The sequence below is a fragment of the Coptis chinensis genome, chromosome 4, assembly GCF_015680905.1.
Source record: "Coptis chinensis isolate HL-2020 chromosome 4, ASM1568090v1, whole genome shotgun sequence".
Taxonomy (NCBI): Eukaryota; Viridiplantae; Streptophyta; class Magnoliopsida; order Ranunculales; family Ranunculaceae; genus Coptis; species Coptis chinensis.
This window is the reverse complement of record NC_141459.1, coordinates 23,973,868-24,044,271: the sequence shown is the minus strand read 5'-3', so window position 1 is coordinate 24,044,271 and position 70,404 is coordinate 23,973,868. Positions and strand designations below refer to the sequence as shown.

General features: G+C 39.2%; 5 protein-coding genes, 2 long non-coding RNA genes and 1 pseudogene across 12 annotated transcripts; 4 read left to right on the top strand and 4 right to left on the bottom strand.

Moving 5' to 3' along the window:
• Nucleotides 1-10,717: 10,717 nt before the first annotated feature.
• LOC147502791 (ent-kaurene synthase-like 1) lies at nt 10,718-32,354 on the top strand (annotated as a pseudogene). Its single transcript, XR_015220922.1, has 12 exons — nt 10,718-10,993; nt 11,074-11,241; nt 11,370-11,586; nt 11,692-11,816; nt 11,895-11,992; nt 24,210-24,331; nt 30,571-30,675; nt 30,808-30,920; nt 31,039-31,137; nt 31,216-31,431; nt 31,556-31,696; nt 31,787-32,354. The product of XR_015220922.1 is annotated as an ent-kaurene synthase-like 1 (transcript).
• On the bottom strand, nt 19,386-21,258 carry LOC147502793 (uncharacterized). Its single transcript, XR_015221803.1, has 3 exons — nt 20,721-21,258; nt 19,845-20,405; nt 19,386-19,495 (listed from the first exon to the last, which is right to left on the bottom strand). It is a non-coding gene; the product is annotated as an uncharacterized LOC147502793 (long non-coding RNA).
• Nucleotides 21,387-22,340, bottom strand: LOC147502792 (uncharacterized). The gene is made up of 2 exons (XR_015221802.1): nt 21,924-22,340; nt 21,387-21,795 (listed from the first exon to the last, which is right to left on the bottom strand). It is a non-coding gene; the product is annotated as an uncharacterized LOC147502792 (long non-coding RNA).
• Nucleotides 32,355-37,089: 4,735 nt separating the features above from the next.
• GA2 (Terpenoid cyclases/Protein prenyltransferases superfamily protein) lies at nt 37,090-41,840 on the top strand. Of its 2 annotated transcripts, none has more exons than XM_086607623.1 (14): nt 37,090-37,249; nt 37,946-37,998; nt 38,105-38,390; nt 38,461-38,641; nt 38,976-39,193; nt 39,306-39,426; nt 39,505-39,602; nt 39,677-39,900; nt 40,056-40,168; nt 40,267-40,365; nt 40,447-40,662; nt 40,799-40,940; nt 41,066-41,311; nt 41,385-41,840. In XM_086607623.1, exons 1-14 carry the CDS (start codon nt 37,177-37,179, stop codon nt 41,697-41,699), a joined length of 2,385 nt encoding a protein of 794 aa, XP_086463749.1. In that variant the 5' UTR covers nt 37,090-37,176; the 3' UTR covers nt 41,700-41,840. The 2 variants fall into 2 exon arrangements, with proteins under 2 accessions (XP_086463749.1, XP_086463751.1); XM_086607625.1 differs by having other exon boundaries at nt 37,118-37,249; nt 37,922-37,998.
• Nucleotides 41,841-41,866: 26 nt separating this feature from the next.
• On the top strand, nt 41,867-46,466 carry LOC147502789 (O-fucosyltransferase family protein). 2 transcript variants are annotated; one of them, XM_086607626.1, is made up of 11 exons: nt 41,867-42,222; nt 42,424-42,499; nt 42,745-42,812; nt 43,359-43,447; nt 43,540-43,717; nt 44,020-44,148; nt 44,313-44,449; nt 44,829-45,042; nt 45,157-45,341; nt 45,624-45,716; nt 45,865-46,466. In XM_086607626.1, exons 1-11 carry the CDS (start codon nt 42,004-42,006, stop codon nt 46,001-46,003), a joined length of 1,527 nt encoding a protein of 508 aa, XP_086463752.1. In that variant the 5' UTR covers nt 41,867-42,003; the 3' UTR covers nt 46,004-46,466. The 2 variants fall into 2 exon arrangements, with proteins under 2 accessions (XP_086463752.1, XP_086463753.1); XM_086607627.1 differs by lacking the exons at nt 41,867-42,222; nt 42,424-42,499; nt 42,745-42,812 and adding an exon at nt 43,024-43,133.
• An 826-nt stretch (nt 46,467-47,292) lies between these two features.
• On the bottom strand, nt 47,293-58,709 carry LOC147502788 (phosphatidylinositol 4-kinase beta 1-like). The gene is made up of 16 exons (XM_086607622.1): nt 57,061-58,709; nt 56,759-56,950; nt 56,604-56,652; nt 55,106-55,238; nt 54,470-54,986; nt 53,498-53,578; nt 53,279-53,401; nt 51,981-52,050; nt 50,941-51,038; nt 50,753-50,857; nt 49,799-49,852; nt 49,160-49,303; nt 48,958-49,011; nt 48,755-48,829; nt 48,230-48,313; nt 47,293-48,152 (listed from the first exon to the last, which is right to left on the bottom strand). Exons 1-16 carry the CDS (start codon nt 58,495-58,497, stop codon nt 48,051-48,053), a joined length of 3,318 nt encoding a protein of 1,105 aa, XP_086463748.1. The 5' UTR covers nt 58,498-58,709; the 3' UTR covers nt 47,293-48,050.
• A 743-nt stretch (nt 58,710-59,452) lies between these two features.
• On the bottom strand, nt 59,453-62,742 carry LOC147502787 (Exostosin family protein). Of its 3 annotated transcripts, none has more exons than XM_086607619.1 (8): nt 62,299-62,742; nt 61,825-61,971; nt 61,490-61,554; nt 61,167-61,236; nt 60,867-61,085; nt 60,439-60,582; nt 60,217-60,352; nt 59,453-60,140 (listed from the first exon to the last, which is right to left on the bottom strand). In XM_086607619.1, the coding sequence occupies exons 1-8, from the start codon at nt 62,665-62,667 to the stop codon at nt 59,884-59,886; spliced, it is 1,407 nt and encodes a 468-aa protein (XP_086463745.1). In that variant the 5' UTR covers nt 62,668-62,742; the 3' UTR covers nt 59,453-59,883. The 3 variants fall into 3 exon arrangements, with proteins under 3 accessions (XP_086463745.1, XP_086463747.1, XP_086463746.1); XM_086607621.1 differs by having other exon boundaries at nt 62,316-62,725; XM_086607620.1 differs by lacking the exon at nt 60,439-60,582.
• Nucleotides 62,743-65,366: 2,624 nt separating this feature from the next.
• Nucleotides 65,367-66,986, top strand: LOC147502786 (polygalacturonase-like). Its single transcript, XM_086603906.1, has 3 exons — nt 65,367-65,804; nt 65,953-66,242; nt 66,341-66,986. The coding sequence occupies exons 1-3, from the start codon at nt 65,373-65,375 to the stop codon at nt 66,786-66,788; spliced, it is 1,170 nt and encodes a 389-aa protein (XP_086460032.1). The 5' UTR covers nt 65,367-65,372; the 3' UTR covers nt 66,789-66,986.
• Nucleotides 66,987-70,404: the final 3,418 nt, after the last annotated feature.

The window sequence follows — 70,404 nt, the reverse complement described above, 5'->3', positions numbered from 1 at the left end:
CTGGTTGCAGAGGTCAGAGTCAACACATCCAAACAGCACGCTGGGGGCTCCAGTAAGAAGAGGAAGTCGTCCACCTACACTCCAGACGCCAATCCAGCCGTTGCCGCTCCAGTGGATTTGCAGACACGTGTTACACCTCCAGTCTTCCTGCCGACAGTTACTCCAGCTCCTCTGGGTATGCCCACAGAAGCCATTCAATTCCTGTCCTCATCACCACGGTGCCGCCGATCGGTCCGGATGAATAGCTTCTCTCTCCTTCAGGACTTTGCAGTGCCTCCACGTGAAGAAGCGTCGCCACCCAGGCCCGCACCCCAACAGGTCGACAAAGAGCGGGTCAACTTAGGAACTGATAATGACCCTAAGTTTGTATATGTAGGGGCTAACCTTGACCCTACACTCAAGGCCCAACTTGTAAACTTTCGGCTATGAATAAAGATGTTTTGCCCGGTCGATATCGATGTGCGGTATAGACCCTAGTATAGCTTTGTCATCGGTTAAGCGTCATCCCCTAATGCTAAACCCGGTTCGCCCGGTGACCTCGCCCGGTTATCTCAAGGCTTTTGAGAAAGCCATTAATGACGAAGTCGACAAACTCAAGCAAGTCGGTTTCATCAGAAAAGTGGAATACCCCGACTCGGTCACTAACATCGTCGCGGTTCCCAAAAGAATGGCCCCGTTTCGCCTCTGCGTCGATTTCACGAATGTCAATCAAGAAACACCGAAAGACAGTTTTCCCCTGCCACGCATTGACCGACTTGTCGACCAAACTTGCGGACATGAACTTCTTTTCTTTATGGATGCGTACATAGCGGATACAATCAAACCCCACTCGCTGAGGAAGATCAAGAGAAGACTTCGTTCATTACCGAACAAGGAATTTATTGTTATAACGTCCTCCCGTTCGGCCTTAAGAACGCTGGAGCGACGTATCAGCGTCTGGTAACTGACATGTTTCAGGACATGTTAGGAGAGACTATGGAGGTTTACATCGATGACATGGTCGTCAAGAGCAAAAAAGCCGTCGACCATATTACTCACCTTGAGCAAGCGTTCTCAGATTGCGCCGCACTCGAATGAAGTTGAACCAGAGAAATGCCTCTTTGGAGTGTTCTCTGGTAAATTCCTCGAATATCAGGTGTCACAGCGAGGAATCAAAGCGAATCTAGACCAAATCGAGGCGTTTTAGACATGCGACCACGGACAAAAAGCGGAATCGAAGTTGTCCGGTATGGTCGCTGCACTTAATCGATTCATATCCAGGGCGTCAGACAAGTGTCGTCCGTTCTTACAACTCCTCAAGAAAGGTGAGCAGTTCTCATGGAACGATCAATGCCATCACGCATTCGCCACTCTCAAGAGTACCTCACCACACCTCCCGTTTTAGCCAGACCGGTAGATGGAGAGACACTGGGGCTCTACCTGGCAGTATCAGATTTCACAATCAGCTCAGTTCTCTTCAAAGAGGAGAACCACTCAGAAAAGCCGATCTACTTCACCAGTAAGACGCTCACGCCAGCTGAGAAGAATTATTCTTTCCTTGAACGAGCCGTACTTGCTTTGGTGTATTCGGCACGGAAATTCAGGCCTTACTTTCAAGCACATCCGGTCAACATACTGACCGACTTGCCACTGAAGAAACTCCTCCACAAAGAAAACAAAACTACCCGTATGGTCGTCTGGGCCGAGGAGCTCGGTGAACACCACATGGAGTTTATACCTCGCACCTCTCAGAAAGGTCAAGTCATTGCCGATTTCCTCGCCGATTTCCCTGTTAACGACCCACACTGGCAGTCAGAGATGGAGCCCGCTGTTGTCAAAGAGCGTGTCAAATCAGTCTGGTCTCTCTTTGTAGATGGCTCTAGCAATCCCAGCGGGAGTGGCATCGGGGTTGTCTTAGTGTCTCTCGAAGGAGTTATGGTAGAAAAATCAGTTCGACTCGACTTCGCATCTTCCAATAACGAGGCGGAATACGAAGCGTTGATCATGGGCCTTCGTATGGCGCGTCAGCTCGGTGTGCAAGAGCTCCAAGTCTTTAGTGACTCTCAACTGGTCGTTCGCCAGATTGCTAAGGAGTACACTACTCAGGAAGGTAACCTTTCGAAATATCTTCAGGTCATTCATCATTTGTTGCATTCTTTTAAGAATTCTACCATACACCATTTTTTGCGTGATGAGAACCGTCATGCAGACAGCCTAGCTTACCTAGCCACTCAAACACCGAGTTGTGCTCCACGACAACTCCTCATTGAGGTAGTCGATCGACCTGCATACCAGGTCGAACATGCCCTAGTTATAGCCGATCTGTTCCCTCTCTCCGACGATCAGTTGCGCCATACCTGGATGCAACCCATCATGGACTACATCCAACAGGGCACGCTCCCTGTCGAGCGTGCCAAAGCCAGGCAAATCCAATATCAAGCACGTCATTATTACGTGTTACATGATAAGTTGTTTAGAAAATCTGCTGGTGGACCGCACTTGCGATGTATTACTCCGGAGCAGGGACAATTGATATTTGCCGAAATCTATGAGGGAGAATGTGGAAACCATGCCGGAGGCCGTTCTTTAGCCCACAAGGCAATTTCCCAAGGCTACTTCTGGCCCCGTATGCAGACCGATGCTAAAGCATACGTTCTCAAGTGCTTAAAATGTCAAACATTCGGCCACAACATCATTCAGCCCACACGCGAACTGATCAATATAGCAAGCCCATGGCCATTTCACATGTGGGGCATGGATATTATGGGACCATTCGTCCCCCAGAAAAGCACTAGTTTTCGGTTCGTCTTAGCGGCGACTGACTATTTCACCAAGTAGGTCGAGGCCATTCCTTTAGCACATGTCAAAGAATCGCATGTCCGCAATTTCATCTGGACTCATATCATCACCAGATTTGGGTTGCCACATACACTCGTCATGGACAATGGACCCCAATTTAAAGGCCGAACAGTTAAAGAATTTCTAGCAAAGCAGAAGATAGTTCATGCATTTTCTACTCCACAAGACGCCGAGTAACGGTCGGCGGAAGCCGGCAACAAGGCCATCTTAGAAAATTTGAAGAAAAAGATTGAAAAGAACAAGAGTCAATGGCCGAACCAGTTGGAGAACATCTTGTGGGCTCATCGCACCGGCTTCGGTCCCAACCGGGCGAATCTCCATTCTCATTGTGTTATGGCACAGAAGCTGTCATTCCCACCGAGCTGACAGTCACTACGACTCGGTCCGAGCTCGTTGAAACCGGACACAATGATTCTGTCTTAGCACGAGAGATCGATTTGCTCGAAGAACGGCGTGATTTAGCTACCATCAGAGTCGCATCTTATCAACAAACTCTGAAGAACTCCTACAATAAACGAGTCCATCCTCGATCATTCTAGCTTGGTGATCTGGTGCTCAAGAAGACACAAGATGATTCCAAACTAGCCCCTAATTGGGAAGGTCCCTACATAATAGAACGTGTTGTGGGCAACGGAGCGTACTGGATAAAAACTCAACAAGGGAAATTGTTACCTCGCCCATGGAATACTTATCTGCTGAAACAATTTTATCAATAAAACCTTTGTTGTTGTATTATTATTTTTTTAAGCACGATAAGTTTCAGCTTCATTTTTTCTGTCTCCTAGTATAAGTTATTCCATTTACTGGCATCCAAACAATTCTCCAGCTCGCATCCGGCGTACAACCAGTCTACTTCCCAGTTCTCATATGCTTAACGCGCCATACGCTCTCATAAACGAGAACGCTCTCTCATGAAAGCGCACTCTCTGCGGAGCTCACAGTGCTACATAGCCTCTCCAATTCTTGTCACGTCGAGGACCTATATTTCTAGGATCGACTAAACGAGAACGCTCTGCGCGAGCAGACAGCTCTCTGGAGCTCACAGGCTACATAGCCTCTCCAATTCTTGTCACGCTGAAGACCTATATTCCTAGAATCGACTAAACGAGAACGCTCTCCGCAAGCCGACAGCTCTCCGGAGCTCACAGGCTACTTAGCCTCTCCAATTCCTGTCACGTCGACGACCTATATTTCTAGGGTTGACTACACGGCAGGACACATATTTCTAGAATCCTAAGCAGAACGCTAGCTACACACAAGTACACGGCAATATGCATACGGAACATCACCAATAACATTATATGACCATTCGTCACAACAACTACATCCACTGATCTGCTGGGATTACCCAGAAAATCCAGATCGGTGCTCATTATAAAAATTAACCAAGTATCGAATCGCCACTTTTCGTGGAAACCGGTTCTGCAGGAAAAAGGCGAATCGCTTTCGGGCAAGCCCGAAAACACAAATTTCTATTGTTAACTCTGATAAGAGAGAGAAATGTAAACGAACTTACAATTCATGGCACACAGAGCCAAATCAAGATCACCTTATCAAATCTCACTTATGACATGCTTATCTTCTGGTGCTGCGCTAGTCGAAGAAGTATGCCAAGCCGACCTCAACATCACACGCATATCATGCCCTCGTTTCATCGCCGCATAATCGCATTCTTCAGCAAGATCATACTTTCGCCCAGAGCGGCGAAGCGATCTGAGCTTCGGTATCGCCTTCTTCGCTTTACGTGTCACGCCGGCACTTCTTAGCATAAGCAACCACCACTAATTCCCTTTCTAACTCCGTCCGTCCAATTAACGCAAAGGCATTCGGCCATCGCGTTACGGTACTTGGTAGTCATCACTTCCGGCTTTCTCTTATTCCCCCCACGCAGCTCGTGATACATCCTAGCTTCGGCGTGAGGGTTGTCATCCATCTCCGTGTTTTGTACAACATCTTTCAAACTTGTCATATCCCAAAAACTGCACGAAGCAAGTTAAAGAATCGGGTTTGCCTTAGTAACCGACATAACAACTTAGTATTAATGCGGAACTTACCAAACAAGCGACCATATCCATCGCCCCCAAAGAACGTATCCATGTCCTCATCCTTCACCTCTGCCTTATCACCATCCAGTACGATCCCCTTCAGAACACTGGTCGCTATGGGCGCCGAGTGGAAGCTACAGTCTGAGCGTTTCACCATACGCTTCTTCCCCGTCTTCCCCATGTAGTAGAATTCGCTCCCCACATCACCACACCGTGGAGACGAACTCTCACGGTGGCCGACCTTTGCCTCAGTCGCTACACTCCATGGCGGTGGCGACCCGATTGTCGCCTACCATTTGCGGCGACCTAAACACAATGCGCCCGGTTGGACGCCCCGACCCTCCTGGGGCGCTTTTTATGACCGCCGCCTCTACAATCTCAGCTTTCCTCTTTCCGCGATCACCATGCACGTGCGGTTCAAATTCCATCCTCTCCATTATCAGCGGCGACGTTTCTCTCATGCTTTTTTCTCCCCTCATGAATGGACGACACCTTGCCATGATTAAACCTAGCAAACAAAAGTACTATCACATGAGCTACAGTTTTATTCCAAACTCTTATCGACGAAATAACACTTTCCGAGTAGAATGAACGTACCTGAACGAGCAGCAACGATGGTGATGCACAGCAAAGGAGCAAAGCGAGCAGATAGACTTAAGCTTAGGCAAGAAGACGAGCAAATACGTTGTTGGTTTTCGATGAGCCATTTTATGCAATAGGAAACGTCTTTTCCTAAGCGCCTCATAATTACCTTGATACGCCAAACGCCATCTGCCCGCCATCATTATGTTCCTTGAACCGCTCGTCTTCCTCCACGTGTCACGCACGCGAATGAACATTGCCGTTAGCGGCATTAAACACAGCACGATTCGACCTCTTTCACGAACCAGGATCCAGCGACCTGGTAGCCTCGTTATGAGCACCATCTTAACAGCTGCAAGCAATTTAACAACCAGATGCTCCTGCAACTTTACCAGTCATGGGCAGGGAAGTGGTCACTGCAATGCACCTGCCATGCTTTGTTGTACGCAGACGCAACTGTGGTCAAGCAAGCGATTCACACATAATACGGCAACAAATAACAAGCATGGCATACACGCAAACAACGACCTGTCTTAGCAAGTTGAAACCATAGTAAGTTAGCCGGGTTGCTGAGACTACTCAGGAAATCCAACCCGATTAAACAATATTCGTCCTCACAGGAGTTCCCCAAACCAGAACGGGGTACCAGATCACTCACAGTGCGGGCACATACAACTAAAAAGACGAACTGCCCAGGTTACCCCAGGAAACCAGTTCTATTGTATCACATCTTATAAGCTGACAGCATTACATACCAAATTTATAACTCGCTATCTCTTGGCTCGACAATTAGTTCTCCAGGCATGAGTGACTCATCAATCTCAGCATCTCTCCCAGTCACCATCACAGAAACTCCATCCAAGTCTAAACTTCAAGACATCGACGCAGAAAAGATCGGTTCAGCGGTAGCACAATCTCCGGCATCACCTCTAAAGCAGCAGGAGCGCCACTAATCACTCCCGGTACCTGTTCTACCCTGGTGAGCGATGTACAACATGCATGATCTGTCTTTAAAGCGTTGTAATCCGCCTCCAGTTCAACGAAATCTGCATCCAGAACGTCATAGGCTTTGGTAGCGTCCTGAGCAACCTTCTTACAGTGTAAGGTATACTCGTTGACCTACCAATTTCCCGCGATCGGCTGCTAGGGGCGTTCTCTTCCGCTCCCTATAGTTTTTGCCTCAGATCTTCAGCTTCAGTATCTTTCAACATCTTGGCCAGACTCAGTGCTTGATGAGCTTTCTTCAGATCTTCCAGTTCCTCGCGTTCCATCTTCAAGGCTTCTTGGACATTTTTCAGCTCATCAGACAGCTTCACCACTGCTTCTCTATCTGCCTCCGCGAACTGGGCAATCTCTTTCAATTTCTGAAACCCACTTACCAGCTGCAAAAACACACGCATGGTTAATCGCCACAGAATAGCAGCGTGTATACGAAAACAGTTACATTAAACAAAGATAGACACGCGTACCAAACATTGCGCAATCTCCATTCGTCTCAAGTTATCAGCCAACCCTTTATCATCCATCTCCTTAGGGTTGCCATCCAGCGCTATCTGTTCTAACAAGCAACCCGATATCTTACTCGATCTGAAGCTACAGTCACTGCGCTTCACAGTTCGTTGCGCTCCATGCTCGTCCAGAAACACAAACTGTCCTTCTAGCTCGTCAGCAACCACAACCGCCTTCCCACTCGCCTTGCGCGGAGCTTTTGCTTTTGCCACCGGACTGGATTCACGCCCCCGTCGAGGCGCACTGGACCCCGCCCCAAAAGTGGCCAAGTCCATGACACCGCCAGTCGTGCTCCTTCTACGGGCGAAACCATAGCCCCCGGGCCACCATCGAACCGCTGCGGCTGGCTGGAGCTTTCCCAGGCGTGCGCTACTTTAGTCACTCGAATAAGCGTCTTCCTCGAGCGAAGGCGGCCTCTTCTTCTCCGACCTCGCTCCGCCATTTCGAGGGTTGAAAACCACCGTTTCCAACTCCACAGGCGCATCGATCGAACCCCCTTTAGGACGAAAGTTCGATCCTCCAGCCCATGAGGCACCACCTCTAGCAGGTCGCCTGGAGCCGCCATGCGCCCATTGCCTCTCTTCTCGCGTTACCAAGTCACTCGTTCGCGCCTCCATCACCTCTTCCCTTGTCTGACCTCGAGCTCGATCTTTTTGCGCCTTCCTTTTTTCCCGGATCGCAGGCCCACCCTTCTCCACAAAGAAATGAGCAACTTTAGGCAACTTCGCTTGTTTTTCTTCACAAATCAGCCGAGCGAACCTCTCTATCTCCCCACGATCAGTTCGCTTCTTCACAGAAAACTCTGCAGCCAATGCAAGACAAAAGCCTGTTAGAACAACTATCAGTCGTTAAATAAAGTAACAACAAAAAAAAATTTCCTACCCACCAGATATGTTACAAATCCTAGTTCGCAATCTACACCCGTTCACACAGTAGTTGCCAACTAACAACAGCGACCTCTTTGTCCAGGCCTCATTGCTTACACCATTGATCACAGCAGAACGCGTCGTCATGGTTTGCAAGCTAAAGTTCATATTCCCAGATCGCCTTACTACATAATGCTCCACTATGTCGGATACCCCTATGTCGTATTCCCCACTCGCGTTCAGCAGGTCAAACACCTTAAACAATCGCCAGGTGTTCCCCACGAACTGAGAAGGAGACTTCCAACAATGGTCCAAGAAGTCACATACCAGTTTGAGAACGGTATTTGCATATGCGCTCTCAGCTGACCTTCACAGATTATTATTCCACCGTTCGGCGGGTTGTACTCCTCACTCCAAACATTTTCACTCAACCGTGGTTCGTATATCTCCAGGTCGGGGACATTAATCCCATACGCTACTCTCAGTTCGGGGAACGAGTTTGCAGCACGACGGTTTACACTTCTAAGGGGTACATCACTTGATGACAACATCTCCCCTCGACTTGACGTACTGGCCACGCCACCTTCTGACCTAGATCGGGTATTTCCCTCATCTACCCTAACTTCTTCATCCAACTCAGCCTCAACGCCAGCACTTACTGCTTCTTCGTCTTCATACTCTCCGCAACTTAATGATATCTCCCGAACTTCCTCTGATCGAGTGTCATCAGAATCAGACATTCTAACAAGTCTTTTTATCAAATACTCTCGCTTAAACCCTACAACCTTACTATGACCTACGTATTTAACGAATCGCACTTGAAAGAGAGGAATGCAAAGTGAAAATGGAAAGATAAAGCAGCAGAAGCACTCACCTGAGGAACCCTCGCTTGCGTTTTTGCGGAAGAAGCAAACACAGAATACCTTTTTGGTTGTCCCAAATTTGATTTTGTGTAAAACGCCCGTTCAGTTACCAAGAAGTTATGATTACAGCCTATGCTCTAGCCCGCACATGTGTTTCAAGGTACCGCTTTTTCAACAGCCAGATAACGCGCCCGACCGCGTTTCTTCATCAAGCGCTTTACGATTACATCGCGTGCACATCACGCCATCACTTCCCTTTCCCGCCAAATTGTCAAACCACATGATTCAAAAGTTGCGCCATCCCCGTCGCGTCCTCCACCACAGGTCGCTCATGTTCCACACGTTCTTACATTTTTCTCTCAGCAGAACGTTTCCCGTAGCATAAACACTCTACTGAGAGGGGGCTGTGTAGGGGAGTGATATCTTCATAAAGATATCAGGCACGCGTGGAACATAAGCGAACTCAGAACGTCGACCTCCAAGACCGACCTGTGAGCAGTTCCCTTGTGAACACACATGTGCGCAGCATAAGCGAACTCAGGACATCGACCTCCAGGACCGATCTGTAAGTAGCTCCTTTCAGGTAGGTGGTACGAACAAAGATGTCTCGATTTAACGCATGGCTAGATCTGAAGCATACCGGATAGGGTCACCACCAGGGCTAATCATTACCAAAATCTTACTTGTACTTCCCACCACCGGGAAATAAGGGCGACCGCGCCAACTCCCAATCAGCACATGACTAGTAATATAACCAGCCCAACACTCATTCACGATCTCCACCTTACACATGTGCAATAGACGCACGTGTCACCCGGATTGACCTTTCCTTTAGCCTATAAATACCACCTATTTGAACTACGTCGGACCTGATTCCTCTTTCCCCTAGAAGAGAAAAAACCAACAAGAGGATACGTACGCAGTTCGCTCACAAGCGAACTCGGTCCTTCCAGAGAATCTCAACCCCTTTTTCCCCTTTCTTCACAAATCTGAAAGAAAACTAAAACGCTCCTTTACAGCCATGTAACTGTACTATTGAATACCAATGGAATGGATATTAGATATTTAGCTCCCTCTTATTCAGCAAAAATCAAAATTACAGAAAAATAGAGATTAAGACTTTTCAAGTGTTCTGCACCAAAGATCAACACATTTCAACATAGTCTCGTGGAAAAGTACTACAAACTTACAAAGTCGATAGAAAAAACCAGAAGAGTTGTCAGCTAGAAGACTCGAAGGGTTCGATGCGTTTGAAGTTGATGTAGATAGATAAATCAACAATCATCCACACGTTACAAATTAATAGTGTGCTATGAGAATCAAAACAGATATTTCATATTATAAACACACATGCATTGAGACTGAAACAAGTCCTTCACTCTCTCTGCCCTTTTTTAGTGTCTAGCTGTGCTTCTTTGCAGCTCTCCAGCTACTACTAATGTTTCTCTCTCATCCCAATTATCAACTCCTCCAAACATCCAAAAGGTGGTCTATCCCATCTATCTCAGGTTTGTTTTCTTCCACCCTCTGTTTTTATAATTTTTAGTTTTCTTTTCTAGAATACCAAGTTCCTAGTTCAATGCTACATGGAGGAGTTCATGTGAGATTTTTGGAGCAACAATCCTCGCCTTTGAAAAGACAAAATTGCACTCACTGGTTTTTTAGATTAGAGGGCGCTTATAAGTTATATAAGGACAAAAATGGCAAAAGAGATTGAGCCTCATAAAGCCTATATATAATAGCATGCATATTAAAGCCCAAAGTAATTTTTATGCTATACAAATAAGGTGTTTAATTCGCCTGATGCCCACTTACAGTATTTAGTTTCTAACAGTAACTTGTTGCTTATATTTTTTTAAGCCATTTCTTCAGATCATGGTGTCAATATGGATATTCCTGAAATTTTCCTTTTGGTATGCTAGTCTAGTATCTTCCGTTCTCCGGTTCTCCCTCGCCCATTCTACCTTTTTTCTTAAGTTTGATCAGTAAATGCTTTATTACTTTATTGCAGCACGCAAAGGGGACAAAGGAGAGAATCAGTGAAATGTTCAAAAATGTTGAACTATCAGTTTCATCATATGACACTGCTTGGGTAGCAATGGTCCTTCTCCACACTCTCCCGTATCCCCATATTTTCCTGAATGCGTAAATTGGTTATTGGAAAATCAACATCCTAATGGCTCATGGGGACTTCCTAATAACCATCCTTTCTTGATGAAAGACACTTTCGTCCAGGCATCTGTCCTTGCGCTCAAACGATGGAATATGGGGGAAGATCATGTTAACGAAGGTATTTTACTTCTTGTCATGCTTTGACGCTCATAAGTTTTGTATTTTTCAATTGAATATTTAGTTGTTACTCTCTTGCAGGCCTACATTTTATACGGACTAATTTTAGTTCAGCCACTGGGGATAAGCAGCAGAGTCCAATTGGGTTTGACATCCTATTTCCGGTATGCTTGAACGTGCTCAAGAGATGGGAATAAATCTTCATTTATTCAATACTATGTTTCATAAGAGAGATTTGGAGTTAAATAGGTTTGTCTTGCCCCTTCATAATCCGGAATACTAATAAATACTAGTTCCTACGATAAAAGGCTTGGTAAGGTAGTTTTTGTTCTCGTCATCTGCAGTTTCTTGATAGTTCCACTGTATGGCATTTTCAGAGCCTCTGGAAGCAATTCTGAAGGGGAAAACTATATCTAGCGTATGTTGCAGAAGGGCGCGATAAGTTACAAAATTGGAAGGACATACTAAAATATCAGAGGAAGAATGGATTGCTCTTTAATTCACCGTCCACCACTGCAGCTGCTCAAGCTCACCTTCAAGATATTAATTGCCTCAATTACTTGCGGTCACTCATAGAAAAGTTTGGCAACGCAGGCAACACTCTATACACAACATGGCTTATCTATAAGTCCGTAATGTTATTATACTGTGGATTTTAATTTATTTTAATTTTTCTTTCTGTTGCTAATGGTTCTTCAGTCCCGGCTGCTTATCCTCTGGATGTATATACACAGCTCTGTAGGGTAGACAGTCTTGAAAGGTTGGGAATCGATCGCCATTTTAAGAATGAAATCAGAAGTACGTGTGTTGGATAGAGTATACAGGTAACTGTGGCCGAGCCTTAGATTTGTAATCTGCTTAGTTCAACACCTTTAGCGAACATTACATTGACATATTAACAGCTGTTGGCTAATGAAGGATGAAGAAATTTTCTTTGACATTTCCACATGTTCCATGGCATTTAGAATCTTGCGTATGCATGGATATGATGTCTCTTCAGGTACAAAGTAGAATAATCTGTGATCGTTTGCTTTTGTCTCCAACTGTTGGGTTTGTAGAACCGTCGAGCTTTGCTCTGATGTCCGGACCTGTTATCTTCAGTTTTCAGTTTGGAGAAGAGGGTGCGACCGCGCTCAACTATGTTGTGGACAAGGCGCGACCCGCGCTGAAGTTACTGGAGCTGGGCGCGACCCGCGCTCGGATTAGCCTTGGCCAAGGCGCGACCCGCGCTCATGCTTTCCGAAATTTTCACTGATTTCCGATATTTCGGCCCAAAGCCCATTTTCTCATCTTTTTCTATGTGTACCTATATAAAGGAAATATAATAGGGTTTTGAGATAACTTTGAGAGATTAATTTCTTGGGTATTGTGGGAGCTCTATTGAGCTAGGATTTGAGTGAGGCCTTTTGTTCTTGATTCTTGATATCTCTTATAAACTCTCCAATCTTTGCTATAAAGGAAACTCGGCTCTTGTGTGGATGTAGGTAATATTTACCGAACCACCTAAATCTTTGTGTCTCTTTGCATATTTACTTTCTTATTTATTGTTTGCTTGTTATGGGTGATGATAAATTAGTGGCTTTGCTTGTTTGAGTTTGTTGTGATAACTACCAAAGTCTTGGGTGGGTGATTTCCTTGGTGTGAGCTCCAAGTTGAAATCATTTGGGATAGAAAGTAGCTAGATTAAGGTGTGACTTTCTAGTGAAATCTCCCAAAAAGTGGTATCGGAGCACGGTTTTGAATCATTGGAACAAGGTGTGTGAGAAAAGACTCCACCTTTAGCATTAAGAGCTAGGTGTTTGAAGAAATTCCTTTGAGAGATACTCCACCATTGTGTTGATTCAAGTGGAAGTCATGACAGCCGAAAAGGAAAGCTATAAGATAGAGAAGTTTGACGGAACAAACTTAGGCTATTGGAAGATGCAAATCGAGGACGTACTCTATCAAAAGGATTTGATGGAAACATTGATAAGTGAGAAGCCCGATGAGATTCCGCAAAACAAATGGGATTTGCAAGATAGAAAGGCATTGGCCACAATCCGATTGAGTTTCTCGAAGTCGGTAGCCTTCAATATTAAAACCGAGAAGACGGCAAAGTCTCTCATGGAGGCACTTACTACGATGTATGAACAACCCTCGGCCGCGAACAAAGTCTATTTGATCACCAAGCTATTTAGTATGAGAAGGGTCGGAGGGGACCTCCTTCAAAGATCACCTAAATGAATTCAACCAAACTAAGGACCAATTGGAGTCGGTTGATATTACATTTAGTGATGAGGTGCTAGCTCTGGCGATACTTGGACAATTGCCTCCAAGTTGGGAGGCGACTATGGCGGCTATTAGTGGCTCTGTGGGAATGACCAAGTTGAAGTTTGAGCACGTAGTTAGTATCGTACTAACCGAGGAAATCCGGAGACAGGATTATCCTTCATCTTTGGGGTCAACTTCAGGGTCGGCATTGAGCACTGAAAGTAGGGGAAGAAAGTCAAACAGGAGTCGTAGTAAGAAAAAGTGGAGGGGGAGATCGAAATCTCAAGCCCCCCAATTGCAAAGTGTTGAATACAAACCTCGAGACTTAAGTGAAGTTGTATGCTACAACTGTGGTAGGCCTGGCCACTATAGTCCCAATTGCCCGGCACCAAGAAACAACAACAACATTAATAAGAACAAGAAAAAGAATCAAGAGTTTAATGTTGTTGAGATGGTAGATGATGCCTTGATATGTTCGATGGAGCAAAAGAAGGAGTCTTGGGTACTTGATTCCGACACATCTTTCCATGCTACCTCACATCGAGATTCTTTGAGAACTACGTCGAAGGTGACCTTGGAACGGTCTTTCTCGGCGATGACCAACCTTGTGACATTGTCGGCATTGGTGACGTGCATGTCAAGATGAATGGCTCGTCATGGTTATTGAGGCACGTCAGACACGTTCCGAATTTGAGGAAAAATTTGATTTCTGTGGGGCAATTGGCGAGTGAAGGATTTGTTACAGTCTTCACCGGTAACACTTGGAAGGTCTCGAAGGGTTCATTGGTCGTTGCATATGGTAAGAAAGATGGTACTCTCTACATGACTACACATGGGTGTGAGTCGATTGTCGTGGCACATGGCAAAGAGGATCTGAATGTTTGGCACCGCAGACTTGGTCACATGAGTGAGAAAGGAATGGAAATCCTTCACTCTTCTGGTAAACTCCCAAAGTTACAGTCGACTGAAATTGACTTCTGTGAGAACTACGTATTTGGAAAGTAGAAGCGGGTGAGTTTTCAGAGAACGGGTCAGACTCCGAAAGCTAGAAGGCTTGAGTTGATTCATACAGATATCTGGGGGCCAGCTAATGTCTCTTCACTTGGCGAAAAATTATATTTTGTGACTTTCATTGATGACCATACTAGGAAGGTGTAGGTCTATTTCTTGAGACACAAGTTAGAAGTATTTGAAGTGTTCAAGACTTGGAAGGCCATGGTTGAGAATGAGACAAGCAAGCTTGAAAGTAAAGAAGCTGAGATCCGACAACGGTGGAGAGTATGAGGATTCAGGTTTTAAGAAGTACTGTGCTGACAATGGCATCAAGATGGAAAAGACTTTGCCAGGAACACCTCAGCAGAATGGGGTTGCAGAAGAGCGGATGAATAGAACACGGCCGAGAGAGAACTAGGTGTATCATTACACTAGCAGGCTTGCCCAAGCAGTTTTTAGGCGAGAAAGTGTTAGCACGCGGCTTACTTACGATCAATAGAGGACCATCGGTACCTTTGGATTTTAAGATTCCAGAGGAAGTGTGGAGCGGGAAGGATGTGAACCTTTCCCATTTGAAGGTGTTTGGTTGTGTGTCTTATGTCCACATTAATGACCAAGCTAGAAGCAAGCTTGATACTAAGTCACTAAAGTGTACCTTCATCGGCTATGGCGGTGATGATTTTGTGTATCGCTTTTGGGATGATCAAAATCGGAAAATCATTCGTAGTAGAGATGTTGTGTTTAATGAGAAGATGATGTACAAGGATAGAGATGAAGCACAAACCAAGGAATCGGATACAAAGAGCGGCACAGAGTATGTTGAGTTGGAAGACTTCGATGTAAGTCGTGGTATAGTGGGAGCCCTACAGTCAGAGGATGACAGTAGTAGTGACTCAGAGAATAATGAGGATACAACCCCACCGAGTCCATCTCCACCTCGTGCCCCAAGGAAGACATCCAGGCCACATGTATCGATTGAGTACGAGATATCCGCCCTCCACCTATGTGAATTACTTGCTACTTACTGATGGTGGCGAGCCTCAATGCTATGATGAAGCATTGGAGGCGAGTGATGCAAGCAAGTGGGAGCTTGCTATGCAAGATGAGATGAAGTCCCTTATCTCTAATGGCACGTGGGAGTTAGCCAAACTACCCATGGGCAAGAAGGCTCTACAGAACAAATGGGTGTTTAGAGTCAAAGAGGAACATAATGGTTCCTAAAGATACAAATTAAAGTGAGGCTAGTAGTCAAGGGTTTTCAAAGAAAGCGGGTTGACTTCACGCAGATATTCTCCCGGTGGAAACCGGAATACTATTATTCGGTGTTGAGTATTGTTGCATGTGGAAGATTTGTATCTTCAGCGGTTGGATGTTAAAACCTGCCTTCCTCCATGGTGACCCGGTTGAGGAAATTTACATGCAAAGAACCGGAGGGTTTCATCAAGAAGCGGTAAAGAGAATATGGTATGCAGTGCTCAGAAAGAGCTTGTATGGTTTGAAACAAGCCCCTAGGCAGTGGTACAGGAAGTTTGATAACTTCATGCAAGAAAATGGCTACTATAAGTGCAACGCTGACCATTGTTGCTACTTCAAGAGGCTCGACTCCAATACTACTACAGAAAAGCTCATATACCACTGTTATTTACAGTGGTAAAAAGCCTTTAGCTACTGTTTTCATACTGTGGTAACAACCACCGTGACAAATACTTCTAGCAAAACCGTGGGGAAAAGTATCTCTTATATACCACGGTTTTGACTAAAACCGTGGTATTAGGATTTCCAAACCGTGGTTAATAGTCTGAAAAGTATGCTCTATTCGATGTGAACCGTGGGGAATAGTGATGCTAAATACGACGATTAGATAAAACCGTGGGATATATAAACTGCTTATACCTCAGTTTTTACCAAACCATGGTTTATAGTCAATTTAAAAAATAAAAATAAAAGCCCCTAATTATTTGATTCTAATCATATTCATTCAACCTCCAACCTGCCCATTTTCACCATATATATCCACACTGGATTTAAAAACACATTGCTCAAATAAACAATTCATAGTGTAACACAAACAAAATAAATAAATTTAAACATCCAACACGAAGGCATTGAATTGCTAAAAGCGTTTTGAACTTTTTCGAGTCATCAATAATGAAATAAACATCCAAATTTACTTGTTCTATCAAAATAATAATGACCTAACTTGTTCCATCAATCAAAAGAGCAATCTATTTGTTCTATCTAAAATATCAAAAAAATGGTGAGACCAAACACCAAACCTTAACTGGAATGGGTCAAAACCTAGCTAAAACACAATGCTTGGCTCGAACGCTCCATTATGCTGGATGAATCTAAGAATTTCAAGTCGTACAACATCAAGTTCCTCTTGTGTGTATGTATCTTTGAGGGATAGATTTGTTATCTGCACGATCAAATATCATAGAGTAATATAATAACTAAAAAATGAAGAGTAACACAAAATAGAGAATGCTAGTGTATGACGACTTATACCTTTAAAGATATCAGATGTAATAATGACACTCGCTCCTTTTTGTGTGTAGATGGTGTATGGATGATGTAGATAGATGATGGTCGTTGAACAAATATAAGCGTATCAAAACCTAATTATCCCTCAATAAGTAAAGAATGAGTAGGGTATCGTTCCACTTTTAAGTGTATGTTATGTGAAGGACAGGACTGGAAATGGGGTTTAAGGGATTAAAAACTATGATTATAGAGATTTAGATTCTAATGCTAAACTAAACTAAATTAACTAAACTATTGGGAATTTATAAGAGAGGGAATTCAAGAGATTAGAATCCACCAATACTTTTAATTTATGACCTTCTGTTTCATGGTTGTTCTTACAAATAGACTACAATTAGGCAATCGAGCAAGTGTCGATGCCCTCTTGGACGAAACATCGTTAACAATTAACTCTACTTAAGGTTGTTCCTATGTTTATGCTATTAATATCTTCTTTCCTTTTATGTAAGCTCAGGTAGCCATTCAATGTATTACCAAGAGCAACATCAAGGAGTACTTTCCTAATAGGTGCCATTCAATGAATCACCACTTAAGGCAAAACACAAAGAATACTTCCCCCTAGGCACCACTCCCGAGCTACCCCTTCTAAGGCAACACAAAGAATACTTCCCTAACTCTAAAGAACTATACTACTAGAAGAAAAGTAAAGAACACTAGCATGATATTAATATTGCAAAATATAAACCCTATTCTATACTTCCATCCCCTGGTGTGGGCAATGAAACTAATAATTAAAAACATAAAGAACTAACCTGATTGAAGAATACCATGAACCAGAAGAATCATTAAACCTTAAGCACTGGCTTCATCTCCTCCCTTGAAGGAGAAAATTAGCCTTCCATAAAGAAGAAAGAACACGAAGAACGAGAAGAAGAAGAGTCGAAGAACATAAGACTAGAAAGACTAATTTATTAAGACTCAGCTAGTTAAAACCGATCTTTTATTATTAATCTCTCTCTCTGCCTCAAGTTCTGCAGACAAGATTATAAGTGAATTGGCCTCTTACATGAGGCACTTAGGTCCTCTATTTATAGGGGTTACAATGAGCTCTAGAAGCATTCCAAACCGTCATTTGTTTCCTAATACAAATAGACTTCTTTCAGAGTCCAACTTCATCTCCAAACTGAGAAGGAATTGGCTACAAGAAATCGATTCATGCGTCACGGGCGCACACTATTCATCGTCTCGGAACGATCAATCGTCTGGGCCGCCGATCTATCGTCCCGTCCCACGCGTATAAGTCTATTTTGTCTCTTCTGCTCTATCCTTCTATCCTCTTTTGCGGGCTTTGGTCCAAGCAATGAATCCTTTGGCCTTGGGCTTCCAAATAGACTTTAAAATAGGTCCAAGTCGCATCTTTAATAGCTCCAATTCCTTGGCCTTCTCCATGATTGTCCACGGGCTTCCCATGTGATCCTTAATGCTCCGAATTGCTCCATTTTAGCCCTTTTTCTCTAATATTCTACAAAACTCTCTTTCTCACCTGTAAAATCTTAAAACACAACTTATAAACACTATTAGTCCACTAAGATGGCTAAACAAGAGGCATAATCGAGGGTTAAATAACACTTTTTCAGCACTTATCAAATAATGAGGAAAAAATCTTTAGTAAGAACCGATTATTTCGTATTGACTTATTCCATTACATGCTCATGGAAAACGTTCTTTGTGCTCATTATAGAGCACAAAGACTTTGAAACATATCAAGAACCACGTAAGGACTGAGAACTTTGGGAGAAAAAGACTAATTTAGAAACAACAACCAAAAAAAAACTCCAACATGGAAAACAAGTTACAATGCTTGGACCCAATGCATTACCGTAAGAAAGGATTTTATCTCGATTTAAGGGCAAGATGATATGTTTCCTGGTATTTCTCCATAGATTATTAGAACATAAAATTTAGAACCCTCCACATCTATGTTTCCTGGTATTTCTTTTAAAATATCATCTTGCCCTTAAAATATCATCTTTTAAACATACTCTGAGTGTGGAGTGACCATAAAATTTTAAAAGAAATACCAGTTTCCCACACTCAGAGTCATCCTCAAGGCTCTGTGTGTCAAGAGCAACCCTCCACACATCACCCTTCGCCTTTCTGAAACTCTACTTCTCCAGTATGTTTCTCTATATGATGTGCCTAGGCTATCTTTTCTATCTAGACAAACCTCAACATCAATTGTCAACTCTTCATTGCCATTACATATGACGGTACGGTACATGTTCTCAGAGAATTTCTGCTTCTAACCTATATTATTTTTCTAATAACAATAAAAGTGGAGAAACATCTTTCGTAGGAAGTACCAAGTCAGATCTAATCATGAGATTGAAAATGAAAATGAAAAAAGTGAAACATACGTACAACAAAGACAACTAAAACAAGTTAATGCTAATAACCTGGTCAAATTGATCAAGATTCTTTACAGCCTCTGCAATTTCTTCCTGGTTTTTCTCATCCCACTTTTTCTTCTTTTCTTTCTGTTCACATACCATGATTAGTTATAATTGAGAACTAAGACATAGAGTTCAATTCAGTAAGTCAAGATGTTTCCAAAGGAAGACTTGTTTGAATAGAGTACACAAAAATCCAATGACACATAATCCTACCTTTAAACGGGAAGTCAAATTGCTTGTTAAAAGCTCATAGACCAATTTACATCCTACATGCCACTCCCCAATAGGATTCGTCCATGAAGGATTCACAACCAGTGATATTCCTACGATAAAAAACACGAGATTTAGCAATTTCAACCAAATTAGAAAAAAAAACACACTACGATAAAGAAAAGGAAAGAACGCAGATGTAACAATCATAAAATAAAAGTCCTCTGTTTGTAGATTCCAAAAGATTAGCGATATCATACTTGGATAATTTTAGCAAAAGAGAAGCTTATGGTTACAAATATAGTTCCACTAATTGTCGGTTTTCTTAGCACCAAAAACCTTTCTGCTGATGAGACTTAATTGTTTTACTGATAGGGTAATTTTAAATTGTATCCATGCGTATTGGCTAAAAAACATAACAACAACAATTTAACAATTAAATTAAAGTTTTCCTTCATTTACCATGTGCAACCATCCCATGCGCGGATAATATATGCAGTCAACACTCAACAGCCATGAAGATGACATTCCATGAAGCAGACACAGTCACTACTTACACAAACCCCACGACAACCAATCCGGACATAGTAAAGTTATCGGATAATAAATCAACAAAGTACCTGGACATCAGAATCTAGATCCAATATTATCGGTTCTCTACTGATGCATTCCGCTTGAATATCATCAATTGCTTATAGTATCAATTGATGGAGCAATTTTCCAGAATGAGTTTCAGCATGATCATACGCAGTAGAAGAGAGGTCATATTTCTTCCCTGGACAAGATCCCCATTTAGTTAAGCAGCCATTGTGAAGAAACAAATGAGTGCTGCGTTCTTCCATTTCAAATACAGATCTGGAACCACCCAGAACAACTCTCAACAAACTTTCATTTGCATAAAAATCAAATTTACACTTCAGAGCAAAGCTCATTTTCCGAATAACAGAATCCAAACATGAGGAATCCAAGGGTTCACTGAGAAGCAAGCACTTCCAGGGACCCAACCATGACTCCTCAATACCCCTGCACCAAAGAAGCAATATACATTAGAGTTAATTCATATTTGTATAAAACATTGGAAACTTGAAAACATGAATAGCTTAAAGCATGACAATCCTCAAGAGAGCAATTAAGTATACCCAGCCAGTGAATATCCTCATATATATGAACTATACAATTCACAGATCATGCCATTCTTCTGCTAGTACCCATAGCATACAAAATTTATCAACAAGAAAAATCGAATTTCCTTTTATAATCATGACTTTCTAGGGCAAGTAACTGCATCATGTTTGTGCATGCATGCATAGAAAGATAGGAAGAAAGGAAATGACCAACCTCATTAATTTATCAAGACGAGCATTGAGTTTCATTCTCCATTTCCACCATAACGACCTGTTCTCCTATGTATCAACTATGGGAAAGAACTAGGATGATATATAATTCTCCTGCAGTATCAATTTGAATTGTGGAGCTACATAATCCACCACAGTGCAACCCCATGGACAGAGCCAATTATTACTGGAGTTTGTGTCCTCATACAGTGTAATATGCTTTACATCAAGATCAATGTCCTTTGGAATCACAGCAGAAGGCAGAAGCATTACACTATTGTAAAATAAGTGTATGTCTTATATCTTAGGTTGTTCCGTCTTGCACGTAATCTGCTCTAAAAAGTCTGCTTTCCCAACAGCAGGAAGATTCTGAGAAATCCCAAATAATATTACTTTACATACTATCAAGCTATATATCAAGTATTATTACAAGAAACCTCGCTGTATTTGAAATATGTAAATTCGAATTATTGGGGGGCCAAACCTTGTACTCAACTGTCTTAAGCTGCGTTGTCTAGTCACCAAGAGTTCGTCCGTACTTTTAGCTACTTCTTTCTGCATTCATAGAAAGGGGAAAGTTATCAACATAGTTTTCATACTCTTGAAATCAAGCATCAACACACAGGAAGAGTAGAAAAAACTAGTTTCTCACGAAAAAAACATTACTCACATGTTATGCTCCTCCATAATAGTAGTCAAAATCATCATCATACACATTGTTTCCTCTGGTGGTTACAACAGGTAGCCCATTTGACCTCTCATATGCCATAACAAGCATCTCTGCTCCAACTTTTAGTTGTAGAGTAATGAAGAACGATTCTTATACATATATGGAGTACCAAGATACCCAACTCTTCATGTTGGCAAAGGAGCTTAATTGAAAAGCTTCCAAACATGTTACTTCTTTTTCTTCCACTAATCCCACCACTAGTGTAGACACCCTTCGTTTCTTGTAAAGCCTCGTTATCCACCCAAATACCCCCAACTAATCTTCTTAACGGTGTTAATGGCATTGAATCTTGGCTTCTAATCAATCTTTCCCTTGATTCCGGCATCTTGTAACCAACTTCTTATCTTTCCTAGTTACAAGATGAACAGAATTTCGTCAAAAAATCAAGATTTCTGGCAAGAACCCATTAAAAGTAAAAGAATTCGAAGAAATGAGACAGGCTCATTGTTTAATTTCTGAAAAAGATTAAGTTTTTACCTTTGATTCTTGTTTTAGAGAGAAATTGGGTAATGGGTTCTTTACATCTGCTGAAATATTTACACGCAAAGACAGCAACCTTGCAGCTGGTCGACTGATTTCTCTCAAATCGTGAACCCTGGTGGCAGAAATTACGAAGAGATAGAAGTGGAATAGGGAGATATAGCGCGTGCTTTTTTTTTTTTTTTTTTTCAGAACTCGCTTTATCCACGGTAGCTATAATTTTGCCCAAAATATAAACCACCGTTTTCACGGAAACAGTGGGGTATACGAATACAAAAAAAATATTATGTTATATTTGATAGTACCGTGGTATATGGAGTACTATATACCACTGTTTCACAAAATCAGTGGTATTTGTTTGTTCCAAAACTAAGAAAGTATTTTGTACCGTGGTGAATGAGTATAAACCACTGGTATTATGGGAACAGTGGTATATACCAAATAACCTACCGTGGCTAATGTGCATTTTTGTAGTAGTGCAGCTACATCATCCTATTGCTATATGTTGATGATATGTTAGTAGCGAGTTCTGATATGTCAGAAATTGGGAGATTGAAAGAGAAGTTGGCAAGTGAGTTCTCTATGAAGGACTTGGGTGTAGCGAAACAGATTCTAAGGATGAAGATCAGAAGAGATAGGCAGAAAGGTATTCTGGAGTGTCTCAGGCTGAGTATGTTGAGAAGGTATTGAAGAGGTTTAACATGGGTGGTGCGAAACCAGTTTGCACACCTTTGGCAGTCCACTTCAAGTTGTCCAAGGAACACTCTCCCAAGAGTGTTGAGGAAAACAACTTCATGGCTAAGGTACCATACGCCTCTGCCATTGGAAGTCTTATGTATGTCATGGTTTGTACGCGTCCAGATATAACCCAAGCAGTGGGAGCTGTCAGTCGATTTATGTCTAATCCTGGCAAGCAACATTGGGAAGCCGTGAAGTGGATATTGAGATATCTGAAAGGTACTACTGAGAAATGCCTATGTTATAGAAGGGGTGTTGTGAACTTGCAAGGGTATGTGGATGCCGACTTTGCAGGTGAGGTAGATTGTAGAAGAAGCACTACTGGTTATGTCTTTACGATGGGGTGCTACTGCGATGAGTTGGATTTTTCGCCATGAAGATCGTTGTTTTCTACCACGTAAGCGAGTATGTGGCGTTCTGAGAGGCAAGCAAAGAGATGATTTGGTTACAGGGATTAATAGAAGAGCTTGGGATGAAGCAAGAGAGAAGTATGTTACGCGATGACCGGTCGAGTGCTATACATCTTGCTAAGATTTCGCGCCTTTCATTCTAGGACCAAGCACATTGGTCTCCGGTATCATTTTATCCGATCTCTATTGGAGGATGAGGTTTTAGCACTTGAGAAGATCCAAGGGAGTGAGAATTCGGCGGATATGTTGACCAAGACCGTGCCTACTGAGAAGTTGAAGTTGTGTTCAACTTTAGTGGGTCTTCTTGCTTGAAGACCATGATGGATGAGCCGAGTGTTTCATTAGTAAATTGGAATTGGATTGAGTTGTTACAATTGAGATGTGATGTGCATATAGAATCTCGAAGGTTCCAAGTTGGAGATTGTTGGGTTTGTGAAACCGTCGAGCTTTGCTCCGGTGTCCGGACCTGTTATCTTCAGTTTTCAGTTTGGAGTAAAGGGCGCGACCCGTGCTTAACTATGTTGTGGACAAAGAGCGACCCGTGCTGAAGTTACTGGAGCTGGGCGTGACCCGCGCTCGGATTAGCCTTGGCCAAGGCGCGACCTGCGCTCATGCTTTCCGAAATTTTCACTGATTTCCGATATTTCGGCCCAAAGCCCATTTTCTCACCTTTTTCTATGTGTACCTATATAAAGAAAATAGAATAGGGTTTTGAGATAACTTTGAGAGATTTATTTCTTGGGTATTGTGGGAGCTCTATTGAGCTAGGGTTTGAGTGAGGCCTCTTGTTCTTGATTCTTGATATCTCTTGTAAACTCTCCAATCTTTGCTATAAAAGAAACTCGGCTCTTGTGTGGATGTAGGTAACATTTACCGAACCACCTAAATCTTTGTGTCTCTTTGCATATTTACTTCCTTATTTATTGTTTCCTTATTATAGGTGATGATAAATTAGTGGCTTTGCTTATTTGAGTTTGTTGTGATAACTACCAAAATCTTGGGTGGGTGATTTTCTTGGTGTGAGCTCCAAGTTGAAATCATTTGGGATAGAAAGTAGCTAGATTGAGGTGTGACTTTCTAGTGAAATCTCCCTACACCAACATGAAGTTAAATTTTGTCCAAACAATTGATGTAGATGTGCTAGCTCAATTCAGTGAAGAAGAGAGCTTTTTGGATACGCTTGAAGGATATCTAAGGGACACAAGTGATGTTCTAGAGCTATACCGGGCTTCACACATTGTATTCCCAGAAGAGCATGTAGAACCAGAGGATTCAATTTAATTCAGTATATATTTATTTGATTGAATTCTAAAGAGATTACAATTGTTTATATAGAGTTTACAAAATAGGAAACAACAAAATTCGGTGGCTTGAGAAACACGGGGTGCGGGTCGCGCCCTGTTTAGGCTAGAGAAGGGCGCGGGTCACGCTCAATTCACTGGACATCCCGAACGTCGGAGCACGGGTCATGCTCTATCCACACTATATCTGGCAGCAGGTCGCGCCCTATACAAAGAAAACATAATACAACTTTCTACACTCCCCCTCAAGTTGGTGCATAGATGTCAATCATGCCCAACTTGTCAATTGAGCTGTCAAACACCTTGTGGGATACACCTTTGGTAAGAACATCAGCTAATTGCTCATCAGAGGTTACAAACGGAAAATGAATACCCTTCCTGTCAAGATTTTCTTTAATAAAATGACGATCAACCACCACATGCTTTGTCCTATCATGCTGAACTAGATTATGTGCAATTTGAATGGCGGCTTTATTATTGCAATATAAATCCATAGGCTTTTGAAGTTCGAAGTCCAATTCTATCAAGACAGTACGAATCCATAACAATTTACATACTCCCTGTGCCATACCTCGAAATTCAGCTTCTGCACTCGATCTGGCAACAACTTTCTGCTTCTTACTACGCCAAGTGACAAGATTTCCACCGACAAAAGTGAAATATCCTGATGTAGACCATCTATCAGTTTTATCACCAGCCCAATCTGCATCTGTGTATCCAACAATATCAATGGATCATACTTTCCAAATAGTAAACCTTTGTCAGGTGCTTTTTTCAAATACTTCAGTATACGAAAGACTGCATCCATATGTTCTTCACTAGGACAATGCATAAATTAACTAACCACACTCACATCATAAGCAATATCAGGTCTAGTATGAGATAGATAGATTAACTTTCCTATAAGACGCTAATACCTGCTTTTATCAGTAGGAACTTGGTCAGAATGAATGGCGAGTCCGTGATTCATCTCAATGGGTGTCTCCATCGGTTTGCAATCCAACATCCCGGTTTCAAGAAGCAAATCAAGAACATACTTCCTCTGTAAGAGTGAAATCCCCTTTTTAGACCTTGCAACTTCAATACCCATAAAATATTTCAATTGTCCTAGATCCTTCATTTCAAATTCCTTCGACAAATACTTCTGCAATTCATTTATTTCCTTCGGATCATCTCCTGTAACGATCATATCATCAACATACACAATTAGAGCTGTAATCCTACCATCCTTGTGTTTGATAAACAACGTATGGTCAGAATTGCTCTATTTGTACCCAAAAACTTTCATTGACTGTGTAAGTCTTCCAAACCAAGCTCTTGGAGACTGTTTCAGGCCATACAAAGCCTTCTTCAGTTTACACACCTTCCCAACATCTTTGGGATGGTTCTTCACACCTGGAGGCATATCCATGTAGGGGTGGGAATTTGGCCCTAACGACCCTAACCCGACCCTGACCGACCCGACCCTAAGCCCTATAAAGCCCTCACAACTAAAGCCCTCACAGAGTTTAGGGCCGGGCCGGCCCGGCCCTAATGCCTTCTAGGGCAGGGCTAGGGCTAAGATTCTAAAACATAGGCCCGACCCTAACCAAGCCCTAACCAAGCCCTAACCGGCCCTGTTTCATACTTTCACTATAAATACACATACCATAATTGTCCAACTCTTTGTTAAATATTTTCAATTAAAATAACATTGTCCTTTGTAATTTATCACTTACACCCAAGGGTACTTCCAATAACTTGTTTTATATAACAAAAACTTGTCAACTTAGCAACCATGAAGAACAATGAGCACTAGCCTAATAAAAAATAAGACTTTATTCCTTTGATCATCAAGTCAAAGTCCATAACTTATTATTCTCAATTTCTTTTCTCACTTATTTCTTATAAATTATATTTTTATTCACATCCAAGCCAAGTCTAAAACTAAAGGTTTCCTTCCACACCATTAAAGCAAAATACAGAGCAGACATTTGTAACATAGAAACCAAAAAACACCCTTTGTCAGAAAAATGACATTTGTAATCTCAAACCTTTCTCCATCACTTGTTCAAAAGCCAATATTTTCATTTCCATATACAAAGCTTGAATCACTTTTAAATTAGAAGAAAGGTAATATTATATTTGTTTGAATCTATTATAGAAATAATTTATGATATTACAAATAGTTTAACAACTTCCATGACCCTTAACCAAAACTATTATGTTTCTTCTTTATATCTATTACTTCTTCCTTTAAAATGATAATATAATTATTTGTCTATGTATTTCAATGTTAAATATAATTTCAGTGAGGTTTGAGTACAAGGAAGAACAAATTCCGAACTCTCGATGTACTTCAGTTCGTTAGATTGTGGATGTGCATTTTAAATTTTGGACTTATCTAGGATTATTACTAGATTGGTTGAACTTTGAGTTTGTAGATTATTGTACATTTTTGTAATATAAATGAGTTTTAAAACTGATGTAGTAAAAAAAAGAAAATATATAGGCCCGGCCCTAAAGCCCGACCCTAAAGCCCGACCCTAAAGCCCTTAAAGAGGGCTAGGGTCAGGGTCAGGGCTTGAGGTTTAGACTTGTGACCCGGCCCTAATATCTGAAGGGCTTTAAATGTTTAGGGCCGGGCTAGCCCGACCCGGCCCATTGCCCACCCCTATATCCATGTATACTTCCTCCTCCAAGTTCCCATTCAGAAATGCATTCTTCACATCAAGCTGGTGCAAGGGCCAATCTCTATTTGCTACAAGTGAAATTAAAATCCGGACTGTATTCATTTTCGCTACAGGTGCAAAAGTCTCCTCGTAATCAATTTCATAACGCTGTGTGTATTCCTTGGCAACCAATCTCACCTTGTATCTATCAATAGTTCCATCTGCATTAAGCTTCACAATAAACACCCAACGACATCCAACAGTCTTCATTCCAACAGCATATCAACTACCTCCCATGTTACATTTTTTTGAAGGGCTTCCAATTCTTCATTCATTGCTTTTTTCCATTTTGAATCTTTCAAAGCATCCTGCACATTACTAGGAATAGATACAATAGGCAATTGATTTATGACAAGTGCATGGGTTTCAGAAAGGCTGTACGGTTAGACATAGAGTTAGCTATAGGGTATTTAGCATTGGTTTTGATGTCTGGTTCATATTGTTTCTTAGGAACTCCCTTACTAGCTCTTTGTGATTGTCTAGGTTCAAGACTTTCTACCCCAACAGACTCATTAAAGGTTATAGGAGGTACCTGAGGCGGAGCATTTTGATCGAGATCTTCAGTTATTGATGCAGAAGGGGAAATGTCGTGTACTACAGTTTCAGATACATCCGGATCATGTGCTTCTGTCTCTACTGTTACAGGATCAATTTCTACTTCAGGAACTTCAAATCATTCCTCCAAGTGTTCCAATTCTTCAAAGACATCAGGATTCCCTTCACCGCCACTCTCCCCCTGAAGAAACTCCCCCTGAGTAATACGGGTCTGATTCATGGAATGAGACTTCAAGAAATATATACATCTTGGCATTAATCGGATCATAACACCTATACCCCTTCTAAAACTCAGTATAACCCACAAAAATACACTTTTTCGCACGAGAATCAAGTTTACTTCGTTCTGGTTGTGGGATATGAACATAAGTTGTACATCCAAACACCCGAGGCTCCAAATCAGGCATAGATAGGATGGACAAAAGTGTATGGAGTTTCTGATAAGGATTCTGGAACTCAATTACCCGTGAGGGAGTACGGTTGATAACATAGGCTGCTAATTTCACTGCTTCATCCCAATAGGATCGAGGTACATTCATGCCAAACAAGGAAGCACGAATAACCTCCAACAACTGCATGCATGTTCTTCCGTTCGGCTAAACCATTTTGTTAGGGGGTACCAGAATTGGAGGTTTGATGACGAATTCCAATTCTTTTGCAAAATTCAGACATGAGGCCATTCACAAATTCTCCACCATTATCAGACTGAAAGATCATGATAGATTGTTGATATTGCGTCGCCACCATTTTGTAAAAATCAGTAAACATCCCATATACATCACTTTTGTTTTTCAGTAACGACACCCACGTCATGCGAGTGCAATCATCAATAAAAATCACATAATATCTAGCTCCAGAAAATGAAGAAACTTTGGCAGGACCCCCAAACATCAGAATGAATTTTCATAAAAGGAACATGACATCTATTAATACTTGGTGAATATGAAATACGGTGGCTCTTGGCCAGTTCACAAATGTCACAATGAAACTCAGACTCACTAACAACTGAAAATAACTGAGATTGCAACCTCTTCAAATAACTAAAAGATAGATGACCTAACCTATGATGCCATAACCACACAACTTCTTTTGCATTCTCGACCCTATTAACCTGATTAGCTTGCCCCAGAAAATTCTTTTGTTTCTCGCCAGTTTTTGTCAAGTCCAGGTAGTACAGTTTCCCCTTTCTAACACCATAACCAAGAATCTGTTAAGTCAGAATGTCCTGAAAAACACAGAAAGATGGATAAAATGTCACAGTACATGCAACTGCGATGATAATTTGACAAACAGACAATAGGTTATAAGCAAGGGATGGAACAACTGAGATAGATTCAAGAGTGAGGGTGTTAGATAACTCAATAGACCCTTCTCCGCTAACCGGAGTTAGAGTACCATCAGCAGTAGAAACAGCGGTCTGAGGTGAAGGTCTAAGACTTTTCACAAGGTTAGGGTCATTTGTCATATGGTCAGATGCACCTGAATCAATTATCCATATATTATTTGAAATAACCTTACCATTCATACCTGATTGCGCGACACTAGCCGAAGCATTCTCTCCATTCACAACATTAGCAATGGCGGCCTTGCTTAAATTCTTTCGTGGCCTCTTCGAAAAGTCCCACCAATCAGGATAACCAATCACTTCATAACATCTCTCCTTGCTATGACCCAAGTCTCCGCAAACACCACATTTTTTATCTGCCCAAGGATTTGATTTACCTTTAGGATGGCCTGGAGGACCAGAAAAAACTGGAGGAGTTGTCTTGCTATGAACAGACCAAGACAGAGGATTGATTGATCTGAGAGCCCATAGCCTGTTTCTCAGATTGTACCTTACAAATGTAAGCATAGCTTTGTTCCAAGGAAAATTTAGGTTCTTTCCGAAGGATCTCTCCACGCACCTGATCATACTCCTGATCTAGGTCATGTAAAAACATATGAACAAGTATTCTAGACATCGTGGACATTTCATGGACTACAGCTTCAACATTGTTATTCTGGGAGGTCACCCTCTGATCAATTTCCTGGAACATAGCCACCAATTCGTTGTAATAGGAAGGAATAAGTCTCTCATTCTGCTTCGCTTCAAAACACTTCGTATTCAATTCAAAAAATTCGAGTTTCATCAGAATCATAATAGAAGGTCTTCTCCACAGCCTCCCAAATATCTTTTGCAGTAGGAAGACGAATATAACGGTTCATAAGAGAAATTTCCATAGAATCAATAAGCAAGCTTTTTACCTTTTCATTATTTGTTTCCCAAACTTCATATTCTGACGAATTCATAAGTGGTTCAACCTTTGTGCCAGTCAAATAACCAAGTTTTCCCCTTACTCAAATCCGCATCCGCATGAGAGGAGCCCAGATGGTATAGTTGGACTCATCTAATTGAACAGTTTTTGGGAATGCTGAGTTGTCTTGTGGGGGTGTAGTGGTGATGAATGATGCTTGAAGAATTGTTGTCAGAGTCAGCCACTGCAAAAAAAAAAAAAAAAAAAAAAAAACAAACAATTTAGGTTTTTGAAGAAAATAAAAAATAAAACTTTGTGAGAGGGGTTTAAGATTCAAGAATTCAATAATGGGTTTAAGATTTAAGGATTCAATGCAGCGGATTTCAATGGTTTGGCTCCGATATCATGTAGAACCAGATGATTCAATTCAATTCAGTGTATATTTACTTGATTGAATTCTAAAGATATTACAATTGTTTATATATAGTTTACAAAATATGAAACAATAAAATTGGGTGGCTTGAGAAACACGGGGCGCGGGTCGTGCCCTGTTTAGGCTAGAGAAGGGCGCGAGTCGCACTCAATTCACTGGACATCCCGAACGTCGGAGCGCGGGTCGCGCTCTATCCACACTATATCTGGGCGAAGGTCGCGCCGTATACACAGAAAACAGAATACAGCTTTCTACAGAGCAGTATCTCGAGAAACTAAAATCCTGCAGGTCGCATCATTTTCTGAAACAGGAAGTGTCCAACGGTTCAATGCATGCTCGTAAGTTGTATCAGTGCATCAGCAAAGAGGTAGCTGATTTCAAACATGTTGAACATGTGATCTTTATATATGCAAGATTCATTTACAGACATTGTTCTTCGTGATTGCTTTTATCCGCCTTTCGGTGTCAGAAATGCAACTCCCCATCATTGCATTTCCAGGTGGATGTTGCTCTTAATTATCCTTACCATACCAATTTAGAGCGCTTAGAGAACAGAAGAAGTGTGGAGCACTACAATGTGGACAACTTGCAAATCTTGAAAACATCATATAGGTATTCCTGTGGAACATGTGAAAAAGTTGTATATGCAACCTCCAAGAGAATTGTTTATATATATGATATGGGTGAGTTGACCACATTACGTAACTATTGCTTTCTTTGGTGGTGTAAGGTCTATCAATGCTGACAACAATTATTTCCTATAATTGGCTGTCGAAGACTTCAATCTCTGTCAAACAATACAAGGCATAGAACTCAAACAGCTTGAAAGGTACTACAATGCATGCAGTCTCGAAGAGAATGTTATTATTTGGGCAAAAATGCTTAAAACTTCGTTTTAAATGGGCAGGTGGGTTGAAGAAAATCGTTTGGACAAGCTAAACTTTGCTAGGCAGAAGCAGGCTTACTGTTATTTTTCTGCTGCAGCAACATTTTTTTCTCCAGAGTTATCTGAATCTTGTATGTCATGGGCGAAAAATGGTGTTCTCACAACCGTGTTCGATAACTTCTTTGATATAGCAGGTTCTATAGAAGAACTATTAAACCTAATTGATTTGATTGAGAAGTATGTTCACATTTTTTGTCCCTCTTCTTATTTTACGTTTTCCTTTGACTTTTGGATCTCTATTTGTTCATTATAGTTTGTTCTACAGTTGAATCTTTTTAGTATTTAATTGTGAAACACACAGGTGGGATGGTGGTTCAGCTACTGATTTTGCTCAGAACCAGTTGAGATATTATATCATGCGCTTCAAAGCACAATTGTTGACCTAGGAGAGAAGGCACTTAGATGGCAACAGCGAGATGTCACAGGACATATTGTCGAGATAGTGAGATTTTATTTTTAGTTGTGTTCAATGTTTTCCTTTCAGTCTTTATGTGCATTTTTCATGTATGCATATAAAGAGAGTGATCTGAAGAGTCTCTCTGTCACAGTGGCTTACATTGATGAAGACTGCAATGAAAATGCATATACATCGTTTGCTTTGGGACCTATTACTATCCCTGCTCTATATTTTGTTGGGCCTCTTCTTTCAGAGGAGGCTGTGAGGAGTGGAGAGTGCGATGATCTCTTACGACTTACCAGCATATGTGCCCGTTACCTCAATGGCATTCAAGGCTTCAAGGTAAAACTCTCTCATTGGTTACTCACTTTCTCTTCTCATTTATTATTAGATCATGTGCCATATTCGGGATGTTGCAGAGAGAAAATAGTGCAGGGAAACCGAACGGCGTATCGCTGCTCATGATTCATGACCCTACTGTTAGCACTGAAGAAGAGGCCATACAAAAATTGATGGATACCATTGATGGTAGTAGGCGCGAACTGATGAAAGCATTGTTGGAGACAGATGGTAGCATTTTACCAAGAGCTTGCAAAGACTTGTTTAGGATGATGTGCAGAGTGGTTCACCTTTTTTACATGAGCAACGATGGATTCTCATCAATAGAACAAATGGTCAGTGATGTGAAGGCTGTTATGTATGTATGTACCGAGGCATTTACATGCTGTATAAACAAAAATGTAGCACTTATCTTGTAGATAATCTCTGATTGGCTTGTTGATGTGATGTATAAATAGTATTTGTAACTTAGAGCATCTTTAGCAGAGCAACCAAAAAAACACTAAAATTTTGAACCAAAAAAACACCAAGCAACTTTAGGAGCAATATCAAAAAAACACCAAACAACTACGCGGTTTTGCCAAAACCGCGCCATATAGCCCACGCGGTTTTGCCAAAACTGCGCGGTTTTTGAAAAACCGCGTGCTATAACCATTTAACTCTCGGTTTTGCAATGTTCTTTTCATTTTTCATGTTCCCTCTTATCTAAACTCATCTCCTTGAGCAAAAAAAAAAAAAAACACTACCAAAACTCTTGAAGATTTTTTCAATGGATCATTCATCTTCTTCTGATTCTTCATCGAGCTCGAGTTCGAGCTCGAGCTCTTCAAATGATAACACTGCAGTTAAAACTCGCAAATTAGTGGCTATTGCTCTACCTTTGGTTCGACATCGTCTGAGTTTATTGCGTCAGCAAGAAGCGGAGTCTTCTTATAGACCACATGGTGGTTCAAAGAAAGGAAGAAAATATAAGCCTCGTCAGTACAAGGCAACACTGGCTCGTGTAAATGCTAACTACTTCGGCGCAAATCCTATATTTCGTGACCACGACTTTCGACGCCGATTTCGTATGGGTCAATCATTATTTACTCGTATTTTCAATCATCTTAATCATAATGTACCATATTTTCAACAAAAAGTTAATTGTGCGGGTAAGTTTGGGATTAACCCAAAAATAAAAATAATTGCTGCTATACGAATGCTTGCTTATGGGACTGCCGCTGATCTAGTAGATGATATGTTACATGTTGCTGAGCCAACTGTTCATGAATGCATGCACTATTTTGTGATGGAATTATTAGAATTTTTGGAGGCGAATACTTGCGCAAACCAAATGTTGCAGATATTCAACGTTTGCTTAAAGAGTCTGAGGAACGCGGATGGCCTGGAATGCTAGGAAGCATTGATTGCATGCACTGGCAATGGAAGAATTGCCCATCCGCGTGGCAAGGGTCTCCTAATCGCCATAAGCATAAACCAACAAATGATTTTGGAGGCAGTTGCCGATCGTGGACGATAGATTTGGCATGCTTTTTTTTGGAATGGCGGGTTCTCACAATGATCTTAATGTGCTTGACCGCCACCAATATTTGATGATATAGTCAATGATGAAGCTATTCCTTGTAACTACACCGCGGAATGACCATCATTATGATATGGGCTATTACTTGGCTGACGGTATTTATCCTAATTATGCCACCTTGATTCAAACGATTGCTAAACCGACTATTGCACAAGACAAACATTTTGCAAAGAAGCAAGAAGTTGCTAGAAAAGACATAGAGCGGGCGTTTGATATATTACAGTCGCGTTGGGCTATTTTAGCGAATCCGTGCAGGTTATGGTATTTGGAGAACATGGCTACTGTTATGAGGGCTTGCATTATTCTACACAATATGATTGTGGAAGATGAATGCGAAACGGATATCCCGCAGTATATTTCTGATTTGGAAATACCAAGTAGAGAAGGTGATCCTGAAGATGAACGCCACTTTGTTCTATCTCGTTGGGCATCTGGCGTCGAGAGGGTTCGTTCAAAAGTTGTTCATGATAGATTGAAGAATGACTTGGTCGAGCATTTGTGGAGTAGGCGTGGGCAGATTTGATTTCTATTTTTATTTGCACTTCATTTAGACTTTGTGTTTATTTATCGTTTCAATTTCTATGTATTTGTGTTTCAAGTTTATTTCTATGTATTTGTGGTTTTATGAAAGGATTTCTGTATATGAGAATTTTGAAAATACAAATTTTTTTTAGAATGATAAAAAGTATCAACTTTAAATTAAAAGAAAATATTCAATTAAAGTACATTCTAATTAAAATTAAAATACAAACTTAAATTAAAGTACGTCATTAATTAAAAGACATAAATTAAAAGACAAATTAAAATACTCAAATTAAAAAACATACAAACTCAAATTAAAAGACATAAACTCAAATTTAGACTATGCACTACTTTGACTACTACCAGTGATATTGCCAAGTCGATTCTTCATTTTTTGTAAAATTTCTGCCCTTTTGAGTTGCCAAATTTCGCGCTCGTCGTCGGGCAATCCTTATAATTTCATTCCTAATATTTTCGCATCATTTTCATCTTCTTGAACTCGGAGCGCATCTTTCTTTAATTGAAGTTTTTCTTTTTGGATTTGAAGCTTCCAATCCATCGAACTTTTCTTCAATTAAAGTTTTTCGAATTCCATCTCATCTTTCTTCAACTGTCTTTGAGCTTCTAATTCATAGCCTTCTTTGGTGGTTTTAGAAAGTTCCATCAGAAAAGCATAAAGTTTCTTAGCGGATTCCTCCACTTTAGAATCACCTTCTTCATTCTCTTTTTGCCTTCTTTTTTTGTCTTCTTTCTTTACAAGAGGTCTATCCTCAAGCCCATGAACTTGGTGTGGATCATAATCCATTGATTGAGTTGTCGCAGTTGATATTGGAATTGATGAACCTCCTTCCCCACTGTTTGACTTCGACTTTTTGGTGGGATGCAAATCATTTCTCAACTGTAGCCTCTTCCATTTGGGTGAGTCTTTTACCATATTATAGCATTGCATCCACTTCCAAACCCCATTATGCATCGCATATGCACTTATTGCTTCCTCAACCTACCAATTAAGCAAAAACTAAATTAGAATTGAAAAATGTATTTGTTAATCAAAATAACAAATAAAAAGTAAATACTTACCATCATATTGTCATTATAGCCACTTGGAGGAGATGCTTGAATTTTAGAAAGAATAGCATGAAACTTGTTGATATTAGCTTGAATAATAGACCAACGGTATTTCATACACGTCAAGTTGCGTTCGGTCATTCTTCCTAAATTTGCATGAAATGCATTTAGAATTTTAGCCCAAAAATCGTTCGACTTTTACTCATTTCCTACTACACCATCTTGACTAACTTGTAGCCAACTATTGGTGAGAGCAATATCTTCTTCTTGTATCCATGAAGCCCCTCTTGATTTTGATTTTGGTTCTTGACTCATTGTTGTTTTAAGAATAGAGAGTAAATAGTAGAGAGCATAGCTAGTAATTCGCCGAATTATTCACGAATTATTCGCGAATTATAAGGTTTGACGAATAAAACGAATAATTCGGCGAATTTTTGAATGATACGGTTTAATTCGCGAATTGGTTGGGTCAGGCTTATAATTGCTTAATTATTCGCTAATTATTCACTTAATTATAAGGTTTGCCGAATAAAATGACATTTGTATTATTTTTTCATGAATAAAATTGTAAAAATAAAAATAAAAACATTATATACTTATATATCAAAATTTTAAATGTAAAATATATAGTCGAATTTTAAAGAAATATATTCGTATTATACCCGTTTAAAACACGTATATCGTATTTTTACCGTTAGCGTTTTATTGGACCGAATATTTAAAAGTATTATTGTTGAAAATTTCGAATCTTAAGCAAATAATTGACGTACCGAACTTTTGCCGTCCACGAATTTACTAGCTATGGTAGAGAGTAGAGAAAAGAAGTGAGTGTAAAAATATGGGGTGAGTGTTTCAATTTATAGGGTTAGAAAGATATAGCCGTTTTTTTGCCGTTGTTGTAATTGAGAGCACGAGGTTTTAGGAAAACCGCGTGGTTTTGGCAAAACCGCGTCATAGAAGCCCATTTAGCAGCCCAAGCCCACGCGATTTTACCAAAACCGCGCAGTGTTCCTACAACTGCGTAAGTGATTTGATACAGCACCAAACCTGGAACCAAATATTGGTCGATTTGGTGTTTGGTTTGGTGTTTTCATCAACATGTAGCTCTCCTGAAATTGAATAAGAATTTGGTGTTTGATGCTAGGTTGATAACACTGCTAAAGATGCTCTTATATCTTGTTTTCCAAATATCTAGGGGCAAGTCTAAATTAGACTATTTTTTTTTCGTGACCCAAAACAAAATGTCAACTGGTGAAGGGTTCCAGAATTCTAGGTGTTCGACTTTGCAGTTGGTGGTAACGAACTACATTATGAGATTTTCCCTTGTGTCCCGACAAATCAGAAAGTACCCTTGTGACTCGTACGAGAATCAAAAAACAAAAATTTCTTCATATGGAATGAGTAAAAAACTCAGTCAAATTTAAGACATTCGCTAACAGTTGCTATAATAAGTTCGGAAGACGTTGTCTGTGTGTTAAATTTTGACGGACGGCAGAAACTGTGCCGTCCATCCAAAAAAATTTTAAAAAAAAAAATTCAAAAAATAATGGACGTAGGCAGAAACTATGCCGTCCATAATATTTAACACTTCAAAACAGAAAACGCAAATGAATTGTTTTTTTATTTTGGGGAGCCAAATTTGCCAGACAAACTAAAAAAAAAAAGGCCGTTGTGGCAATTACGTGACACTTTTAGCAGCTCTCCTTTGACTTGCTGTTATATTAGTTCGGGATTTCGGAATTTTCGGAATTCCAATAAATCCAAAAACCGAAATCCCGTAAATTTCGACTTTAATATATTCGGAATTCCAATTTTTTTTTAGAATTTCGATTATTTCGACACTATATTCGGAATTCCGGAGTTTCGTTCGGAATCACGAACAGTTAGAAACAAACATATTTATAGATTTAGCTGTTTTTGTCTCTTTCTGTCCTTTTTGTTCAAAGAATCTCTCTGACTCTCGGAATCTGGCGTGTACTGTGATTCCTTGTTTGCATCTTTTCAGTCTAGTGCAATGTCTCTTTCTCATCCCAACAATCCACTTCTCCTCCAAAAATCCAAAAGGTGGTCTACCCCATCTTTCTCAGGTGTGTTTTCTAAACTACCCAAGTTTTTATCTTTTTTTGTTTTGATGATTATATGTCAATGGGTTTTCAGTCTTTTACACATAATTTCCATTTGTGTTGATTGTTTGTGTGTGTGTGTGATACTGTGATTGTAATTTTTGTTTTGTTTTGTTTTGCTTTGTGATTTAGTTTATTCACTGACATTTTTTATTTTATTGTTTAAAACAGCTAAAAAATCTGTTAAGGTTGTTTAATGTACAGTATGTTGGACAAAATAGACCAATTAACAGCCTCAATTGGAAGGGGTTGGTCATTTTAGTTTTAGTAGAAATGAAGATGAAAAAGGCATATATTCAAAGCAGATGCTGAGTTAACAAAAGAATACAACCATACCAAGGAACAAGGCTTTTTTTTTCCAGATGAGTGTTCACACTTAAAACCCTTACTAGAGTTGTTTGTTGAGGATTTCATCTCTTGAAAGGATCCTAGGTTTTACTTTTTAGCATTTAGCCATCCACTCCTTGACAGCTCGGGCATTTGACAAATATTGGCTAGTTACTTAACAAGTTTTCATTAGGTTCTTCCAATGTGATTTTAGTACGTGAATGATTTTGTGGCAATTTTTCTCTCTCATTTCTCCAAAATATGTGTTGTTTCTCTTCTTCTGATAACCACTTGTTTAGTTTCTAACAGTAGCTGTTTCTTCGATGTCTTAAGCCATTTCTTCGGATCCTGTTGTAAAGAGGGATACTTCTGAAATTGGCCTTCGGGTATGCTGATCTTCTTATTTCTCTTGCCATTTTATAATCTTCCTTCTTATGTGCAAGGTTTTGCGTATCTGAGAATGTTTAAACCAAGTCGACACTTTCCTTGCAGCACTCAAAGGGGACTAAGGAGAGAATCAGTGAAATGTTCAAAAAGGTTGAACTTTCAGTTTCGTCGTATGACACTGCGTGGGTAGCAATGGTCCCATCTCCAAGTTCCCCTATATCTCCCTGTTTTCCTGAATGTGTAAATTGGTTACTGGAAAATCAACTTCCTGATGGCTCGTGGGGTCTTCCTCATCACCACCCCTTCTTGATGAAAGACACACTTTCCTCGACATTGGCATCTGTCCTTGCACTCAAACGATGGAATATTGGTGAAGAACATGTCAGCAAAGGTCCTGTTTTGTCTCCCTCATGCTCATGAACATATGTTCAAGCAAATATTTAATGGTTTATCTTTTGCAGGTCTACATTTTATCAGGTCTAATTTTTCTTCGGCCAATGATGAGAAGCAGCGAAATCCAATTGGGTTTGATATCATATTTCCTGGAATGATTGAATATGCTCAAGAGATGGGAATAAATCTTCATCTAGGCCCTACGGCATTCAATGCTTTGCTTCACGAGAGAGATGTGGAGATAAATAGGTTTGTACGCATTGTGTTAAATTTGATTGTTTTTGCTTAGTAATGACTTTTTTTATTGTTCAAGCAACTCTTTCGAAGCATGTGTCATCTCCTTGAATGAGAATGGGACAGAGAAGAGTATATTTACAGAAAAATCTTCTCAAAAACCTTATTTCCACTCTGATTATCTTCAAATTCTTCCTCACATACCTGCATCTGTAAAATCTGCTTCGGAAACTCAGAATGGAATGTTATCTCACCTCTATAATCCCGAATAATAAGAAACAGTAGCTGCTTAGCTGAAAAGCTTGGTAGGTAGTTTTTGTTCTCATCATCTGCAGTTCTTTTCTTCCAGATGCTCTAGAAGCAACTCTGAAGGGGGAAGACTCTATCTAGCATATGTAGCAGAAGGACTGGGGAAGTCACAAAATTGGAAGGACATACTGAAACATCAGAGGAAGAATGGGTCACTGTTTAACTCACCGTCTACCACTGCAGCTGCTCTAGCTAAGCTTCAAGACATTAATTGCCTCAATTACTTGAGATCACTCTTAGAAAAGAGTGGCAACACAGGTACTATCTCTTTACACTATCTGTGTCCTAAAGGTCTACTACGTTACTACATTGTCGTTTCACCTTTTTTTAATTAATTTTTTCATCCCTGCAATTGCTGTTGGTTGCTCAGTTCCGGCTGCTTATCCTCAGGATATATATACCGAACTCTGTATGGTAGACAGTCTTGAGAGGTTGGGAATAGATCGCCATTTTAAGAATGAAATTAGAAATGTTTTGGATAGAACATACAGGTAATGGAGCCCAATTATTGGGTTTGTGTTCTGGTTAATTCAACACCTTAAAGAAATTTGACATTTGCGAATTAACAGCTGCTGGCTAATGAAGGATGAAGAAATTTTCTATGAAATTTCCACATGCTCCATGGCATTTCGAATCTTACGTATGCATGGATATGACGTCTCTTCAGGTATTAGTAAAATCTATGATCATCTGCTTTTGTCTCCAACATGAAGTTAAATTCAGTGTACACTTTTGATGTAGATGAGTTAATTCAATTCAATGAAGAAGAGGGCTTCTTGAATACACTTGAAGGATATCAAAAGGACACATGTGCTGTTCTAGAGTTATACCGAGCTTCACACATTGCACTCCCAGATGAGCTGTTTCTGGAAAAACTGAAAACCTGGTCCCATCAATATCTGAAACAGGAATTGTCTTACGGCTCAATGCATGCTCATAGGTTGCGTGAGAGCATTAGCAAAGAGGTAACTGGTTTTAGATTACAAACATGTTGGGGATCTGATCGTTATTCAATCTTCTTTTGCAAATACTTTTTTTCATGGTAGCTTTTATCAGCCTTTGTGTGTCAACTTTGGAATATAAGTAAATAGCAATGCAACTCCCATCTTTGCACTTTCAGGTGGATGTTGCTCTTAACTATCCATACTATTCCAATTTAGAGCGATTAGAGAATAGAAGAACTGTGGAGCACTACAGTATCGACAACTTTCAAATCCTGAAAACATCATATAGGTATTCTTGAAGAAATTTTCAAAAAGTTTCATAAAAAATACTTAATCTGCCAATTCTAGATAACATTTTGTAACTATTCCTTCCTTCGGTGGTGTTAGGCCTATTAGTGTTGACAACAAAGATTTCCTAGAATTGGCTGTGGAAGACTTCAATCTCTGTCAATCAATACAGCGCAAAGAACTCAAACAGCTTGAAAGGTACATAAGGTTATGGTCTCTAGAAGAAAGTCTTTTTATTGCTTGGGTAACCATGTTTAACACCTGCTTTCAACTGAGCAGGTGGGTTGAAGAAAATCGTTTAGATAAGCTAAATTTTGCTAGGCAGAAGCAGGCTTACTGTTACTTCTCTGCTGCAGCAACCCTTTTTCATCCCGAGTTATCTGATGCTCGTATGTCGTGGGCGAAAGGTGGTGTTCTCACAACTGTGGTCGATGACTTCTATGATGTAGGTGGTTCTAAAGAAGAACTAGCAAACCTAATTGATTTGCTTGAGAAGTATGTTCCTCCACACCTTTTTTGTCCCTCTTCTTCATTTAAAGATTTTCCTTCATTGAATCTCGGATAGCTTCTTGTTCATTTGATTATGTTCTTCAGTTTACTCTTTTTAGTATTAAATTGCAAAAACACACAGGTGGGATGAAGTTTCAGCTGCTGATTTTTGCTCTGAACAAGTTGAGATTGTATATAATGCTCTTCGAAGCACAATTGTTGAGCTTGGAGAAAAGGCATTTAGATGGCAACAGCGAGATGTCACAAGACATATTGTCGAAATAGTGAGATAAAATCCTTAGTTGTGTTTGTTCTTATTATTTTCCTTTCTCCTACTCGTTTTTCTTTATGAGTAAATTTTTGTATGTGTATATAAAAGGGAGTGATCTGAGGAATCTTTCTGTTACAGTGGCTTACACTGATAAAGTCTATGATGAAAGAGTCAGAGTGGACTGAAAACAAATCAGTACCGACAATGGATGAATATAATAACAATGCATACACGTCGTTTGCTTTGGGACCTATTGTTCTGCCAGCTCTCTATTTTGTTGGGCCTCGGCTTTCGGAGGAAGCTGTTAGGAGTGAAGAATGCCATAATCTCTTTAGACTTATGAGCACATGTGGTCGTAACCTCAATGATATTCAAGGCTTCAAGGTACGCCATCTCTTGTTGGCATCTCATCTATTATAAAAAATCGTATCTCATGTCATTGCTTCGGATGTTGCAGAGAGAAAATAATGAAGGGAAACTAAACGGCGTATCATTGCTCATGATTCATGACCCTACTGTAAGCAATGAAGAAGAGGCCATGAAAAAAATGAGGGATACGATTGATAGCTGTAGGCGAGAACTGATGAAGTTATTACTGCAGACAAATGGTAGCATTGTTCCAAGACCTTGCAAAGATTTGTTTTGGAAGATGTGCAGAGTGGTACATCTTTTCTATATGAGCAATGACGGTTTCACATCAGGAGAGCAAATGGTCAGTGATGTGAAGGCTGTCATGTATGTACCCCTCACTTTCCCGCAAGAATGCAAGTAAATGACAAGAAACAAAGACGATGAGGTTTTCTGTATAAACATTCTATTTCATGTAAAGTAATATGTTTATCAGTCCATAACGACTCCTCAAGGTAACTCTTTAACAAATCGATATATTTCATGACATTTTTATAGAACAAAATCTGTCGGTATTTTATGGTCTCGGCAGTCTTGATATTTCCGGAATATACGTTTATAATAAATAAATAAATATACCGTTGGATAATTTAGACTTTCACGAATCCCGAGGAAATTGGAGAAGAAAATGAGTAGGGGCCAGGGGGAGAGAAAGAGAGAGTGTGGAGATGGTAAACTCAGGTAGCAGAAGTTTTCCACATCCTAGAAACTCAACAAGATCAAATAATAAACTTTATTTAATAATAATGAAACCCACTCTTTTCTCAATCACTGTTTACATATCCCTTCTCTTTGGTTTCTCCATTTTTGTCTTCATCTTCTCCACAAGACAGATTCTTCAAAATCATCCCAAACTCTTCCTCTCAAACGACTCCCACTCACTGCAGGTGCTTGCCACTTCCCCTTTTTTTTAAACATATTGTAAAGTTTTAATTTTTAAGGGGTTATTAGTCAATGGGGTGGTCTGAAATTGGCCCATGGGTGGTTTTATGTAATTTCGTTTTACGGACACCTAAAGCTGATATATGTATAGGGGATAGACTAGAATGTATATTTATATGGATATATAAGCATGTTGATTTTCACAGATGTTAGACAAGCAACTTTGGGGTGCTGTTAATTTCGGTTTCCACCCATGTGTCAAGCCCACCTCCAGATATAAAGGTTAGCTCGACTTAATGCTGTTACTGCTTTTGGATTGCAACATGTTGTGTTGATATATTAAAGTATCAAGTATGTTTTCTATGTTTAAAGTAGACAATTGTATTGGTTCATCCACTTTTTTTTCATGCAGAATAGTGCTAATTTACACCTGATTAGTTGAATTCCTGGAAGGTGTTCATCTTGTTTTGTTTTCTTATTTGATTGATGTGATCTAGCCTGATATTAAGATGCGTTTACAAATACAGAAGCCCAGGAATCTAACCGCTACATAACAGTCAGATGTAATGGAGGACTGAACCAAATGCGCACTGGTGTAAGTCACAGTAACTATGTACTCCAGAATGCATTTTGAGATACTAATTTATAATCTGCTTTTTGGTGGGAAAATTAGAATCGTCAAATACGCAAGTATGGTGTGTATTTAAGTTAACACGTGTATATGTATGTAACAATGAAGGTACAAGTAATCGGGGATACTGTAAATATTGGCGATAAATATCATAACTTTGGGAACACTGACATTGGCAACAGACACGGCCTCCTTTAACCTCAAAATATCAGCCTATACTTCCCAAATATATATCTGTCTGTCGGGGGTTGATTTATCAGAGGATCTGGACATTTTGGGGCTCGAGTAAGTACACTGTTACATTGTCGTCGTTGAGCCTTTAAGGAAATGAACTAAAGGTAGATTTTTAAGCACAATGAAGGCCTTATAACATTCCCTTGTGATATGCTCATGAAAAGAAGATATGTTTATGTACTACCTTGTGGAAATTTACTAACTATTCACTTCTTCTACTTATATACATCTAAGCTGGCTAGTTTTTAACAATCACTGTTGACTTTCTCTTTACAGATTTCTGATATGGTTGCTGTGGCACGCATTATGAATGCAACATTGGTAGTTCCTCAGCTGGATAAAAAATCATTTTGGAAGGATTCAAGGTTTGCGTGGCTTCTAAAACTTGTTGAATTGGTTTATATCATCTTTATATGATCTAGTAACTTATATTTACCATTGTCTTGGGACTATACAGTACGTTCTCAGATATATTCGACGAACAACATTTTATCACGACCTTGCAAGGAGATGTGAAAATAGTGAAAGAGCTTCCCAAGGGATTGGCATCTGCTCCTAGGGCAAGGAAGCATTTCACATCCTGGTCTGATCAGAACTACTACAAGGAAATGGAACAATTGTGGAAGGACTATCAGGTAAACTTTCGCTTTACCCTGACATGAATCAGGACATCAAAACAGTTGCAGTAATCAAAATGTGGAGTGTTTTGGAAGCATTTGCATCAGGTCAAGTTTGGCTTTGCACTGACATAAATCAGGACATAGAAACAAAAAAATTGGGTGTTTGGAAGCATCGAGTGTTTATAAGCATCACCTTCAGTTCCAAAATGGTCTTCTTTGGTTTATTTCCACATATTTTTGATGTCCTGAATTGGAAGATATATATATGAATTTTGTTCTCATTGATTTTTTTAAAAAAATTTAATTTTGGGTTTCAGGTCATACATGTTGCAAAATCTGACTCTAGACTAGCAAACAATGATCTCCCTCTTGATATCCAGAGATTGCGATGCCGAGCTTTGTATCATGCACTTCGCTTCTCCCCTCCTATTGAGAGTCTTGGGAAGGTCTGATCTTTTCTATTTCATTTATGACTTCTTCAATGCCCAACATCTGACTAGGGAGCCTCAGAAATAATCTGTCTGTTGTTTGGGTGCTGCATTTAAGAAGTCTTTCCTATGGGGTATCCTGTTAAAATAGGTTCTGAGCCTACATGACGGTTACACCACAGAAGCTGTTGGAGCGGTTGAGATCACGTGAGGGAAAATATATTGCGCTTCATCTACGCTATGAAAAAGACATGCTCTCTTTTACTGGATGTACCTATGGTCTGACTGATACCGAAGCTGAAGAACTGCGGATAATGAGGTAGGAATTTTTCCTCATCAGGACATGAGCAATCGTCATGTATGGATAAAATGGTCGGAGAAGGATTCTTGTGTCTGCCTATATAAGTTACATGGATCTGAGACCAATTTTGGTCTTCTCCGACCATTATGATGTGTGGATATTGGTGTATTGTTGCAATACACTCTCACATGTGTTCATGCAACATAACTACCAAGTGGGTCTTCTAGGTGAAACTTAATCAATGTGAAATCAAACGTTTGCCTCTTTGTCTATTCTATAGATTTTTTTATCAAACCATCTATAACAGTATGACAGAGATCGAAGTGTCCAACCTTGTTGGTCTGATACTCTTTTCATTTCTCCTTTGTGATGAGCCACTATCCCTATTTTTATGTAGGGAGAACACAAACCACTGGAAAATGAAGACAATTAATTCAACAGAACAGAGGAATGGAGGGTTTTGTCCACTGACTCCAAAGGAAGTTGGTATTTTTCTCCAAGCTCTCGGTTACCCTCCATCCACCTTGATCTATATTGCAGCTGGAGAAATCTATGGTGGTGAAACTCGCCTTTCACAGCTAAGATTCTACTTCCCTAATCTAGTTTTCAAGGTTTGTGAACTGTCACGTTCTTTCGTTCAAGTGCTATTCTTTGGTCAGACAGATTACTATTCTTTCCTGTCAATTTTAGTTTTGACAGAAGTTAAAAACTAATTGGTGGCACAGGAATCAATAGCTACAGTCAATGAATTAAAGGAGTTTGCAAACCATGCGTCTCAGACAGCAGCACTGGATTATATTGTGTCAGTGGAAAGTGAAGTTTTTGTTCCATCGTATTCGGGTAACATGGCAAGAGCCGTTGAGGGTCACCGCAGATTCTTAGGTCACCGCAAGACAATTACTCCGGATAGGTATGTCTAATCCCACATATTGATGTCATTGTTCCAGATGGAAAACAAACCGGTCTTATAACTATTTATTTTCCTATAAATTGCATCTTCCTAAAGGAGGACACACAAACCTTAGTTCCTATATCACACCGTTTATAAAATGTATGCTCAATATGGTTTTTTATGAATTGATGATTTCTAGTTTTAACTAGGCATTATTAGTTGTACTTTTTTCCTTGAGGTCTATTTTGTATGTTTAAGTTCTAGCTTTGAAACTAATAATTTGTGGATTCTTATTTGCAGGAAAAGACTTGTTGAGATCTTCGATACGCTGGAAAGGGATGAGCTTCAAGAAAGCTCATTATCATCTCTCATAAAACAAATGCACGGAAAGAGGTATCTCTATTGTTGATCATCTGAGAACTTTACCTAAGCAAATACCATCGTGATTAGCAGCTATTTGGATGACTCTTTGATATATTGTTTATTTAAAGTGAAAGTAGTACTCATGTGTATGACCTATGTACAATCTGAAATTTTGTAGGCAAGGAGGTCCTAGGAAAAGAGGAGGTCCCCTACCGGGAATCAAAGGTCGTGGTCGTTTCAGAACTGAAGAATCCTTTTACGAGAATCCATTCCCAGAGTGCATCTGTAGAAGCAAAAGGCATGCTGACATACCATAGCGGTGTTGCATCCTACCAATTTGGCCGTGTTATAATTCCAAGTGAAGTTTCTCGTGTGGATGGCTAGTTTCAGAAAATGAAGCAAGCTTGAAGATACTGAAGTTCAGACTCACCTACCATACCTAATGCATGAGATCATGAATCTTTATAAAAAAAAATTGTTAGATAAGAAACAAACTCTCCCTCACAAGATTTGGTGGCATGCGGATGGAGAAAGTTCTTATCTGGTGGCCAAGGTTATCTCTAAATTCACCTATTTTTACATCTGAGGCTGTTAATGGTTTAGAGGGAGAAACTGTAATGAACAATGTCAGCGTCTGAAGAAATTTGGCTTTGTATCTGTACTTACTGCCCTCTTTCTTGATAATGAGCTGGTCGATGTTTTTAAATCGAAAGCTATATATTGTTTCTTTGGGTGGCGGTATTTACACCCCCATTAATGGGATTGGCACCCCTTTAGTAAGTTTGCTGGTTTTAACCCCCCTCCATTAATTAAAAGAGCTGCAGTACACCCCTCCCATTATTCTCAAGCGGGCTGTACACATCTCTTTTCCGGAAAAATGAAAAAATCAACCCGATGCTTCTCTCTCACACCTCACTATCCAATTATGTATCAAAACTAATGAATAATCAATTTGAATTTATGGTATTTGTGGTTGATATTTGAATGTGTAAGTTTGAATTTATGTTTAATGATTTTGACATGAAATTTTGCTACGTAATGGTTTCATTTTCTATCAACTTCTATTTCCCGGCAGTCAAGTACCGCTACTCTGCATCTCCCACGGAGACAGTATGTCGTGGGTATGCATAAAACTTCACGTAAGAATGTGCGTGAAATTTGATGTCACCTATGGCCGCCACATTTCATCTGTCACGGAGGTCCTATGATGTGGGTATATGCATAAAGCATACCACAGTAAGCAATTGCCGTGAGATCCAGTTACTTCCAAAGAAACAGTTACTTAAACAGTGACCCAAATGAAGTTTTATGAGAATTACTGACAAATTTTATGAGAAATTTCACAATATTTTTGTATCTCCAACTTATAAATAGTTTTTTTTTATAGGATGGGAATTCTCAAGAAAGTAGGCGGTCACCTCCACCCTTGTATACTAATATTAACTTATCAATTATACAATAATTGGATGAAAAAATCAACCCTCGCCATCGCCAAGTATGTAAATGAGTTTCAAACAGCAAATTATTCCACACTAATTCCAACTGTGAAAACGTAGGCAGCCAAACAAGCTATGAAAAAGAAAGCGAATTTCACCAAATGCCCAAATAAGTAAACTGCCTCACGCATGAAATCAAAATCAATGAAAATATTATACACAATACACAAAATGCCCACTTTCAAGCGTTTGATACAGACAACACAACAAGAACCTTCCCCAAAATTGTAATTCCCGAATTATATCACGAGAGTCCAGACAATTGAGAGCAGATCGGAATAGAACACCATGCCCATTTGCTGAATCTCGTTACACTCAGTTGAAAAATAAATTGACTTTAAAGGCAAGGAAGATGCTCAAGTGTCACAAAGATTCAATATTTTCAATCATCACCAGCTTGATCCCAACGAGATTTCTATGAACAATTAAAATTCTTCGAGGTCTGAAGCTCAACCAACAATCTGGACAATCCTTTCACCTTCATGAATGTTCATTTCTTGACTGGATACAACAACTCCATCACAATCAGCTTCTGTACACTCTGCTTCATGGATGTAGTTTGGTAGTATACTCGTATATTCCCCATCTCTCAACCAGCAAAAGGCACTTGAATTCCATTTTACAAGGACAAAGAATAAAGAAGATCAAAGCCCGTTAAGCTTTGAATATAATCTGCCGTTACAAATTTGCTCACTTGGTAAAAACAGATTAGTATTGATTAGCCAACACCACCCTTCTGATTCAACCTGAATTTTTCACCAACGAAGTCTCAACAGCAACTTGGCACATGTGTTGACTTGATCAGAGCAGTTTCTTCAATGCTCATTTTGGGGAATGGACAATGCTGGGATAGCAAAAGAATATAAAATCACAATATTCCATTCAAAACGCGCTGATAGTAATCGTACTGTCTTGTCCTCCATGCATCTAAGCTGCTACTGATAAGGGATAGCACCACAGACACACATTGCTGCATGAAATTTTCAACCACAACTATAAGAACCAGAGGATCCCCACATGGACAGACATTTAAAGAAGCAAACTAACCTCTTCTGTTAAACTTAAATGGAATCTTTTCCTGAGGTTCTGAATTGTCCGTTGCCCACCTCTGAAACATGGATAACCAGAATCCTGAATGCAAACACAACAAACATTATAACAAAATATGTATATGACGTAGGGATTCTTTAGAGCTCATATTCAAGTATTGGTAAACCTCTAGGTGAGCTAAACATAAGTAGCAGGATGAGCCTAGCCTTAAGGGACGTGCCTAAGCCCCTTTCTTTTCTTTTTTTCTTTCTTTCTTTTTTTTGGGGGGGGGGGGAGATATAGTGTTCATTTTGGTGAGTTTAGATGGCAAATGCTAGGTCGACTACAAGGTTCCAAACTAGTTGAGATCCTAAGTTTCCATGTCAGTCTGTTTACCCACTCTTTCTGCATTGTGCTTCATATTTTAATTAGATGTTACAGAGAACCAGGTGACACACTTAAATTTCAGTGAAATCACTTTACAGTAAATGGGTAACTTGCAAAAGTATATAAGGGGAATTAAATGCTATATATGTAAATTACCTGCATCATTTCAACCAGAAGTATGATACGCTCTGCATGCTTACGGCAAGTCAAAAATCCTTGTATGCATAAAACCTGAAAATGAAAATCGATGACTCATATCCAAGCTTACAATAAAAGGTTTAATAGCCAACAGTGGGCATAACAGTCACTTATAATCATAAAAAATGGATACAAAAGAAAAATGATGGGTGGATAAGTACTTTGAAATAGTCAAAGAATTCGCTTGGAACTCCCTCAGCATCAGAGTCCATGACCTAGAACAAGAACGAAGGCACGGTCAATTGATCATTCAGTATGCAATTGTATAAAAGTATAAAACCCTATTAAATCTCCAACACTAGTCTAGTTTTCTGCTGAGTAACGTAAAAAATCAATGCTCTGACAGCTTAAACATCCTCTAACCTCGAGAAGTTCACGAGTTAACTTAAATGGTGCACTCTCAAAATTTACTCCTCCTGGTGAATTGGATAGCATAAAACCAAAGTCAATATGTATAATATGGCCTTCTTCATCCATCAATAGGTTTCCGTTGTGCCGATCCTTCACCTGCACAGCCATAAGCATGCTGATGAGAAATCTCATATATATAGTGTAGCCCTGTTAAAATTTAAGAACGATAACATTATTACAGATGATTTTAAGACGTTAAATATAGTAGGTGAGATAATTTGTAGTAGACAGAATGGAAAAGAAGAACCCACGAGGCCATTTGCTCAGATGGTTTAGGCCAATGATGACCATATGGATCCATAAAAGTCTGTTACATCAACAGTCAAAACAGGACATACTTTGGCAAAAAAAAACATGGGGGGGGAGAGTTGGGGGAGGGGGATTATGTGTAGCAGCACAGTCGTTGAGATGCTTTGGGACCGGAGACACCAAGACAAGGGATCCAGATGTAGCTCAGACTAATTCATTTCCTCTGGTGTAAGAGGTGTAAGGTTGGACACCGAATAGTATATGTTTCTGGATTGCATAGGATTCTTTGGCTACCACAGCGTGTGTGTGTGTGTGTCAGAGAGAGAGAGAGAGAGAGGCTACCTGTAGAAGGTAACATAAAATGGAATAGCCTGCCATACTCTCCACAAAATTCCTCTGCAACATGAAAAAGTCCGTTAAACTTAACACAGCTGAACTTAAGATGATGTGAAAACCAAGAATGCCAACCATTCTAATTACAAAAAGAGGAAAAAAAATTTTGATGATATTGGAACACTAGCACGAACAACAGACTTCTATCACAAAAAAATAGTATGTGATCCAAAAATTTGGGGCAGAAGAATTCAATCTCAGTAACAGTGCGCCTCTACCCAGCTCAGGCATGATCAGCATGCAACGTTCATTTACTGGCATTACCAGTCGTTACATTTACATTTCAAATACAAGTACAAAGTAATAAACCAAATTTGCGCTTAGTTCTAAAAATGGTAAAATGTTCGCAAATTAACCAAAACGTCCCATGAACCACTTCCCAACTGTAGATTATTAGCGACTCTTGTTTCAATGTTTCAGCAAGTGCAATATATGACTCAGACAAGTAAAGGGATCTTCGTCCAACACTGCATGCTATCTTGGTCCAATTGTCTTTCTCATCTTTTTTTATTTTCTTGTTGGAAGCTCTTCCTACCTCCATATGAGATAACAGTATTGGAATCCATAGTTGGCCGTATGTCGTGTAATCCATGGGAAAAGCATACGATAACATAAAGAAGCAATAGACATCACAAGCATGAAACTTGTTATAACAAAATCAACAGACAAAAAATGGATGCCTAGAACTTTTAACAACCAATAAAGATATAGTACTACTTCTGACAGATCTGTCAACAAATTTCAGAACCAATAATAATAATCTGAAACTTAGAAATAAAAATCAGAAAATAACATGTCCGCAACAATAAATGAAAAAGAACATCTGTTAAGCACACAATTTAAAATGCTTTACAAGTTCAATATAATAGTAGGATGAGCCTCCACAATTCAGTGATTAATTACCTGAGCAAGCTTGAAACTTGGAGAATTTTCTTGATACTTGGCAATGAAAAAATCACGCAAGCTTGTGATGCTAGGAAACCTACTTTTGATAGAATGAATTGATGCCTGAAAAACAGAAATCCATGGTCAATTAAATAGCCAAATACTGCAATGGTAATAATCATGTTTACGGAAGAAGAAAAAATTACCGTATCTGGAATTGTTTCAATGAGAGCCGTGTAAGAAGAAGTAACTAGCACTTCATAAGGGCGCAACCAGAGGGGCAGGCCAGCTTCTTGAAATATATCTGCAATCAATTATATAAACATATTTAATTCTAAGATGATGTGGAAAAGACATGAAAAAGGCTTCAACTATCCGTTTAATGATTAATTGTCCAATCTAAAGCTTTAATGATTAATTATCTGTTTCCTGGAGGAACCTTTTGTTTTTCATTGCACAAGTGGTTTGAAGCCAAACATCTATGGTACAAAAAGCAGCAACTGACCACTTCTAAGTTATACACGACATTCATTCATGTCAATGACATGACCTCAGACAGCTCAAATTCTAGAAATAGTTTATATAAATCAAAATAAGGACGAACATATGAAGTTTTTAATTTTTCTATATTTATTTGGAATATGTAAAGAAAGAAGATTTAAGGAGGTCACGTAAAGCTATAACTTGAGAACTACAACTGATATCGTCCTGTAAGACGCCAACGAAATATAAATTCTCTAAAATATACCACTATAAGAGTGATAATTTTCTAATTAATTATATTTCTATTTTTTTATTTGAAGCTAGATAAGTGCTTGATTATTACATTAGTCATCTGTCATCACTAAACATTAAATTAAGGACATTGACAGATAATGTACTTTGCATGTTTCACATAACCTACATAATATATATTATCTTTCGTCAGAAATTCAAAATCAACCTAACATATCCCATCATTCATCACAACAATGGTGAAAATGATTGAATCATTTAAATATGGAAACTGAAAGCAGCAATGTAGTATGGTTTTTCTGCACCAACTTTTTGTTTCTCATTTTGATTGTATAACGTTTTTTAAGCAACCAAGAAACCAGTTAATTCATACATGGAAAAGACAGTAAGAATAACAGGTTCACCTTCTTAGAGCATATCATAAGTTCATAACTACAGGAAGCAAAAGCAAGATATTCTACAAAATGTGACAATTAACACATTTCTGTTTGTTCAAAAACTAGCTACCTACCATAGAAGTGTGAAACTAGCTGCACAGCAAGATGCTCCTGTCTACAATCATCACCACTTTTTACAATTACCTACATAAAAAACGCCAGAATCAAATGCGTTAGAAACAAAGCTTTGAAAAGAGTTCCATTATCAATTATTATTCAATAGCAAGGCCAAATCCTGAATATCCAATAGATTAGGTACAATGAGAGTAATTGCCTACGGATGAAATGTTCTATGACATCTGTTTAAGCAGGTCTGTCCGACGTAGGCCATATGAAATGGCCCACATAACAGCACAGGATATAAAGCTTCCAGGTTCAGCAACTGATACCAACCAGGCACCCATTAAAACAGAAACCAAATGGCATGAAGTTCAGTACTTTAGCACAGACATACATACAAAAATGCTTTGACCCACAAGAAGATAGGATAGAGAAGCAACTGGCTACCCCTCGAACGCCCCAGATAGGAAGTTGTGGACCTTAAGATCTGAGAATATGGTGTTAGCCTGCTTTAAAATAACAAGGCCTGACAATTTTCATTCCATTTCCTCTACCTATCTCTCCTCCAAAACTCTTGGTGCTACTCTGCAACTTCCTTTCTACCTTCTCGCACTCCTCTGGGACCTTATTCACTCACAGGTGATTAGACCCCTAGCGTATTTTGAAGGTTCAATTTTCTGCCCTTATCCTTTGATTCCCATAGGTGTAAAACTTTTTCTTTTCCTTCCAATTTTTCTTTTTCTTCTTCTTTTCTGAGTGTCTGTCCACAACTCGGGTTGTCGTTAAGCATGTGCATGGACCATTAGATCCACAGTACCTTCGGTATACATTGACTATCTAATAGCTCGAGTTTTTAGAGCAAGTGGTTGTCAACACGGTATCAAAGGTATGCCTAATTGCTTACAGAGGTATGAGGTTTGAAACTCTAGTTCTATGTTAACATCAAGATGGCCTATTATAAGGCAAGCCTTCGTCCCTGTTAGACTTGTGGCAGTGTTACTGTTGCACCTCTTTCTAACTGCTCAAGCATTTAATACATATTTTATTCTGCTCCTTTTATTCTACTATACAAGCCCATACCTAGCGGTACACTAAATGCTTCCAATTATTCCAAATACCAATCGACCGCATGACAATATTCAATCCCTTAACTCGCCCCTATTGTAAAAGTTCTCAACTATCAAAACAATTGATCTTGGCTTACCAATTAAGAAAACAAAATCACTAGCTTAGTTCCCACTTGTTTTAATATAAGCAGCACCAAACAAAAATATGCATAGACCTAGTGAAGTAAAAAAAATTAAACACTTACAGAACGCAAATCCCAGCCAGAGGATTTCCCATAAACTGAAGCATCACGTATCCTCTCTTTTTTTGCCTCCCAAAGTTCACCAGACAATGCATCGGTTGCCTTGGGAACACCACCATCAGAAAGCTGCTTATAAGACATTAAGATCTCCTTTAGACAAATTAATTCACGTGTTCATTTACACGTCAAAGCAAGATTACAAAGCCGTTCATTAATATCCACCTTAGGTTTTGCATCAGATGAATCCTGACCAGCTCCTTTTAGAGGGAGTCCAGGAGGTGCCTCCCCTTTTGCTGCAGCAGCCTACAGAAAAGCACAATCACTACATAAGGCCAGAAATCATACTTAGAAGTAACAGAATAAATATAAAATGCATATACAATTTGGCTTTCGAAGATACGTTTTTAAACTTGAATGCATAAGCCTATCTATTTCTCACTTGATACTTGAAGTCCCACTACAGTGCATGGCAGCCTAACAGACTCTGACTACCCTCAATTGCTGAGAGAAGTTAATGAAAATTCACAAATAAGTAGGGAAAACTAAACCAAGTAGGCCCAAAACCCAAATAAGATGAACACACTAAAAATCCCAAATTTGTATAGAAAATAATAATGCCATTCCTTTCATGTTGAACTTTATAATATTCATTTTCCTATTTAGTTACCTAATTATATATTATGCCACGTCCTCCAATTGCAGATTTTGGAATTTATCGAGCCTCTATGTACTTGGGTAAAAAGATAAGTTTGCCCACTAGGTCCTTAAAAAAGCATTTCAAAATTTACGCTTCTTTAAAATGGAAACAGATAAGCTCCTTAACCATTTCACTTGGGCGTAAAACATCATCTTCATCTAACAAGGAAAACAAACTGATAAAAAATAATCTTCCACTATGAGGTAACCAGCAGTGAAAATAATCTTCCACTATAAGTTTATTAAATGATCTGCTAAATCAGTAGATCTCATATATAATTGTGTAATGTCCCAGTGAACATATAATTGTGTCCTGGCCCAGTGCACATACTTTCCAACAAAGCAAAGAGCCAATAAAAGTTCATATGACCCTGCTACATGAACACAGAGATAGTTGTCATACAATTAAAAGGCATGCATACATTTATCACTTAACCAAATTATGGAAGTATCCAAAATTATCAATTATAAACACATATATTCCACTTACAGGCCCACCTTTACTTCCTCTATTGCAATAGTGCTTGGAACACGACGGTGTTCCTTCCGACGGGGTGGCTCTTGATCCTCTACATCTTCCATGTTGACCCCAGGATCAGCTGTCAGCACAACTCTTACCCATTCCAAATCGTGATGATATTGACTTCTTAATTCTGGTCCCTCCATGCCATTGTCCAATGAGACTTTCATGGAAACCGAAGCATGTGGTAGACTACCTTGTTGTAGATTACCATTTGAATGTGGCACTTCATTGTTGTTCGACTGGTCAAGCAATTGTTTCTCTACAGAAAGACCCACATGTACAAAGTTCACTTTGGCATCCCACGATTGAGACATTGCCTGGTCAATAGCTTGAGAAGTAGATCTTAACATCCTATCACCATTACGATGAACATCCTGTGAACTCCATAAAGGATACGCCCAAGGAGGAGGTTTATCGAGTTGTGCATCTCCATTTGCCAAAGGAATTCCTCCTCTAGAAAGTTTTTGTACATTGGATGTATCCTTTGCATGGCTATAAAGAAAACCATATGTAAGCATAATAATTCACAAAGAAAGCCGGTTAAGATCTTAAAAACAATATAAACGGTCAACAATCCATTAACTGGATGATAGAAACTTCAATGTAGTTACCTTGGCATTTCACCTTTTAAAACCTCCACACATATCAGATAAGGAGCCTTTTCCCTAGAATTCAAAAGAACAGCTTCATCTTCAGGAATATGAACCACTCGATACATTCCCTTCCCCATTGGAAAGCACACTCCTACAATTACATTTGAATGTATTTGAATGGAAATAAATATAGAATATAGTGACAACTTATACCGTGATTTAGTGAAAAACGGTCTGGGGATCACTGGAAGAAAAAAATAAAAAATCATTGCACATGCATATATACTTCTCGAATTTGTTGATATGTATCAGACTATAGACAATTAAAACGAAGCGATATTGGCAGACCATATGTCTATAAGTATGGTGTGTATACATAATATATAGAATACAAATCACATAGACACGTGTTCACCAATCATACACATCTGTATCGACTAATAGGCTAATACACATCCGATAAAATAAACCAGAAAGGCAGTTAATGTTCACTTTTCGTTGCCACATGCTCACATCTAACTGGCTCATCATTGTCATTAGATAATTCATCGCTGGAAAGTCTTGGAACAAAATCATATTACAGGAAATATGAAGATGAAAAGGTCTTAAGAATCATTAAGAACCCTTTCAAAAATTTGAACCAGAAATTTTCATCTCCACTTAATTTAGCTGATACTGCTTCCATTTTCAAATAAGGTATTATCATAATCGACAAAAATACTATTAGAGAGATGCCTGGGAATGGATTTCAAAATAGATCAAAGACATCCCAAGCATCTTTGAGAACATTACATTTCAACCATCACATTTCGAATAATGCTCATTGGCCTTTCCCTCAAAGGGGTACATGGAGACTTTGATGATACAATCAAGCAAGCTGAAATTTTTACACAGATGATAACACGAAGCTGCAAGTCTAGCAGGAAAAGCAAACAAATCTGTATGATCATAAGTTCCTCAGACCAAAGAATTTGGGTGTGCATGTGTATTAACATGAAAAGATGAATTCGTATGATTGAAAAGGATTTGGATGCTGGGCATTTTAAGTGCCTATTAATCGCCGATAAATAGGCGAGTAATAGCTATATGCTACTTGACCGATCCGCATAGTTAAAAATAACCAAGTCTGGGCGGAAAAAAAAAATCAGGTGATTTGTGCCAGTTATTTGGGCGCTTTCCGATTCATCGGTTCTAAAAAAGTGGTGCTTAACAAAGAAGCTCATATAAGGTGAAACATAAGTACGTATGTGACTTTCTTTTAATACATCGTCTTAGATGTGGCATGTGTTTTGTGTTACCTAGGGGAGGGAAAATTTCTTATTCGAGATATCATTCGATTAGTTCCCAATTAATCCCCGTTTATTTCCAATTACTAGGACTAATCACGATACACTCCTAGACTGATTAGCTACCAATCAACGCTTAAACTGCATAGGAATTTGATAATACTACATTTACATGATAAGGTGGTCAGACCTTGAAACAAGAAATAATCAACATCTGTCAAAATAAATACCTCCACTGTTTTCGGCAGCAGATATATGTGTGTTGATCTCCGCGAGTGACTTGCAACACAAGAATCACAATATCAGAATGTGACAGACAAATACTCAAAAAAGATAGATATACTCATAACTTAGCAAGATCAAAGTGAGGAGACTTTGTAGCAACCTCACGGAGAGCACTTTTGCGATCTTCAGTTGGAAATATATCCACCAGACCATAAGACGTATCACATAGAGATTGTACAAAATCCAACGAAACATGATATGCCCCTTTGCGAATCTGTGATGTCACATTATTTGGCAATGGAGGCTTTGGATTTGACTTATCATTCTGTTGCTTCGGTGAGCCTGGATGCTTCTGTTAAGTAGAAGCACGAAAAAGGAAAACATAACAGTGTTATGTAGAATAGTAGAACAGATTAGCCAAAAACGCATTCCAATGAATAGTTATTTCTATGCTAAACTAACCTCTTTCTGCTTTTTCAAACCATAAAGCTCGGAATCTTCCACAGAGCGATCCCGATCTCGAAATAGCTTGCGGAAAAATTTCTCTGTTCCAGGACTACTTTCAATAGTACCACCAGCATTACCATTTTCAGTTGCAACTGCACCTTTAACATCTTCCGGATGCACACGAAACAATCGACGGAACAAAAAAAAATCAGAATGTTCTTCATCGACATTGGCATCTTCGTCATTCGTTCTATCATTCCCATCTTTCTTATCATCAACTTTAAAGAACTTGCGGAAAAACCCCTCTTTTTCATCATCTTCTGTTGACCTTGGACCTGCTTTCTCTTCAGAATCTTTATTATCACGAAATAACTTCTTAAAAAACCCTTCCGAGCTAGACGTTAGTGCCTCATCATCATCTTTACTGTCTCTAAGAAGACGCCTGAAAAACCCATCCTTCTCCTCAAATTCTGCTGATTTAGAACCTGCTTTCTCATCATCATCCTTACTGTCTCTGAGAAGCCTCTTAAAAAACCCATCCTTCTCCTCAAATTCTGAAGATTTCGAACCAGCTTTCTCATCAGTTTCATTCTTACTATCACGGAACAAGCGCTTGAAAAACCCCTCTTTCTCTGAGCTAGACATCAGCTCATCATCCTCATCTTTACTATCCCTTAGAAGCCTCTTAAAAAACCCATCCTTCTCCGAATCATCATTATCATCCTTCTCTGACGATTTCCTAAATAGCAAAGCATCCCTTACTTTCGGACCCGGCAATAACTTCTTAAAAATCTTATTATTCTCCTCCCCAGTACCAGGCTTCCCACTCTCTTCCTGCAAAGAAATGCTCCCCGAAGACGGCGAAAACGAAACCGACCGTTGGGTAGGTGGCGAAGACGTCAACGACAAGAATTTTTGCTTAGACGACAAAATCTTATTAAGAACTTGATTCTTACTCCCCGGACTCGAAGGCGGATTCTTAGGCCGAATCAAAGGCGGCCAATCACCCATTAAAGTAGAAGCAATCTGACATTTCTCTTGTATTCTACTTATCCCCTCATTATCATCATTATCCTCTAACTCGGCCATTAAAAACCAATGCACTTTCAACGCAATCTGTAAACTCTTGGTACACATATCGATAACAAATTTATCCAAAGAAGGACTAGGTTTATGTACCAACATATAACAAATCTGAAACAAATAACTCTCAACACCAGATAACGGCAACGTATACATTCGATTACACAAATAATCTCTAACACCAGGGTGTTCATGTTTATATAAATAACTAACGGCAATCCATTCACAAAAAAATGCTGAATCGAAAAATCTAATTAACCATCCATTTTCACCACTCTCGTTACTAGTAGTAATGTTTTGCAGTGGTATTTCTCGTGGTGATGATGATGTCTCATCACCACCTCGATTTAATCCTAATAATCTTACCATTATTATTATTAATCTACCATCACAACAATTTTCATCAATTTAATCTTACCTCACCAACCCTAAAAACTTTTTTTTACGATCGGAATTGGGATTTAAATGAAATGAAAGAAAGAAATAAGCTGACGTGGACTTTTTATATGTCCTCCTTGTTGTTATTGTTGTTGGGTGGAGAGAGAAGAAAGAAAATATATATTTTTTTTTCAATTCTATTCGAGTCAATTAGTTTTCCCTCCGTGGTACATAATCGTAATTCTAGCCACCTTGGTCGAGTCCAGTATTAATAAATGAGATGGAAAATGTGACTTGACAATTTTTCAATATTCTAGGCCGACATAACAGTGCTAATCTATCTATCTAGTACATTGTTTTAAGTTTTAACCCTACTTGCAGTTGTACCTAATTCTTAAGATAGAAGACAAAGCAATCTTTCACTTTTAAACCAAACAAGCAGAGATTTGTGGACCAACTATCTCACCAAAAAACATGTTTGTGCAGGGGCTTACTATAGGAAGTTAGGAACAAATACAACAGTGAGGAGCTCCAAGTGGCATTTGAGTAGTTTAATATACAATAGTTACTGATCTTTCAAATAACACCTAATAATCTTTGGTTTGATTTGAGAGAATAAACTTTTGGACTTCTTTCTATGCATTTTCGGTGGTTTTGAGCTGAGGGAAATCAGGGAATAATAACTTTCTGAAATCTTTATGGTCTTTTGTTGTGGAAGAATTCTTTCTCCTAATCATAACTTATCTCAACTAATCTAATTCATAGTTTTCTTCGGTTCAAGTATCTAGATATTATTTATCTTTTACCCAAAATGAAACAAGACAGAGATGTCCACCTTAAGAAGCATATCTAAACAATTCCACACAACGAAAAACTGGGCGAGGCGTTTCAACTTTCACATGAAAAAAATGAATAAAGCAAGGACCGAATAACACAAACAGGACAATTACAAAAAAATAATTATAATATATCCCAAAAAGCAGAAGATGACATGAACTATAATGCTATACAAGACATATTATACATGCTGCAAAATACAATAAGGGTCACTTCATTGCCCTAAACACAGGGTGAAGCATATCGCTGGTATTTGTTTGAGCTACAATCAAAGCTCTTTATTTGAGTAAGATTGGGCTCGGTATTGGTAGAACCTGGAAAGCCATATGAACGCTTCATCTTAAGGGTGGATGGGTGATCCCCATGTCAGATCTCAAGTTAAGCACAGCTCCATTTTGATGAGAGACTCTGGCTAAGCACTACAGTCAAATGTGAGCATTTTCTGGAGCTTGCAATGGACAAGACAAAGAAAGACCTAGCATCCAATCAATCCAACTATTCTACACAATCAATGTCCACTTTGCATGGTTAACTTGTGGGTTAGAAGAAAAGGATTCTTGAAAGATTCAAGGCAAACGGCATGGGAGGTTTCCAATCATGAAATGACACCAAGTTTCTGTTTACAATAGATCCATTGTGCAGCCAGAATGTCTCAGTCGATTGGTGGAATTGTCTCACTTTTGCCTGAAGCTCCCACAAGATGGCAACCATTGCAGAACATGGTTCTGTTTCTGGAGCATAAACCCATAAGCACCTAACCAATCTCCCACGTGCTATCATGCCTTCGATCTCTTCATCTGTGAAAAGCAACCAAGTCTTAAACAAATTGGTTAAATTAACTGAACATGAAACTGAAAAAATCAGCAAACTTACCTGGTATAGATTGCAAGTAGTCCAGGAGTTCTGTTCCTATACGAGTGGATGGCCACTTAACTGATATCTGACTGTAGTCAATGACATTTTGGAAGGGTAATTCTACTTGATCTGACAATATAACTGGGACGCATTCCTATTTAGTACAAAATATAGATGATTTTAGTAGACTAGACAGACACACACACAAATACAGAGAGAGAGAGAGAGAGAGAGAGAGACCACAAAATAAGACTCGTAAAAGCGAAGGGTCCATGATGATTCGCCACGTGGAGCTAGGCAGAACTTAGCATTGCGCAAGTGTTGAAAATACTCTGTCCTTCCCAGTTTGTCAGGGCCACTAAACTTCAACTCTGGAGATTCCAACTGTTCATAAAATCAATATGTAGACCTTCTGGACGAAGTTGAAAAAAGCTGGAGCATGCAAATTAATTACATATATTTTCTATGCATATCAAAGGAGTAAGTGAAAATTTTGGATTCATCCAGTGGACCATATAAAGTTCAGAATGGGTTAACTATTGGAGAGGTTGGGCTCCTCACCCCTCTTATGACCCTAAAAGCAGTAACAGATTTAGTCCATCCATTGAGGTCATCCAGTTTAAAGTGAAAATGAGATATGCCATGATTATTCACAAGTGAAAACAAACCTTATCTGGGAATTTCTTTGCAAGCTCTATTAACTGAAGGCGACCGCTCTTCCCTTGAGCTCGGCCTAAGAAGTTTGCTAAATATTTCCTCTTTGATAATGGCAAAGGCTTGACTAAACCAGCCCCCACTTTCGTCATACTATCCTCAACATTCCCAGGAATTATGATATCTTTCCATGTATTAAAGGCACTTGTATCTCGCTTGTCTGTGCGATCACCCTACAGTTACATATAAGAAACATTGATTAAGCATCCAATGTCTCTGCTTGTATTTGAAAAACATTTGCAAATAGACAGTACCTCAGGAGTAAGAATGATGGACCGATTCAAATATGATGCCCAAGACCGAAACAGGTGTGCACCAGCACCACTGTTAGTGGAAGGAAAATCGCATACATCAATAGAAGGAAGAGCAATAAAGCATAGAGTGTGCAGCCAAATATAAGTATGCAGTAAGAAATGGCAATTAAACATTTGTAGATGCAAAAATGTAAGTTGTCATTTCTTTTTTTCAAAAGTATAGTAGTGTACCTCTGTGTACGTTTGTAACTATTTCTAAAATGGTTACAGAAGTTTCTTAGAGAAGCTCTAAAACACAGCTGAATGGAAACAAGAAAGTATACCTTGGAAAAATGAATATGTGGTTGCGACCACCAGATAGTCGAAAATATGGCATTTGACTCAAAACCTGGTGTAAAAAGTACAAAACAAAATCAAACGATCGTGAGCACGGCAACCTTTATAGAACTTAAAGTAGTTTGTTTCAAATTAATACAAACTAATTAGCAACGATGGATCAATTACATGCATATATACCAAACATCTATTATTCCGACAAGTGACAAGAAATATTTGTGCAAGCTCCAATTTCATATTGCCTCTTCTCATATGCTACGAACACATACACTTCAAAAGATTTGACAATTTCAACAGAAAAAGGGGAGAGGAAAAAGCTTACCTTCACATATGTTTGGTTTATCTCCTTATCATTCAAACCACCCATCATCCGCGCACATTTTACATAAGATGGAACAAAGAACAAATCTGCTTCATCTTTTTTCAGTGTCCGAAACTTTGACTTGAGTAACAACTTGTGTATCTTAACCTACAAAGTTAAAAAAAAAACCAATGCATTTCACTCAAAAACATCCAATATACGAAAATGTAATACTTTAAAAAAAGAATCAACATTGAATGCCGAACATATACATTCATCGAATGGCGCAAAAACCATTAAATTCAACATAATCCCAGCTCAATAATCAACATTTTCAATCCTTAAAACCCCATCCTCAATCAAATGCATGCACAAGTTCTTAAAAAATGCACTTAAAACTAAACATCTACTCGAATTTAACATAACATAACATAACAACAACAATCCAATTTCTACCAAAACAACAACATAAGAAAAACCAATTTAGTCCATTACCTGAGTTCCCCATTGACCTTTAACACAGGCCTCAGCAGTAATCTTCCCATCTCTTCCATACATTAATTCCTTCAACCCATCTACCTCATTCTCCTCATAAACATAAATCTTCAAATCCAAATACGACCCATACCCACGTTCAGGCCAAAACATCGACGCGGCCCCATTATTCACAAACCCAAAACTTTTCAGCCCATTAACTTTTTTTGTCTTGTAAGTACAAAGACTTATAGATTGATCAAGTGATCTGGTTATGAAAAATGTTGTGAGTATTAATAGTAATGCACCGATTTGGTGTGTTCTTGTACATGGTGTTTGATTTTGAATCGTTCTGAGGGTGGTGTTGTTTCTGTTTGTTAAATTTCCCATTTTGAGGACATGGAAAATTTTCGAGTGAAGAAGAAAGAGTGTTATTGGAATTGGAATTGGAATTATTTGGTTTTAGTCTTGTTTTAAGTGATTCTGATTTGTACTCAATTATGGATCAGAATCAGATCCATGGTCCGTTGGGACCCGCATTGACGGGCCACAAGCCCACAAAACTATGCCAATAAAGCTGTAAATCCATGTTCTTTGAAAATTGTCAATTGAAAATGCCTACATATAGCACGACAATTTCTTTCGGGGTGCCAAGCATAGTACAAAATATCAGGATATGGGTATTTATCGATATTCAGAGATATTCTTTTTTGGAGATATTTGAAGTTTCACATGTCTGAATAGATATATCCAAAATATCGACAAATATCGTAGATATTGTAGATATTTCTTGATATATCATGATACATTATTTATATTTATTTGAAATATAATGGTAAATATTAAATAAAATTGTTATATATACAAAATATCGCCAAATATCACAAAATATCCCTAAATATCACAAATATCGCAAATATTATCGAAATATTATCTAAACATATCGTGATATTTAAATATCTTTTTCTGAAATATGGATAGATATCCTCAAATATCGCGATATATCGGGATATTTTGTACTATGGTGCCAAGAGTTCTTTAGAGCAAGTCTAACGGAGAACTGCTAAATAGTCCAGTCAAATTTGGCATCCCAATATCAAAAAACCAATCCAATCGCGTTTTTATGTTTTGAAGTGCTAAATGATACGGACGACATAGTTTTTTATTGCATCAGAATAACTTAAGTTGAAATTTTTTTAACTAATGGCACAATTTCGCCGGGCCCGTTGAAATTTTTTTTCTCGCCCATTCCAAACTTATTTAAGACCGAAGGTCTTAACTTTGGCTGAGTTTTTGACTCTTTCCAAATTTAAAACCCTTTTAGCAGTCCTATTAGAATGACATTTTTGTGATTAGAGTGTTATATTTGCCTTTAGCAACCCATATAGCCTCCCATTGGACTTGCTCTTAGTAGCTCTTTAGTCTTTAGCTCTTTAGTCTTCGTGTAAGCTAAATGAAATTACATAATCTCAGTCTACCTTTACTTTAATAGAAAAATTTGTCACATGATTGTAGAATTAATATAAGCTTAAAAAGCCCTTGTATCACATGAGAGGGATTCTAATGTTGTTGTGTTCAGACCTTAAAACTTCGTCCATCTTAGTAATATGGTGAGAAGTTACTTGAAATTTGCACATGGAATTTTGAGACAAATGATTAAACGACTCGATCTAGGCCAGATTTGTTCAACATCATATGCTTGAAATTGAAAGAGAGAAATAATTGTTATTCTTTGACCGAAAATCACAAATATTATTCTAAACTGATCACCATGAAAATTAAATAAGGGCATCATGGTAGATTGTATTCATAGAAAAGCAAAAGAATCACATGTACGTTATAGAATTTTTTGGCAAAGCACATGATAGTTCGTTGATAAGTTGACCTTGTTATCAAAATATCCAATTATCCGTACTTCGTAAGTGAAATTATCAAGTCTAAAGGACTGAAAATTTGTGTCTTAATTAAGTTACTTTAACAAGGAAAAGGAGAGCTGCATGATGATACTGAATAGATAAAGAAGTATTTGGGACTAAGTGCATTGTACAAGAGAACTTGAGATTATGAGATCGAAAGAGTCACAAATACTGTATGCATGAGTTCCTTGAGGTTGAGTTTGAGATTTGGAAATTTTGATTTCGTGCTTCATAACTTGAAATATTGATCCCTATTTATCAAAATAAAAATAGATATATTGATGTCTACAAGCAGTACAAAATGAAAAAGAAAAAAATATAATTATATATGCCACATTAATTATGTATATAATAAATGCCACACTTCGCTACTTTTCAGACGAGTGCTTCTTAGCAATTTAATGGGCAGAAATAAATGTTTGTGTTGCCAGTTGCCACTGCCAGACCTTTGAGGTATGGAGTGACGTTTCCATCACAGATGTGGGATACATGCTTTCCCATTGATAGAATTTTGGAATTACGAAAAGTTGACAAAACAAACTGAAAATATGGAATTTTCACCTTATAAATTTTAAAAATGGTTCAGTGAGCTAAGAAGGCAACGATTTCGTCTAAATTTGAAACATTTTTTCGATTGGTGTCCATAGAGGGAAAAGAAAATTTGTAGCTCAAAATCTCAAATACGCATAGGAACTTTAGTAACATGAATTCTCCTTTTAAATACATCAAAGATAAACGGAAATGAATGCTTGAAATTCTCAGAAAATGTGACAATGAAGTTGGCGGCGTATGGCGTAGGACAGCAATCACCAATGAGTGAAACCATGAAGATGTACGGTAGTGGGACACATTAAATGGAATTGACCTTCCGACTTTTCTGCCGCATTAACTCCACGTGTCTCGTGCTTCACCTTCACTCAAGGAAAGAATGTGTATATTCGATCGTCTAAGAGTACTCTTCTTCCAAATCATCTCATGCACTCCAAATTACAGAAACATCCCTATATAACAATACAATATAGATAAGATGGATTTCGTATGGAATGTACATTTCAGTAATATGAGCTGATCTTGATTTTACATTTTGTATCCAACCATAAAGACTATAAATACACCAACTGCTTCAAGGCAAACTACCAACTAACCAATTTCCCTGTCTAAAGTCTCCAAAATATTAAAATGGAGAAGTCTCAAAGTACTCTTGTTATTTCTCTTCTCTTTGTCTTCTTGGTATCTGCAAATGCAGTTTATAACATCAATGTTGTGAGCTTTGGTGCAAATGCTGATGGAAAAACAGATTCAACCCAAGCATTGCTTAAAGCTTGGACTTCCGCTTGTGCTTCAAAACAATCTGTTAGGATTTATGTGCCTAATGGAAGGTACTTGACCAAGAAAGTTACCTTCGGTGGCCCTTGCAAAAACAATGCCACCAGTTTCCAGATTGATGGCACTTTGGTTGCTCCTAGTTACAATGTTCTTGGTAATACTGCTACTTGGATTATGTTCCGTAAGGTTACTGGACTTTCGATCAGCGGAGGTACATTGGATGGTCAAGGAACTAGTTATTGGGCGTGCAGGAAGGCTGGAAAGAGTTGCCCCGTTGGAGCAAGGGTAAGTGAATTATAATACTACCAAACCAACTACATATATAATATGAAATAAATTCCAATTTCTGGAGCATATCAATATCAGTATAGTTAGCTACTTCTCCTTATCGACGAGATGTTTTCCAACATTAATCCTGTTCGTTGTTGTGCAGTCACTATCCTTCAACTACGGGAGCAATATTGTCATCAGAAGCTTGACATCGATAAACAGCCAAAATATTCACATTGCCATCAACAATTGCAACAATGTTTTGGTTCAGGGGATGAAGATTGTTGCCCCTGCTGATAGTCCAAACACAGATGGCATACGTGTACAAAAATCAACAGGTCTGACCATCATGGCAACTAGTATAAAGACCGGTGATGATTGCGTTTCAGCAGGCCCAGGCACCAGAAATTTGTGGATTGAAGGAACTAATTGTGGGCCAGGACATGGAATAAGGTGAGTTCAGATATATATATATCAAACTTGCCCCTTCCCCATTGTTTTTCCCCCAAATGACCACCTCTAACTAAATGGCATAAATTGTCATTTTGCAGCATAGGGAGCCTGGGTAGGGATATGGTTGAGGATGGAGTGCAAAATGTGACTGTTAAAAACGCCATTTTTACTGGAAGTGATAATGGTCTGAGAATAAAATCTTGGGCGAGACCGAGTAAAGGATTTGTAAAGGGGGTTCTTTATCAAGATATTATCATGAGAAATGTTGAGAACCCCATTATAATTGACCAACATTATTGCCCTCGAAATGAAGGATGCCCTGGTCAAGAATCTGGAGTGAAGATAAGTCAAGTGACGTACAGAAACATTCAAGGATCATCGGCGACACCAGTGGCAGTTAATTTTGATTGCAGCCGTACTAATCCATGCCAAGGCATCACACTGCAGACCGTAAAACTAACTTACCAAAATAATGTGGCGAAGTCTTCCTGTCTTAATGCAGATGGACAAACCCGTGGTTCAGTTTTGCCAGAGAGTTGTTTGTAGATAAACTATAGATTAAAACTATTCTTGTAGTCTAGGAATAGTCAAGCAGACAGCATTAGTGCTCAGTTTTTGGTAAAAGTATCGGAGAAGGTGTGCTAATGAGTCATGTTTCGGATGCCCCAATGAACGGTTGGGATCTAGAGCATACTGAAGCAATTCTTTCCCTTGTATGTTCTCAAATTCTCATACTTGTATCGATATTTCATTTTTGTAAATGGAAATTTACTTATTTAGCCAAAACTTTCGTTGTACATCAAGGACAAAATCTAGCTTGTGCTTTACTTTCTATGTTGATATTGGCGATCGACAGCTACTATTATTGAGTTTTTACTTACTAAGGCAATTAGCTATAGAACTATGATCCAATCTATAGAACGAATCCTCAATACGACGGACTATATCAGGAATAATGCCTCTACTTTCCATGTAGATATTGATCGTACTAAGACTTTAAGAGAACATTTCCACAAGCTCGCTGGAATCAGTCATGAAGACTAGTCATATATAGTTAAAAAACAGACCGCGCACAAATGAGTTCATAATTCATAATTTCATACCTCCTCAAGAAGTCCATTGCTTGGCATACTTCATAGAATGGTATATCAGACTATCAGAGTGGCAGAGCATAAGTCCCATTTCTTATTGGCAGATACCACTACCAAATTCATAATGGATTACACTCTATCTCTCAACTGCTCTGTTAGAGCATCTTTAGCAATGATATCAACCTAGCATCAAACACCAAATTCTCAACTTCAGGAGAATTTGGTATTTTTTCAACTTCAGGAGAACTACATGTTGATGAAAACACCAAAAAAATACCAAACCAAACACCAAATCGACCAATATTTGGTTCCAGGTTTGGTGTTGTATCAAATCACTCACGCGGTTTTGGCAACACCGCGTGGGCTTGGGCTGCTAAATGGGCTTCTATGGCGCGGTTTTGGCAAAACCGCGTGGGCTTGGCTTTCAATGGGCGCGGTTTTGCCAAAACTGCGTGCATTTTTTCTGAAAATTAGAACTGTGGTGCATAGAACTTGAAAAATTATGAGTTGTGCATAGAAGTTAAGAAATTAACATTTGTGCAATTGAAGAAATTAAGAATTGTAATTCAAAATCGAAAAAAATTAAAGAAATTAAAAACCTATGATTATGATTATGCAGTCCAAAATCTATGATTATGATATAATCATATAATATCCAAAATAATCCAAAACCTATCATATTACATCAAATTTATTTAGCTCTTCTTACGCCCTTTACCACTCGATCCCTCTCCTCTCTATTTGACGTTCAATTTCGCTCCTCTAAGTTCCTAATCTCGAGATCGATGATCTTCTAAATGCGACGGAGGTTAACTACTTCAAACTGAAGTTCCTCATATCCCTCGATGTTCTTTGCGTGTACACTTGCCGTATATCCTCATACGCTTTCGAAGTCTCGCCATACGCACGCTTTTGGGATTGCCGATATGTCCGAGAATATGCCTCCTCTTTTCTTGGCTATAATGATACGGGGCGATCCCTCATCTCATCAAACATAAGAACACGGTTCTTATATCTTTCCGAACCTCACCGAAAATCCAAGAAAATACGATTGTGAGTACATATTATATATATAATGAAGAAGATAAATAAAACAATTAAACTCACCATGGTATCTTGATCAATATTCGGCTCTAACTTCGAGAGAAACGAGCATGAGGCACCTCAGGAATGGAAATATAAGTAGGCTCCCCATCAGGTCCACACACGGCAAACATCTGAGGATTCTTGGCGGAACCACGAGTCGGGCCGATATGCATTCGAGAGGTTGTGGGTTGTAAGCAGTCGTGGCGGATGAGAATCACGTAGCTCACGCCTCATCCCTTCCAGGCCTACAAACTCGAAGTTGCTAGCCCAACCAACATGAGGCAACAACGGACCCATGGAGACATGGTTCCACCATCTATAATACTGATCAACAGTCTGCTCAACAACAAAAGAAAACGCATCTGGCCAAGGACCACCACTGGCATGAACTTCATGAACTTGAATTCTACCCCACGACTTTGCATCACTAACATCTGGCATGGGAGCACATGGAACTCCATAACGTTTAGTCATCTGCCTCCAACATCCGCCGCCACAAGCACAAAACCCGGCAAATCCGCGTCGCGGCAAAAAACAACTCGTGGACGTGACAACACACAAGCATCAGATGCAATTTGGATCGCCAAAGGCGAGACAAACGCCAAGGTCTCCACTCAATAGATGACAATGATCTAATATCAATCTTAGCACAAGCCATACATATATTATTCCTAATCTGCCCTCTGTTACGAGTCAAGTGAGGCCCTGACCAACTAGCAAATCTAGGGTAGTATCAAGAATCATGTCTATGTTAGGACAAAGACATCGAAAGTACTCATAAAACCAAATCTCTAAAAGTCCCGCGTGAATCCGCAACTCGAGGACTTCTACTTCCGAATGTCTTTGAAGCTTTATCTAACGCCGATATCAATGTGGCATATACTGAGCTACCCATGTCATAATCTCTCATAGTATGCAAATCAGATACATAAGCATAATATCCCAGTCGTACCGTAGAATGACCATTGGAAAACAAAACATGCCCAATAAAAAACATCAAAAAAGCCCTAACATACTGATTAACACCCTCACTACCCGGTAGAACAGTCAAAGCTAACTCCGCTCGTGTATCAGGATGCAAGAGGGGTTCCATATATGCAATCTTAATATGAGATAGCTTAATCCCAGAAGAATCATAAGCATCCGCACCCAAACGAGGAAAACTCATAAGCATACTATCCATATTCTCATAATTTGTATGAAAAGGTATCGGTTGGCCTATACCGATACTCAACCCAGAAATCATAGTGAAGTCTAGTGGTGTGAACCCTAACTCCAAGACAAGGAAAATGAAATGTATGAGTTCTACTCCACCATCTTTTCTACTAAAGCTATGACCACTGCCCAATCAGCCTTTTCATAATCCGTATCAATCAAAATACCCAAAGGTGTATAAAAAATACTATCTCTAATATGTACAAACTCATCCAAACTCCTAATAACCTTCCACCACTCTCTAACACTAAGTAAAGCCGATCTAACTAGGTAGTCAACAACATGCTAATATTATAAAAAAAAAAAATGCGTATAAGATAAATAATTAATTGGTCCAACTCAACTAATTAATATTCAAAATATTTAATTAAAACTAATTAATTACCTGAGTATTAGCCACTGCACTCGACACGTGTTTTGTATCACGTGTAGAAGACACAACTTCCATATCAAGTGCTTCTCCAGGTGCAAATTTCCAATCAAAGTCGTTCATCTGATACTCCAGTACATAGGGATGTCTATCAGCCGGCGCGACATCCTCGGGTTCTTCTTCCCCACTGTCTTCTCCCCTTCCGTATTCTACTTCCTCATCGCCAATGTCATCTGTGTACTGCCAATCATCACCGTCAAAAGGTTCAAAAGGATCCATATCAAATTTTAAGAGTTTAGGTAGGTTTTTTTTTTTTAACTAAAGAGAGGACTTTATAATTGTGAGAAGAGGTGAAAGTGACTGAACCGCACGGTTTTGGCAAAACCGCGTGGGCTTGAGC

Excerpts from the sequence above, each read along its gene's own strand:
- LOC147502787 (XM_086607619.1), bottom strand. The coding sequence starts at position 62,667 with ATGGGAAATTTAACAAACAGAAACAACACCACCCTCAGAACGATTCAA. Across the intron at positions 61,972-62,298 it reads AAGGTCAATGGGGAACTCAG|GTTAAGATACACAAGTTGTT; the intron begins GTAATGGACTAA and ends TTAACTTTGTAG. Across the intron at positions 61,086-61,166 it reads CCATCATTCTTACTCCTGAG|GGTGATCGCACAGACAAGCG; the intron begins GTACTGTCTATT and ends ATGTAACTGTAG.
- LOC147502788 (XM_086607622.1), bottom strand. The coding sequence starts at position 58,497 with ATGGTAAGATTATTAGGATTAAATCGAGGTGGTGATGAGACATCATCA. Across the intron at positions 53,579-54,469 it reads TTGCAATAGAGGAAGTAAAG|GCTGCTGCAGCAAAAGGGGA; the intron begins GTGGGCCTGTAA and ends GCTTTTCTGTAG. Across the intron at positions 52,051-53,278 it reads CTGGCTGGGATTTGCGTTCT|GTAATTGTAAAAAGTGGTGA; the intron begins GTAAGTGTTTAA and ends TTTTTTATGTAG.
- LOC147502789 (XM_086607626.1), top strand. The coding sequence starts at position 42,004 with ATGGTAAACTCAGGTAGCAGAAGTTTTCCACATCCTAGAAACTCAACA. Across the intron at positions 43,448-43,539 it reads TCATTTTGGAAGGATTCAAG|TACGTTCTCAGATATATTCG; the intron begins GTTTGCGTGGCT and ends GGGACTATACAG. Across the intron at positions 45,043-45,156 it reads TCCCTAATCTAGTTTTCAAG|GAATCAATAGCTACAGTCAA; the intron begins GTTTGTGAACTG and ends TTGGTGGCACAG.
- GA2 (XM_086607623.1), top strand. The coding sequence starts at position 37,177 with ATGTCTCTTTCTCATCCCAACAATCCACTTCTCCTCCAAAAATCCAAA. Across the intron at positions 39,901-40,055 it reads GTGAGAGCATTAGCAAAGAG|GTGGATGTTGCTCTTAACTA; the intron begins GTAACTGGTTTT and ends TTGCACTTTCAG. Across the intron at positions 40,941-41,065 it reads CAAGACATATTGTCGAAATA|TGGCTTACACTGATAAAGTC; the intron begins GTGAGATAAAAT and ends TTTCTGTTACAG.
- LOC147502786 (XM_086603906.1), top strand. The coding sequence starts at position 65,373 with ATGGAGAAGTCTCAAAGTACTCTTGTTATTTCTCTTCTCTTTGTCTTC. Across the intron at positions 65,805-65,952 it reads GTTGCCCCGTTGGAGCAAGG|TCACTATCCTTCAACTACGG; the intron begins GTAAGTGAATTA and ends GTTGTTGTGCAG. Across the intron at positions 66,243-66,340 it reads GGGCCAGGACATGGAATAAG|CATAGGGAGCCTGGGTAGGG; the intron begins GTGAGTTCAGAT and ends GTCATTTTGCAG.